Below are 72,089 nucleotides of genomic sequence, written 5' to 3'. Positions count from 1 at the left end.
CATAGGTTGTATGCATATAGATCTGTGGTAAAAATTTCAGAATTTTATGTGCTTGTATGAATTAATTACGATTTTTACAAGTTATATTATGGATTAATTTTGTCTGATGAGAAATCATTTCTCAGAATAATTTTGAATGTTGATGTGGGTTCTACAAGTGTTGTAGATCGTCTGGGTATTTTTTTCATAATTTTATGATGTATAGATTTTTTATTATGAATTTTTGAAGATCTTGCAATTAAATTCGTAATTAAATAATCATATATATATATATAAATTGTTAGTATGTATATATATATACATCTGTTAAAACAAGAACAGCATGGAAGCACAGATAAAGAAACAGAACTGTCAGGCGCGGCGATCGAGAAAAGACGGCGGCTGTTGCAGGCGCGTGTGGCGCACGCGCGCGCGGGTGGGTGTCGCGCATTCCGGGAATGCGTTACACCCTGTGGCGCATTCGCGGAATGCGTTACACCTTTTAATGGCTTAAAAGGGTTGTAACGCATCACCGGAATGCGTTACAGAGCTAGTAACTCATTCCTGTAATGCGTTACAGCCCGACTGTCCATATTAAATTTGATTTTTTGGAAGTTTCGTAACTCCGTTTTGGGCGTGCAATATATCGTTGGATTCATTTTTCCGAGACGGATCTAATGGAGTGATAATTTCAGTTTATATAAAAGTTTTGAACTGTTTATATTTCCGAAAGTGTTTTAAAGTTGTTTTTAACTGTTTTAACTGCTTTTAAATGCTTCATGTGATACATAGAGATGTATAATGCTTAGACCAATATGCTAGATGATGTAACATGCCTACCTTGATGTTTATTCATGTTGACATATGTGATATATGCTTAGTTTATCATACGATGATAGATTTAGGTGAACTTAAATGAACATAAGGCGTTTGTTAGACAACCTAGTATAGTGAAATTGTTTCATAACCTAAATAATAATATTATGAATACAATCATGAGATTCTTGTGTTTATGAAACACGTAATTGAATATGAATTTTCGATATGAGAGAAAGGATGATTCTGTCAACAACAGATTTCTATCTGTAAGAAAGGGTTATTAAGTGACGCCTCTTGACAATGCTCCACCCGATCTGGGAATCATCTGATTATTGATTATTGATTTGAAATATTTAATTTAAAAGGAAGAATCTCTTTATAATATGATTATGATTGTAACGTAATATAATCCCTCTAAAATTAAATAATATCAAGTAGTAATTGGCCAATGACACAACGGGCTTCTGTCGGTCATAGCCTTCCAACATGATAGAAAAGTAGTTCTTATTTTTGAATCATTGTTGGTTCGTGCTACAGCCGAGGGCTTTGATTTCGAAATAAGAAATACTTGTCTATTACACAGAGATGTGTACATTGAATAAGAATTTAAAGGTCGGTACGTGCCACAGTCGTGGGCCTTTGGGGACTGATTCAATTGTATGGAATGTTGGGTTAGACTTGACTTAGAATATTGAGTTTGTCGTGCCACACCCGTGACTCAAGTATTCAAGAGGCTAAAGTTTGATTAGGGAATAACATAAGATATAATTGACAAGAGTTGTCTGCCTATTGAACATTACATGGCGGTTCGTGCTACAGCCGGGGTTGTGTAATGGAATGTATGATCCCTATTCCCACTAGCATTATGAATGCTTAATTTTTCACGTAGGGGGTTGAATAAATTAGATAAACTAGTGGGAGCCACTTATGAATAAAGACCCGATTCATATAGTGTTTTAAAATGAAATCGAATATTTGCTAAGTGTTGTTATGTGTTTATCATTTACAGATTTACTATATACATTATGTCTTCTGCACTATCACTTAGGAGCATACTAGATGCTCACAAGTTGACTGGTCCTAATTATGCTGACTGGCTTCAAAACTTGAGAATTGTTCTCAGGATTGAGAAGCTGGAATACGTGATTGACTCACCTAAGCCTACTGAACCTGCTAGCGATGCACATAATGATGAACATGTTATGTATCGTAAGTGGGTAGATGATGCAAATGTTGCTCAATACATCATACTAGCTTCCATGAACATTGAGCTACAGAAGCAACATGAGCATATGGATGCTCACACTATCCTCATGCATCTACAAGAGTTGTATGATGTGGCAGGGAGGACAGCTCGATATGAGATATCGAAGGAGCTGTTCGGTTGTAGGATGTCTGAGGGATCATCTGTGAATGACCATGTACTTAAGATGATCAATTTGATTGAACGTCTTGGACAACTTGGTTTTGCCATGGATGGAGAGCTGAGCCAAGACTTGGTCTTGCAATCGCTTCCGAGTTTGTTCTCGCAGTTTGTTGTGAACTTTCACATGAATAAGTTGGATGTCAGCCTGCCTGAACTCCACAACATGTTGAAGACTGCGGAATCGAATTTTCCCCCAAAGAAGAGTTCTGTTCTTCTAATTGGTGAAGGTTCCAATCCTAAGAAAAGGAAGAGGAACCCTTCCAAGAAGAAGAAAGTAGGTGAGAAAACGCCGGTTCCACCAAAAGCTGAAGACCCCAAGAGCAAAGTTGTTTGCTTTCACTGTAACAAGGTGGGGCACTGGAAGAGGAACTACAAGGTATACCTTGCAGAATTGAAGAAGAAGAAGGGCAGTGAGACTACCGCTTCTGATTCAGGTAAGTTCATGATAGAAGTGAATATGTCATTAAATCAAATTTCTACTTGGGTATTAGATACCGCCTGTGGTTCTCATATCTGCAATTTGTTGCAGGGACTAAGGAGAAGTAGGACTCTTGAGGAAGAGGAGGTGATTCTACTGATGGGAAATGGAGCAAGAGTTGCTGCTAAAGATGTAGAATCATTTCATTTACATATGCCTACGGGCAAGACTATTGTTTTAAATAATTGTTATTTTGTTCCCTCGATTGTGAGGAATATTATTTCTATTCCCATGTTAGACTTGGCTGGATTTTTATTTATTATTGAGAATAATGAATGTTCTATTCTTAGAGATAATATTCTTTATGGACGTGGTACTTTAAATAATGGTCTGTATAAATGTGACATAATTTACTTCAGATTGAACAAACTAATAAAAGAAAAGGGATGATGAAAATTTCACTTCATTGTGGCACTGCAGTCTCCATTTAGTGGACATGGAGAGAGGGCTGCAAATTTGCTAGGAATGGTACACACAGATGTATGAGGACCAATGTCTACGTAAGCCATGGGTGGATTTTCATACTTCATTACTTTCATGGATAATAGATCTAGATTCGGATATGTGTTTGATGAAACACAAGTCTGAAGCCTTTGAAAAGTTTAAAGAGTATAAGTATGAAGTGGAGAAACAAACCAAACATAGTATTATAATTCTTCGATTAGATCGAGGTGGTGAATACTTGAATGGAGAGTTTCTGGATTATCTCAAAGTAAATGGTATAGTCTCCCAGACGCCTCCAGATTGGTATCTGAAAGGAGAAATCGAACTTTGTTAGACATAGTTCGGTCCATAATGAGCTATGCAAATCTTCCAGTATTCCTATGGGGTTATGCAATGGAAACCTCAGCATATTTACTGAATAAGGTGCCTTTCAAATCTGTTCCTCAAACTCCGTATGAGATATGGAAAGAAAGGAAACTGAGCCTTAAACACGTTAAGATTTGGGGATGTCCAGCTTATGTCAAGAAAGTTGACCCAGATAAGCTGGAATCTCGATCCATAAAATGTAGTTGTGTGGGATATCCTAAAGAGACTTTAGGGTATTACTTTTACACCGATCATCGGGTGTTTATCTCCAGACATGCTACCTTCTTGGAAAAGGAGTTTATCCTTGAAGGAAACAGTGTGTAATAACCCCAATTTTTGGGAAATTTTGAAACCCTTATGAATAGTGTTTTTGCTGAATGAGAAAACTTTTCATGCCACACTATGTAGGGGTTCTGATATGGATATTCTGAGATTTTATTAGTACTTTATATGGGATATAAGTGTATGTAAAGATCGTCAGAATCCAAATCCGAACACTTTGATTTTTCCCGGAAATCCTATAGATACGGAAAGAATTGAGTATAAGGTAACAGGATAAAAGGATTTAAATTAAAGGATTATAATAGAGGATCATAAAAAGGAAATAATGTATTTAGAAAGGTTAAGGGAACCTAAGTAATAAGATCCCGGGTATGATCCTTCAAACGATAAACGAAAACGAAAGTTAAGCGAACCGTATAACAGATCAGCGGTCATTAGGCAAACAATTAGGAAGTTAATCAAAGGGATTAGAGAGGATGATGTCACCCAACCAATGAGAAGAGGACAAGGAGGGGAGGATGACATTATGAGGATGACACAAGCATGACATGGGAAGGAAGGAGATGTGGTGGCTTTTTAATCACACAAAATCAAGGGCAACTAGGTAATTTACTAAAACAAACACAAAAATCAAACCAACCAAGCCAAGCAAATCATTTTTCATCAAAATAAAAAAGAAACCAAGGCATGGTTCTTCATGCTCTCGGCTTTTTACTATTGCAAATGGGCAAGAATTCAAAACTCAAGATCCAAGCCTCCTAAATTGGTAAGATAATTCCCTAATCATCTTCATGCTTAGTTAGGGCTATATCATGAGTTTAAGCCATCAATTCCTTCTCAATCTTCTTCATTTAATCAAAGAAGAAGACAATGAATAGTGTTTTCAAGTTTTTAACTTGAAGTTTTTCTTGTTTTCCTTGAAGATCCAAGCATTCCTAAGACTTCTCAAAGCTTCTTAAGGCTTCCTAGCTCCTCCCACCACTTCAAGGAAGGTATATCATCTCCAAACCCTAGATTCCTATGTATTATAAGATGATTTTGATTAGTGGGGTGATATTGTAGCTTGATGTTGTGATTTAGAGTTTGGGATTTGAAATGGTAGTGAAATGGAATGGTAGATGTTGTTGTTTTGATTAAAAGAACTTAAGTATGGTTAAAGTTAAGCTTAGGCATAAGTATGAATGTTAAAATGGAATTGGTTGGGGTTGTTATGATGTGATAAGGATGGATGTTGGTTGTATGTTTGGTTTGAGGTTGAATTGGGTTGGTTTTGAATGGTTTTAAATTGGGAAATCGCGTAAACATAGCCGTCGTAACGTCCGATTTTCTTTAGACTGTTTTTGTGCATAACATTAGAACCCGAGAACCCCCTGCTAGATTTTGACCATTGCCATGTTTAGATAGCTCATGTTACGAGCTTCGTTTTGATATGTAGTTCATTCGATTCCGATGCACGGTTTAGGAGAAACGACCGTTTCAAGTAACGGCGTTTCGCGAACGAAACTTTTCCCCTCGCCTTACTTTGAAACATAGGTTAAAGACCAAAAAGGGTTAATTAATGTATGAAACATTTATGGTAAGTGTGTTAGGCAGTTGGTAAGACACTCGCGAAGGAATCGCCTTAAAACTCGTAAAGGTTAAATTATTAAAAATGGTGGAGCCGAGGGTACTTGAGTGACTTAAGAGAACCAGCGAGCGCAAAACGAGCGTTAGAGTCTGAGTTGGTTAGAGTATAGATTTACAAGTGACTTTGGTTTAATTCCAACTTACTTGTTGCTTATAGGTTACCAGACTCGTCCCGAGCCATTCATAACCCCCAGTCGCTCAGGCAAGTTTTCTACCCGTTATACTGTTGTTGTGATGTATATATGTATTTGCATTATCTTGCGATAGATGCATGTTGGTTAATTAGCAAATGTTGCAATATATTGAAGCATGCTGCTATGGTATATATATATATGCATGCCTGTTTCGTATTCTTTCCATATATATCTGTTGATTCAGTTGATAATACCTATGCTAGAGGATAGCGGTAATTTGCATATACCCTTAGTACAGGGACCCAAAGGTGAAAATATTTTCTAAAACCGGGAGTCGAGGATCCCGAGTAGATTTTGTATATATGGATATAAATATATATATATATACTTATATATATATATGGTCATAGTTTTCAAAACTATTAATCGAATAAGGTTTATTCGATAACTTTAACTTTATTTTATTATTGAATATTATTTCGAATATTATTCGAAGGCGTATGACTCCTTTATATTAAATGAATATTATTTTGAATATTCATTCGAGGACTTATGACTCCTTTATTTTATTATTGAATATTATTTCAAATATTCATCCGAGGACTTATGACTCCTTTATTTTATTATTGAATATTATTTGAATATTCATTTGAGGATGTATGACTCCTTTATTTTATTTAATGAATATTATTTATAATATTCATTCGAGGTATTATGACTCCGCTTATTACTGAAATATATTCTTTATTTTATTAAAGAATAAGGTGTCGATAATCAAACTTATTTTTGATTATTCAAATAAAGATATTACTTTCGTATAAGTATATCTTTGATTATTTGCTATTCATTTCGAGTATAAGTTTTCCAACTTCTACCTCCATTATTCTTTATGGGAATATTATTTAAATAATAATATTCAGATATTTCTTTCATAATTGGGACTGATTTATTTCATAAATCAGCATTACTCCAAACATTCTTAAAAATATTTTCGAGTCTTCAAAATGAATTTAAAAAGGGTAGAGCGGATCCCAAAACTTGTTTTCAAATTCAAGATCTTCCATTTTAAGGGGACTTGAATACTCGCTCAAAAATCTAAGGGATCCGGCTCTGTGGTGTATTTTATATTCGCAACACGGTTGCAGTTTTGGTAAATGAATTGATTGCTTACCCAACATTCGGGAAGTAAGTCCATCTATTGAGTCGACATAAGCAACATGGGCTCAGTGGGCGTCCATGATAGTGTAAGTGGCTCAGTGGGAGTCCATCAAATGCATAAGTGGCTGAGTGGCAGTCCAGCATAAGGTCCTATTCGACCAGGGTGATGACCAGTGGGGAATTCGTCCATCTACTAGTAGAAAAGGTTACTTATGGGTATCTTTGCCTGATCAGCAAGATATCTGGTTTATGCCAAATTCTTTTCCTTTCCAAATTTATTGGATATTGCAATTATGTTCATACTTTACATGACAGAGGTTTTCAGGAAATGTATAAAGAAGATGTATATGTGGATATATATATATATATCAGAACTTAATGAAGTATATCATAACTTCATTTCCTTTAATAATATTTCAAAGATTTAATCTATTCAAATCTTGTCTTGTAGTCTCATCTATGTGATGAACTGTTGAAAGCTCATTATACTTTGAACAGTGGTAGTTCAAGTAGCTTTATAAATGATATAAGTGTAGTGAAGTATTTGGTAACTCCGTCTTTTAAACTTATATCTAGTTAATAATTGTCTTATGAATGACAAAGATTTTCAGAAAAACGTTGAGACAAGGTTAGATATATGAGATCACCTTGCAATGATATTTTTATACAGTTATACACTGGGACTTTGTGTATATTATGCATGGAAGAGGACTTCCAATATTTTGAAAAGTATATATGTATATATATATACTGAATATTTTGCGACTTCATCGCATTAAGATATCAACTTGGTTCATTTCTTTTGACCAAGACTTTCATGAGTATTATGAGTAGGCTCATATATTGTTAATCATTATACATATTATTTTGGTGGGCTTGCTGCTCACCCTTGCTTTCTTCTTTCATCACACAACATCAGATAGATAAGATGAACAGGACCAAGCTCCCGATTCGCAAGCGATTAGGAGACGTTCCGCAGTTTTCTAGAAGCGTTGATGCCGCCATGGCTGAGGTAGGAGCAACCAATAGGCTAGGCTTTCAACTTTTGATGTACCAGATTTATGTATATTTATGAATTGTAATAATGGCAAAGAAAATGTAAATTTATTCAGAAAACCTTTTAAGGTGTATGGACAGATAATTGTGGAATAAAATGACTTGTGGTTATTTTTGGATGTTCATCTCTGAGACTATAACGTGTGGTGTTATTATGGGGTCACAGTACAGAGTAGTTGAGTAATTATTAAGATTGGGTGTTATTAAGGGAAATGGAACTCGTGACAACCCGGATCCCCGACCCCGGATTTGGGGTTGTTACAGAAGTGGTATCAGAGCCAAGTGTTATAAACCTCAGAGATGATGTGACGTTAAGATAATAAGTTCACTAAGATGATAAGAACTCTTGCCAAGTTTATAGTCGGGCTACCTAACATAGTACTGATAGTTAAAACCCTTATGGGAACCCTTATAAATATCGTGATAGAAGCGTAGTTCGTTATCGTATATGGTAGCGGGAATCCGAACCCTGAGGTTGAGGAGCAACAGCGCGATGATGTTTTATTACTAATTGGAGATCGGATTGTGGATCCGATAGAGCGTCCTAACGCAGGACCGGATGATGTTGATATTGAGGATGTTGTCCTAGAAGGGATAGTTGCTGAGGAGGATCCCATGGAGGATCCTGACAAGAATGAATAAAGGACCACTGATGAATTGATGACCATGGTTAGGTCGACTACCAGAGGTAGGATTGGTCGATCACTACCGGAGGTTCGTTCAAGTTTGTAAAGATAGTAGCCCCCTTTAACGCGGCTTACTCGTAAGACTGAGAAGTTTGAATGGACAGAGAAATGTGAGAACAGCTTTCAAGAACTGAAGCAAAGGTTGGTGACGGCCCCTATGCTGGCGTTGCCGGATGGAAAAGGAGATTTTGTGAAGTATAGTGACGCTTCGCACAAGGGCTTAGGGTGCGTGCTTATGCAGCACGGTAAGGTAATCGCGTACGCGTCAAGACAATTAAGGGAATATAAAATTCGATATCCCCGCCCATGAGCTTAGGCTCGTGGCAATAGTTTTACCCTAAAGATTGGAGGCACTACTTGTGTGGAGAGAAGTGCGAGAATTACCTAAGCCATAAGTGCTCTAGTACATTTTCACGTAGAAAGAGCTCAACATATGCCAGAGGAGGCAGTTAGAGCTAATCAAGAATAATGATTGGGAGATTCTTTATCATTCGGGGAAAGCCAATGTGGTGGCTAATGCCCTTAGTAAAAAGGAGAGACTCAAGATGATAATGTCTTTGGGAGAGTTTATAAGAGATTTTGGAAATAGTAGTGAAGGTAACCGGAGCCGGTACCGAAAAGCTGTTTGAGATTGCAATACAGTCCGAATTATCGGAAAAGAACATATTGTGTGAGAAAAAGTGAAGAATGAAGGCAGAGAGCCAACAAATAGATATGAGATTAATACCGAGAAAAATGATAAGGGAATAATGAGGTATTCCTATAGAATTTGGGTTCCAAATGTTCAAGAGCTTAAAGATGAGATCTTAGTTGAAAGTCATAGTTCAAGGAATAAGATTAAGGGCAAACCCTGAATGTGATAGTCAGGGAGGACGCCATCAAGATAGAAGGAACCCATAACATAATGAAGTGGAAAATGAGGATTTTAACGTATAAGATAACCCCAAGTATGGGAGAAGGATGAAACATTTCATACTAAGAAAACAGAAAGTCGAGTAAGGAAAGGAGACCCGAGACGGTACTCCTATACGGCAATTCATGGACCTGTCTAAAAAGAACTTAGACTATTATCCCCAACCACCACCTTGAGGAAACAATGCGGTAGGAAATTCTTTCATGACCTTTAAGTCGCTAAGCTCTTGGAGTTCTAAGGAACAAGCTGACCCAGTCGAGGCAAGAGCCTGGCTAAAGGAAATATAGGAATCATTTGAGATTCTAAATGATTGACGAACCACAAAAGACTGTTTTTATCACTTAACCTCCTAAGAGAGAGACCACTCGCTGGTGAAAGACCAAGAAAGGCACGGAGCCAGAGGTTAGAATAAACTGATTTAAGTTCAGTCAATTGTTTTCGGGAAAGTAATTCCCAAAGATAAGGAGATAGTATAAAAGCTTTGGAGCTAGAACAAAAGTGGATGAGTATGATGAATTATGAATCTAAGTTGTAAAAGTTATCAAGATTCATTCTGAGGACACGAATCCAGAATGACGGGATGTTTGAAATCAATGTTTATGTTGTGTTGGTTCATGAAATAATGATAAGAGAAAGGAAAATTAAAAGAAATTGAAGTGGAAAGGAATATAACGGCAATAGAGTTTGAGGAATGATAAGGGAGTTGGGTATAGGGAAACCCTAAAGACTCGTAGCAATAGAAATAGAAAAGTATGTAATCGTCAGGATGAGGGTGATTCACCATGAGTTAAATTGATGGTGGAAGGCATAAGAGATACATATATTTTATTTCCTGTAAGTTGGAAGGATCCGAGGAAACCTTGAGATAGTTCGAAGGATGAAAAATAAAATGCGGATAGACTGAGGAGACAAGGGAGTAAGAAATTAGGAAAAATTGAATGAAGGAAGTGACCTTCAAGAAGGTGAAGTGTAAGACCGGTGGCATGATACCCAGAAAGGGAGACGCCAGGTATGGGAGATATCCCAACATTGAGATGATTGTTGAGATAAACAACAAAAGTAAATAAGGAATTATTAAGAAGAAGTTCACGTTGAACATGACCAATATCTTCCAGAACATCCTTGTTATCATTACCAAATTTAGGCAAGAAAAGCGGGTAACCATTGTTATCTTTTGAAGGCCATTTGGGTTGACCTCAGTTTGAATAAGGATGCTATCGTGAAATTGGTATAAACTATCAAGGTGGGAATGATTGATTAAGATAATCTATCAAGGATATAAGACTTGATTTATCCATGGAAGGATGCAAGTACCTTTTTAAAGGTGGAATTAAGGATAAAACATCAGTAACTTAAAACGAATCCTAGGGGAATGCATAAAGGTTGGCATTTCACCCTTAATAGGCATAGTATGAGTTTTGACAGTATGAATTGGAAAGGATTAAGGTAACAACAACCTTTAAAGAATCAGTGGAGAATTTTTTTTCAAAAGTATATAGACAATGATTCTAGTATTAGTATATGGTATTTTGATATGCCCTGTATCTAGGGAATACATGAGGAACGATTCAAGGATAACCATAGAGGTTTTACAAGGAGAAAGGTAACATTCAAAATTCTCAAGAATAGAAATGTTGATAAAGGGAATATGACGTAATTATAATGATGCCAAGTGGGGCACGTGTTAAACCACGAGAGAGTATGGATCGAACCAGTAAAGGTCGAAATTGTTCAGGGCAATTAGAGCCTAAGATAAAAGATGTTCTAAGTATGATTGAAAGTCAGTCGTGACAGTGATTAGCCTCTAAAGACTGAGGCAATAACTTATGGAAAAATGGTGATATTTTTTTATTTTTTTATTTTATTTTATTATTTACTCATCAGATATTAAAGGAAAGCATTTTCACATAAGCTGTGATTGAAATAAGGTAGAAAATTTATTTGGAGGTGGTTAAAATGACATTGACTGTAAGGAAATTTTACTATCAGGAAAGGCCAAAGAGGTGGCCGACACTTTAAAGGTAAGTGGATAATTATAGGCGCGTGTGCCAAAAGAATACAGTGATGATGGTTAAAACTGTGAAGGTTGTATTATGGTTTGGAAGATTGACATTCCTTCTGATGACTGTGCAATACCCAACCGTAATAGTAGTTGGTAAAGGTATAATTTGTGTAATCGCCATGAACGGGCTATCTATCTTAGAAGGTCCTATCTTGAGATAAGCCAGGACCATATTTCAAAAAGGACTAAACAAACCTTTGAGTTGAGTCTTCTATTGAAGGCATATGATTAAGAATGGTATTAACCTGCTATCGTTGCTTTGAGCGAAACACTTCTGCAATTTTATCTGCTTCATGTCATGTATGTATGTCAGGATCAGGAGTGTTCTTCATGAATCAGAAATGGTGATTATGTTACCTCCTTAGAAGGATTTGATACGACATGTATGGACTCCGTATGGTTGGATAGTAAGACTTCATGGAAAATGAATGACTACAATAGGTCAGTGGTGGACCATAGTAAGGCAGCAATGATTCTGCAAGTATTGAGCTGATTACAACCGTGAGAGTTGTATTGGAATGGGTGTTGAGATTGAGTACCACTAATCGGGTCGTGGTAGTGTATAAGTTATCATTGATAGACTAATTAAGTAGAGTATCTACCTAGTGAATAATTATTCTTTCTTATCAATAGAGAGTCGTATTATTATACGAGGAAGGTTGCAGTGCAAGCATAGAATTCTAGTAACGATGATGTATAGAATGAGATCCCAGATTCGATTTTCGATGTCGAGGGAGATTCAAAGGTGATTGTGTATAAGCTCGAGGAAGAGTGTGGGTCCATAGAATGATGGACGGGATAGCAAAAATATTTAAGCATGTGAAATACGATGCGATAATACTTGATGTTGATATATATACACATAGGTTTTGTTCTCCTATATCAAACCTCTATAGTTCAGAGGTAGGTTCCAAGCCAGATATTTTGCGACAGTATATTTTTTCATATATACAATTCTCTTCAATTCGTTCTTTTCTCTTCTTTTCATTTCATGTAAACTGAGAAGAACAACCCTTCCAGAAAGGGGAGGTATTGCCGAATGACTATCTATCTGTGTGATAGAAGCCTAGTAGGATACCATCTATTGTTTAATTGCTTGTCAAGTACTAAAGGCTGGCCACCTTCTGTACTAACTATGCGATATAACAAGTGTTCATGATCATAGTGATCTCTCAACAAATTCCTTTACTTCTATTTGATTGATCAAATTTTGGGAAAATAGAAACAACTGAAAAAGGAGTAATAAAGTGGTGGTAGTATGCGGAATGGAAACACATTCGTGATACTAAGGTTGACGTGGTTATTAAAAGGTTATAGAACGCTAACGAGCAAAAGTATAACTAGTATAATATTAGGAACGGAAGGTAGTAGCGACTACGAACTGGGAAAAAGGATGGGTAGTGAGAAGCAAAAGCTCTAATGCTAAAAGCTATAAGGAGAGTCTGTGCAATAGACTTGAAAGAAATTGGAATGATCACTTAACACGGGTTGAGTTTTCTTACGACAATAGATCATATGTCAGTATTGAGGTATCGCCTTATGAGATCCTTGAGGGAAGACAATATCGATCTCCCTTATGTTAGGATGAAGTTGTAGAGCGCAAGATGCTCGGACCCGCAGTAGTCCAAAGGACCAGGGATATAATAGATCTAATCAGAGGACGACTGGTAGTAGCCAGGAAGGATATAAGAAGTATGTCGATTTGACACGAAAGGACAAAGAATAGGAAGGAGGCAACCTTGTATTGTTAAAAGTATTCCCTTGAAAAGAATTAATGAGATTCGGAAAGAAAGGAAAGCTAAGTCCACCAATTGTTGGACCCTTGGATATATTAAGAAGTATTGGGAAGTTAGCATATGAGCTAGCCTTACCCCAGAACATGTAGCAAGTCATAACGTGTTTCACGTATCAATGTTAAGGAAGTGTAATTCGGATGCCAGATAAATAGGGGCATAGGAGCGCATAGACATGCAACCAGACGTAACCTATATGGAGCAACCAGGAAGGGTATAGATTAAGAAGGAATGAGTGCTTAGGAGAAGGGTTATCAAACTAGTAAGAGTTTGATGGTAGAACCACAATATGGGAAAATTGACTTGAGAGTTAGAAAGTGCAATACTAAGAAGGTATCCCTATTCATTTCTATCTAATTCCGGGACGGAATCCTTTTAAGGAGGGGAGACTGTAATAACCCCAATTTTTGGGAAATTTTGAAACCCTTATGAATAGTGTTTTTGCTGAATGAGAAAACTTTTCATGCCACACTATGTAGGGGTTCTGATATGGATATTCTGAGATTTTATTAGTACTTTATATGGGATATAAGTGTATGTAAAGATCGTCAGAATCCAAATCCGAACACTTTGATTTTTCCCGGAAATCCTATAGATACGGAAAGAATTGAGTATAAGGTAACAGGATAAAAGGATTTAAATTAAAGGATTATAATAGAGGATCATAAAAAGGAAATAATGTATTTAGAAAGGTTAAGGGAACCTAAGTAATAAGATCCCGGGTATGATCCTTCAAATGATAAACGAAAACGAAAGTTAAACGAACCGTATAACAGATCAGCGGTCATTAGGCAAATAATTAGGAAGTTAATCAAAGGGATTAGAGAGGATGATGTCACCCAACCAATGAGAAGAGGACAAGGAGGGGAGGATGACATCATGAGGATGACACAAGCATGACATGGGAAGGAAGGAGATGTGGTGGCTTTTTAACCACACAAAATCAAGGGCAACTAGGTAATTTACTAAAACAAACACAAAAATCAAACCAACCAAGCCAAGCAAATCATTTTTCATCAAAATCAAAAAGAAACCAAGGCATGGTTCTTCATGCTCTCGGCTTTTTACTATTGCAAATGGGCAAGAATTCAAAATTCAAGATCCAAGCAACCTAAATTGGTAAGATAATTCCCTAATCATCGTCATGCTTAGTTAGGGCTATATCATGAGTTTAAGCCATCAATTCCTTCTTAATCTTCTTCATTTAATCAAAGAAGAAGACAATGAATAGTGTTTTCAAGTTTTTAACTTGAAGTTTTTCTTGTTTTCCTTGAAGATCCAAGCATTCCTAACACTTCTCAAAGCTTCTTAAGGCTTCCTAGCTCCTCCCACCACTTCAAGGAAGGTATATCATCTCCAAACCCTAGATTCCTATGTATTATAAGATGATTTTGATTAGTGGGGTGATATTGTAGCTTGATGTTGTGATTTAGAGTTTGGGATTTGAAATGGTAGTGAAATGGAATGGTAGATGTTGTTGTTTTGATTAAAAGAACTTAAGTATGGTTAAAGTTAAGCTTAGGCATAAGTATGAATGTTAAAATGGAATTGGTTGGGGTTGTTATGATGTGATAAGGATGGATGTTGGTTGTATGTTTGGTTTGAGGTTGAATTGGCTTGGTTTTGAATGGTTTTAAATTGGGAAATCGCGTAAACATAGTCGTCGTAACGTCCGATTTTCTTTAGACTGTTTTTGTGCATAACATTAGGACCCGAGAACCCCCTGCTAGATTTTGACCATTGCCATGTTTAGATAGCTCATGTTACGAGCTTCGTTTTGATATGTAGTTCGTTCGATTCTGATGCACCGTTTAGGAGAAACGACCGTTTCAAGTAACGGCGTTTCGTGAACGAAACTTTTCCCCTCGCCTTACTTTGAAACATAGGTTAAAGACCAAAAAGGGTTAATTAATGTATGAAACATTTATGGTAAGTGTGTTAGGCAGTTGGTAAGACACTCGCGAAGGAATTGCCTTAAAACTCGTAAAGGTTAAATTATTAAAAATGGTGGAGCCGAGGGTACTCGAGTGACTTAAGAGAACCAGCGAGCGCAAAACGAGCGTTAGAGTCTGAGTTGGTTAGAGTATAGATTTACAAGTGACTTTGGTTTAATTCCAACTTACTTGTTGCTTATAGGTTACCAGACTCGTCCCGAGCCATTCGTAACCCCCAGTCGCTCAGGCAAGTTTTCTACCCGTTATACTGTTGTTGTGATGTATATATGTATTTGCATTATCTTGCGATAGATGCATGTTGGTTAATTAGCAAATGTTGCAATATATTGAAGCATGCTGCTATGGTATATATATGTGCATGCCTGTTTCGTATTCTTTCCATATATATCTGTTGATTCAGTTGATAATACCTATGCTAGAGGATAGCGGTAATTTGCATATACCCTTAGTACAGGGACCCAAAGGTGAAAAAATTTCTAAAACCGGGAGTCGAGGATCCCAAGTAGATTTTGTATATATGGATATAAATATATATATATATACTTATATATATATATGGTCATAGTTTTCAAAACTATTAATCGAATAAGGTTTATTCGATAACTTTAACTTTATTTTATTATTGAATATTATTTCGAATATTATTCAAAGGCGTATGACTCCTTTATATTAAATGAATATTATTTTGAATATTCATTCGAGGACTTATGACTCCTTTATTTTATTATTGAATATTATTTCAAATATTCATCCGAGGACTTATGACTCCTTTATTTTATTATTGAATATTATTTGAATATTCATTTGAGGATGTATGACTCCTTTATTTTATTTAATGAATATTATTTATAATATTCATTCGAGGTATTATGACTCCGCTTATTACTGAAATATATTCTTTATTTTATTAAAGAATAAGGTGTCGATAATCAAACTTATTTTTGATTATTCAAATAAAGATATTACTTTCGTATAAGTATATCTTTGATTATTTGCTATTCATTTCGAGTATAAGTTTTCCAACTTCTACCTCCATTATTCTTTATGGGAATATTAATTAAATAATAATATTCAGATATTTCTTTCATAATTGGGACTGATTTATTTTATAAATCAGCATTACTCCAAACATTCTTAAAAATGTTTTCGAGTCTTCAAAATGAATTTAAAAAGGGTAGAGCGGATCCCAAAACTTGTTTTCAAATTCAAGATCTTCCATTTTAAGGGGACTTGAATACTCGCTCAAAAATCTAAGGGATCCGGCTCTGTGGTGTATTTTATATTCGCAACACGGTTGCAGTTTTGGTAAATGAATTGATTGCTTACCCAACATTCGGGAAGTAAGTCCATCTATTGAGTCGGCATAAGCAACATGGGCTCAGTGGGCTTCCATGATAGTGTAAGTGGCTCAGTGGGAGTCCATCAAATGCATAAGTGGCTGAGTGGCAGTCCAGCATAAGGTCCTATTCGACCAGGGTGATGACCAGTGGGGAATTCGTCCATCTACTAGTAGAAAAGGTTACTTATGGGTATCTTTGCCTGATCAGCAAGATATCTGGTTTATGCCAAATTCTTTTCCTTTCCAAATTTATTGGATATTGCAATTCTGTTCATACTTTACATGACAGAGGTTTTCAGGAAATGTATAAAGAAGATGTATATGTGGATATATATATATATATATATATATCAGAACTTAATGAAGTATATCATAACTTCATTTCCTTTAATAATATTTCAAAGATTTAATCTATTCAAATCTTGTCTTGTAGTCTCATCTATGTGATGAACTGTTGAAAGCTCATTATACTTTGAACAGTGGTAGTTCAAGTAGCTTTATAAATGATATAAGTGTAGTGAAGTATTTGGTAACTCCATCTTTTAAACTTATATCTAGTTAATAATTGTCTTATGAATGACAAAGATTTTCAGAAAAACGTTGAGACAAGGTGAGATATATGAGATCACCTTGCAACGATATTTTTATACAGTTATACACTGGGACTTTGTGTATATTATGCATGGAAGAGGACTTCCAATATTTTGAAAAGTATATATGTATATATATACTGAATATTTTGCGATTTCATCGCATTAAGATATCAACTTGGTTCATTTCTTTTGACCAAGACTTTCATGAGTATTATGAGTAGGCTCATATATTGTTAATCATTATACATATTATTTTGGTGGGCTTGCTGCTCACCCTTGCTTTCTTCTTTCATCACACAACATCAGATAGATAAGATGAACAGGACCAAGCTCCCGATTCGCAAGCGATTAGGAGACGTTCCGCAGTTTTCTAGAAGCATTGATGCCGCCATGGCTGAGGTAGGAGCTACCAATAGGCTAGGCTTTCAACTTTTGATGTACCAGATTTATGTATATTTATGAATTATAATAATGGCAAAGAAAATGTAAATTTATTCAGAAAACCTTTTAAGGTGTATGGACAGATAATTGTGGAATAAAATGACTTGTGGTTATTTTTGGATGTTCATCTCTGAGACTATAACGTGTGGTGTGTGTATTTATTATGGGGTCACAGTACAGAGTAGTTGAGTAATTATTAAGATTGGGTGTTATTAAGGGAAATGGAACTCGTGACAACCCGGATCCCCGACCCCGGATTTGGGGGTGTTACACAGTGGGAGCAAAAATTGAACTTGATGAAGTTCAAGAAGCACAAACTACTACGGATCAAGTGGAAACACCTGTTCTGACTGAACAACCTTCTGTGGAACAGCCCATTCGTAGGTCAAGGAGAGTGTCTCACCAACCTGAGAGGTAATATGGCCTTGTCATTGAGAATGACAATGAGTTGTCGATCATTGATAATGACGACCCTGTGACCTATAATGAGGCTATGAGTAGTGTTGACTCAGAGAAATGGCATAGTGCCATGAAATCCGGAATGAAATCTATGTATACGGGATACAAAAGAATGATTAGAGCAGATGGCCAGGTGGAGACCTTTAAGGCCAGGCTTTTGGCAAAAGGATTCAAACAAAGGCAATGGATTGACTTTGATGAAACCTTTTACCTGTAGCCCTGTTAAAATCAGTTCGGATTTTGCTTGCGATTGCTGCTTACTACGACTATGAGATCTGGCAAATAGCCAGATGGTTTTCTTTCCAAGAGAAATGAAAACCTAGTATGTAAGCTGCTGTGAACCATATGTGGTTTAAAGCAAGCTTCTCGTTGATGGAACATCCGTTTTGATGAGACAATCAAAGAGTTTGGTTTTATCAAAAACGTAGATGAACCATGTGTCTACAAAAGGGTTAGTGGGAGCGCGATAACATTTCTTGTGTTATATTGAAATAGAGTTGACACACATAACAACATAGCAGACCCACTCACAAAGCTACTTTATGAAAGTCACTTTGATCGTCATAAAGACAAGATGGGTATTAGATACCAGAGTGATTGGCTTTAGTACAAGTGGGAGATTGAAAGGAATATGTCCTAAGTCCAATCATGTATTAGGATTTAGGAATAACTTTTTATGTAATCTGTTTTGATTTCATTGATATTAATAAAAGACTTATTTTGTTTTTTATTACGGGCTTTATCTATTTAAGTGTTTAAATAAGATATACCATAGTTTAGAGTAAAGCTTTTTATGGATTATGATGAGATCATAATAGTGAGACCTAAAAGATGATAACTCTAAACTTAAATAGTTCCTGGTCATAGGATTACTAACTGGTAATTAATAATCCACAAAGATCGGTACATACTATGCTTGCTTCATTATGAAGGATGTTTGTTCTCATAGACATTTGTGTGGTGACACTATAGCTAGTATGTAGGTGCTTATTATGGAATAAGTTCACTGAACATGACTCGCACAGCTGAACAACTGATGGAGTTCACTCACGTGTCAGCAGTTGTTCATATAGTGATAGTTGTACAAGTATCCTTAGACTTAAGGTCATCATAGTCATCTTGTGTACACTGAACTATGCTTTGGTTTAGTTCTTAGTCTCCAGGGACAATTATTAGGGCTCTACTGGGTATAGGAATTTGTACACGAAGATAGTGTATGATCAATAAAGGATCTACCCCTTCCAGTGAAGGAAGTGAATGTTAAAGGCTGATCCACTTATGCTAGTTCAGGAATCTCTTGCCAGAGTGAATGAAATTAGAAAGGAGTTTCTAATTTGCATAGAACTAAGCATAGTAAATGCTAAGCAAGTGATTAAATTAGATAGGCTTGACACAAGATTCATGCCTTGTATTTAATCAGGACATTGTAGGGTAGAAGGAGTTTATTGTATGGTAACTATTCACTAAATAGGTTCTTGGTATTCTAAGCAGTGAATTCATATTATCCGGATAGTCGCGATATGCTGAGAAGTATCCCTCACGATGTAGAATAAATATGATTAATTAATTAATCATATTTAATAAATTAGAAAATTTATATAAATAATAATAAAATAGTTTTATTATTATTTATTTCTACTACCGGCTTAATATTGAACCTACAGGGTCACACCATAAAAAGAGAATGATTTAATGGTGGAGGAGTTAATTAATAATGGCTGATAATTATTTATTTATGAAATAAATAATTAATTGGAAAATTTAATAATTGATTAAATGAGATTTAATTGATTATAAATTAATTAAGAAAAGTTCTTAATATTATTAATTAAGAATTTAATTTTTGGAAATTAAATCAAGAGAGAGAATTATTTCTAAAGTGTTTAGAAAAAGGATTAATAATTAAAAGGTGTTTTAATTATTAATGAGAATAATAAATGGGTTAATAATAATAATATTTTATGGGAAAATTTCAGCTGAAAATTTTGCCTATAAATATACTATTATAAACCCTATTTTTATTCTAACCCAAAACCCAAAAGTTTTAGAAACCCTAATTCTCTCCACCTCCTCCTCCTCCTTAACGTCGTTTTCTTGGTGGATACCGGTGGAGTGCTTCACGTTTGAGGAGCAACTGCTAAGGATCTCCGATCGTTGCTTTTGGATCGCTATTAAAGGTTAGTAATCGATTCATATGATTTAATCACGATTTATATGCTTTTATTTGGATTTTATATGTGTAAAAGTGTTTTACCATGCCTCCGCTGCGATTAAAATCCAACATACTGCAGTGTTCAGCTCCAATGACAAGACTATTATCTTCACTCTCAAAGGTAATGAACATTGTGTCAACTGTGATGTAATTGAAAAGTGCTTTAAATTACCTGAAAATAACACACTTGCTCCACACCCTGACACTGATGTGAGTAACATGCTAGTCTCTATGGGTTATGCTCTAACTGCCACCAAGTTAGGTGAAGTTAGAAGATTAGGCCTTAGAAAAGAATGGAGTTTCTTGTGTGACACTTTTATCAAAGTATTTTCTGGTAAAGTTAGCAATTTTGATGTTATATCTTACTCACTAGTTAACATGCTCTATATGCTTCTTAGTGATAAGTACTTTAATTTCAGCACTTCTGTCATGTTTGAGATAGGGAGTAAGTTATTAGATATCAAGAAGAGGTCTAAGAATATCTATTATGCTAGATTTTTAATGATGCTAGCTAATTTTCTTTCTGAGAACCTCATCATTGAGAACCCAACAAACAAGTTAGATTGTTGGGTCCAAGAGAGAAGAATTATTGCTGACCTGAACAAGGCTAATCATCACAAGGATGTTGCACTTGTATACATGCCAATCATGGAGCAACCTCAGGTAAGTGAGGTAACTATTCATGTCTCTGCACTACTCAGCCTATTTCTTTGCCTTTAACTGTGGCAATGGGATCGGTGAATGTGACCAAACAGATGCCTGCCCAAGCCACTAAACCAAAAAAAATTTAAGTCAAAATCAAAAAAAACCCCTCTGGTTTCTCTCAAAAGAAACTAGTTGCAAAATCTACCAAACACCAAGAGGGGTGTGTAAAGGAGAGTGAGTTGGGTGAGGGACAGGGTGAACATCAAAGAAGCCCTAAGGATAAGGTTGGAGAGGTGAGTGTTTCCCAGCCTAGCCATACTGCAGTTTTCCAACAAACTGTAGTGCTTAAAAAGGACTTAAGCTCATTACTAGTTCCATCCTCCCAAAAGGATGTAACTATTGAACAAAGCTCTCATCCAAGATCACAGGCCAAGAGGGTAAGGGACAGTAGCTCACCCCAAACATATGCCAGAAAGAAGAAATATAAACCAACTGGGGATACACATGGTGCACACACAGTGTCTACTGCAGTCAAAGACTCACTACATGCACCATCACAAAGTCAGTTTGATGTGGCTCCAACAAATGTGGAATCACAGCCAAATCCATTAATTATAGAAGCACCTAATACACCAAATTCACCCACACACTCACTGGATGTAGATATAATTCATACATCACTTCCAAATTCTCCATCTTTAACTCTCTTGGAGAAGCCAAAAATCCAAGCACGTGAGCATCATCTTTTAGATGATTTGTTGGCTCACTTGCCATTTCTTTCTAAGTCTACTGAAACATCTGTGCAAAATCTCAAATTAATCACCACAGATGCAATTGTAGTCTCCGCTCCAAACTCATTCATTTCTTCTATCTCGACGGATATTGTTCATCCATTGACAAGTGATTGTTCTTCGACGGATGTGCTTAACAGCAATCATCCATTGACACTCAAAACTACTGCTTTAACAGATGTTCCTCATCCGTTGACAATCACTGCACTACTTCAAATCTCAACAATTGTCACAAGTGCAGATGACCTAGTAGTACAATCACTCTTAGGGCTGAGGGAAGGGAGTGAACTGAGTAAGAGGTTGGGTTGCTCCCAGGCAAAAATAGAGGAAAGGAGTGAAATCATGCAGGCTATTTCTTCCAGCCTGGCAAAAGAGAGTGAGAGGAGTCCCACCTTAGTAGGTGAAGGTGAGGGTGGTGAGCCAAGGGGAGCCCTTGATGTAAGAACATAGAGAAAATGAGAGAAATGCAGGTATAGGAGAAATAAGGATGGACATCATTGTTAGTGAGTCAATGAATGTTAGTGATGCAGACAAAGAGAAACTATTTCAGCATGATCAAGCTGTCATAGATTTCATCTCTTTGGATGCTGAGACATTTACTCATCCTGTCACTGCATATCAACTTTTGGCTGGACAGGGCAATGAGAATGCAGAAAAGATGCTTAACTTGGTGTATACAACTACTTCAATGCAAAGAGCAAAGGATGTCATCTCAGCCATGCCTCCCAAAGCTGGTGATGTTGATTATGGAACTGGTGAGTCTAAAGAGTTCTTTGGAGATGAAGATGGTGATGAAGAAGAGTTCATGGACATAGAGGGAGAAGCAGGCCCTAGCTCTAGATCAAGCATTCCACCTTGGGTGTTTTCTAAAGAGTGTGATTGACAACATTTCAAGACAACTCTTATTCACATCATTCAACAGACACACACTGCTCTTCAAGCCACCACTAATGCTAGCACCAAGAAGCTTCTACGGGAACACCTCAACTCTCTACAACTACATCAAATACAAGCTCTTCAACACAATCAAGATGTCACTTTAATCAAAACAGAGATTAACCAAGTCAAGAAGAGTATCTCTGAAAGATTAGATGCTACATTTCCAAATACAAGAATGCTTGACATTAACAGACAGTTGAGGAGAAATTCTAATCTTGCAACTAAAGTGGATTCCTTGGACACAAGACTGAAAGTAGTTAAAGCCTTTCTCACAGCTATTCATCTACATTAGGCACAGCAAACTCAGTTGTTATAGAAGCTGGTGGCTGCACAAACTTCTACCTCCACTCTACTTGATGATAACAAAAAGGGGGATAAAGATTCAACAATCCCAGTTAGTCAAGGAGAGCCAACCAGTGAGGGGGAGCATGTGATAAATGTTCAAATCAGTCAAGTAATAGTTCCCGAAATTACTTTGCCAAAGCCACCAGCATTGGACAACATTGATCTGATCCAAATAGCAGCTGTTAAACTGAATTCAAACTCAAATCTTAAGATGCTTGATGTTGCAGCTGCTGAGAAGGAATTGGACGACAAGTGGAGGAAGATAGATGAAGAAATTCAGAAGAAATTTGGTCAGATACAGAAACCAGACAAGACTTTTCATCACCACTCTCAAGTCAAGCAAATCTCAGTGAATGAAATGAGTCTAGGTAGCTTGGAAAAAGGCCAAACTTTATGCATCAAATCTCCAAAAGCCAATTTTATTTTGAAGCCTAAAAAGAACTATTCAAATTCATCAGACAAGAATCCCTTGAATCTCATGTTTGAGACTCCAAAACCAGATGAAAAGAAGTTGTTGGCAAGGTCCATATCATTTTACAAAGATCCATCTGATTCAGTATAAAAAAAGAGAATTGCCAAAATTTACAGGAATGGAAAAGAGATCTGTGTGGTGGCTGGACACCCTCAGTTTGCAGCAGCAAAAAAGGAAGAAAAAGAAAGAATTAAGCAAGAAAAGAGGCAAGCTGCTTTAGATGCTAAGAAGCTCAAACAGAAGAAAGAGCAAGCTGCTATAGTAGCTAAGCTTCAAGCTGTGAAAGCTGCAACTGAAATCTCTGAAAAACAACCTGTGATTACTAAAGCTCAAGATCGGCAAATGCAAAATGAACCTCAATAGAAAAGGAAATTCAGATACAAGCTCCATTCCAAAAGAAAATTGGACTTCAGTGATAAGGAGATGGAAGACTACATTCTCAAACAGTCTACAACTTCAACTCTGTTAGGTCACACACACTGTAGAAGGGGGTTGAATACAGTGTTTAGCACAATCAAATCGATTATAAGAACTCAAGTAACAGAAAATAGATTTTATTCAATACAATAAACTTTGTTACAATATGGAACTTTCCTCTCTCAGTGATGAACAAATTATCACGAGAGCTGCTAGAGTTACAAAGAAATAATAACTTCGATAATCGTAACACTTATAGTGTAAACTCTATGCCTGTGTTTATATACTACACAGTTACAAGATAATCTTCTAATTGATATGGAATATAATTCTGCTTCCTAAAATATATCAACTAGTTATCTTTTCTTCCAAGTATTCTATTCTTCATAGAATTCCTTCTTCATGCATAATTCTTTCTGTCTTAGTCTCGATCTTCTTTCCTTTCAATCAGCCGCATGCCTTATCTGAAAGTCATCTTAAGTCCTGATATTATCTCCTGATAAATATCTTCTGAACACTTAAGTTCTGATAACATAAGTTCTGATATCTTAAGTTCTATCTTCAGTATAAGTGCTGATTTCCAGTTAAGTATTAATTTGTCCTGTTTAAGTAAAATCTGAAAACTAAACACAAATCATATTACACATGACATTATCAAATATATCTAACAATCTCCCCCAACTTGTAAATTAGCATAATATACAAGTTCAACAGATATTTGATGATGTCAAAAACATTAAGTATAAATGCATGAGAATTTGACTAGATAACTGCAACTTACAGTCCTTTCAGCATTACCATCTTTAACTTCTGATAACAGCTTCAGTCTGTATATACTACAGAATTTAAGCAGTTGTAGATTTTTGACTTGGCTTCAATTTCTGTTTCTGATCTCTTTGATATCAGGAGTTGTTCTGAGATAGTTCTTCAACAAACATCTCTCAGCATATTCAAGTTCATTAACCATCCTCCTTTTAGCATTTATCAATTCAGCTGTATCTTCTCCAGTTTGAAAAATAGCTGCTCTGAGATCATTTATCTTAGCTTTTCTTATCTCCTGATCTATTCTAATCAGATATGTCTTGTCAGACTCTAGATTGAATTCCACATCCTTATAACCCAGAAAAGTAGTTATAATCTTAGCAGAGTTAGGCTTCATATTGACAATATCACCTTTGTGATCTCTGTACTTGGGACAGTATGTGCTGTCAGACTTTACAGAATAAAGCTTCTTCTGTCTTTGAATTTGAGACTTTAAATATCCTGCAGCACTATCTGTTAATCTGTCTTTCACTTGAAGTAGGAATAGAACATGTTCCAGTTCTTCAAAATACTTCAGAGGTATGGCATTCTGCTTAATCTGGTATACCCTTCCATCTGTCATAAAATATAACAAGATATGTTCTTTCAAGAAGGTATAGTAAACCATTTGTACAGATTCAAGTCGATTCAATCTTTCAGGAGTTGCTCCAACACCTGGTTCACTTAAGGAAGTTGGATCATTGGTAGTGTTATGTACTCTTCTTTCATCAGAACTACCCAATCCAGATTTATCTCTTGCTTCGTTTCCTGTAACAACTCTTGCTTCAAAACCACTTGTTGCAGTCTTCAAAGGTTGAGCATGTTTAGTGTAATAACCCCAAAATTTTGGACTTTTTGTAACCCTTATGAATAGTGATTTTGCTGATTATGCTGAATAAGAAAACTTTTCATGCCTCGTCTTGTAGAGGTTCTTTTATTGTTATTCTGAGATCGTATTAGTATTCCATAAAGTAAATAAGTGTATGTAAAGATCGTCAGAATCCAAATTCGAACACTTTGATTTTTCCCGAAAATCCACCAGATACAGAAAGAATTGAGTATAAGGTAACATGATTAAAAGGATTTAAATTCAAAGATTTTAAGAGAGGATCATAAAAGGAATATAAAATATTGAGAAAGGTTTAGGGGAACCCAAGTAATAAGATCCCGGATATGATCCCTCGAACGATCATCGAGAACGAGAGTGAAGCGAACCGTAAAACAAATAAGCGACCAAGGATCAAGCTTATATAAGTAACCAAAGGATTAACCAAATAATTAAGCACTAATCAAAGAGATTAGAGGAGGATGACATCATCAAACCATAAGGGAAGGACATGTGGCAAAGGAATGATGCAAGCAATGACATGTGTGAGTGATGTCATCACTTTATCAAGATATTTGTTCAAAAATCTCCTCCACCAAGCATTTCTTTCTCATTTCCCAAGGAAAACCAAGCAAGGAAAAGCTCTCCCCCATTTCTTTCTTCTTCCATTCGGCCTTTTCAAGAAATTAAGAATTAGATTTTCAAAACTCAAGTTCTAGGCCATGGAAAATTACAAGGTTTGTTTCCTTGGATCCTATATTTCATAACTTAGTTATACCATGAGTTTAAGATCAAGATTCCATGGTTTTCTTAGCTAATCCACTCATCAAAGATGATGATGAATAGTAGTAAATAGTAACTTACTTTGATTTTCTTGATTTTCATGAAAGCTTAAGGTTGATTAAGCATAGATCAAGGTTCCTAGAGGCTTGTTAGTGACTATCCACTCTCCAAGGAAGGTATAAACTCATGAACCCCTAGTTTTAATTTTGGTTTGTTTGGATGATAATGGTGCTTAGATGAATGGGTTTAGTTTGATGTTGATGGATGTTGGATTGTTGTTGAATTGGTGATGATTTGGTGTAGTTTAAACTTTGGAAATCGTTAGGTTATAGCCGTCGTAATGCCCGATTTTCTATAAACTGTTTTTTGATTAACTGTTGGACCCGAACACCCACTTCTATAAACTAACCACTTCCATGTTTAGATAGGTTATGTTTCAAGCTTCGTTTTGATATGTGGTTCGCTTGAATCCGATGTACGGTTTAGGAGAAATGACCGTTTTAAGTAACGGCATTTCACGAACAACCCATTACCCCTCGCCTTACTTTGAAACCTTGTTTATGGCCCTTAAATTACTAATTGGAGTATGAAACAATTATTTAAAGTGGTTTAGGAAGTTGGTAGGGGACTCGCGAAAGAATCGCCTTAAAATTCTTAATGGCTAATTTATAAAAAATGGTGGAGCCGAGGGTACTCGAACGACTTATGTGATTCGTTAAGCGTAGAAGTGACAATAAGCGAACATTAGGGTTCAATTGGTTAAAGTCTAGTTTCTTAAGCGACCGGGGTTTAATTCCGACTTATGTTGTTGTTCATAGGTTATCGGACCCACTCTAAGCTTAAGTCTATCCGGGAACACTCAGGAAAGTTTTCTACCCGTTATACTGTTGTTGTGATGTAAATATATGTATATGCATTATCTTGTGATAAGTGCATGATGTTATTAGCAAATCTTGCGATATATTGGAGCATGCTGATATGGTATATATTCATGTCTGTTTCGTAATCTTGATATCTAATTGTTGATTCAATTGCTTATAATTTGCATAATACTTATGCTAGAGATAAGCAGTAGTTGTGTATACCCTTGGTATAGGGGACCCAAAGGTGAACATTTTTCTAAACCGGGAGTCGATGTTCCCGAGTACAATTTATATATATATATATATAATTTTCAAAACTATTAATCGAATAAGGTTTATTCGATAACTTTATTTTATTTAATGAATATTATTCTGAATATTCATTCGAGGATTTAAGACTCCGCTTATTTTATTTAATGAATATTATTCTGAATATTCATTCGAGGATTTAAGACTCCGTTTATTTTATTTAATAAATATTATTTTGAATATTCATTTGAGGACTTATGACTCCGCTTATTTATTAAATAACCTTCTTTATTCTATTAAAGAATAGTGTTTCGATAATCAAACTTATTTTCGATTATTCAAATAAAGATCATACTTTCGTATAAGTATATCTGTGGTTAATTATTATTATTCATTTCAAGTATGAGTTTTAAAACTTCTACTTCAACTATTTTTATAAAGATCATCCTTTATGGGAATATTATTTAAACAATAATATTCAGATATTTTCTAATATATCGGGACTGATTTATTACATTAAATCAGCATTACTCCAAACATTCTTAAAAATGTTTTCGAGTCTTCAAAATGATTTTTAAAAGTTAGGGCGGATCCCAAAACTCATTTTTATATTTAAGATCTTCCTTTCGAAGGTGATTTAAATACTCGCTCAAAACCTGAGGGATCCGGCTCTGTGGTGTATTTTATATTCACAACAAGGTTGCTGTGTTGATAAAAGAGTTTTTGATTACTTACCCAACACTCGGGAAGTAAAATTCTTGGAATAAGTTAATCCATTAACAGACATCGCCTGGGAAATATCGGTGAGTTTTCCTTTCCAACTAGATACGACTTCTTGGTGGAGCCGTATCAACAAGTTTCTACTTGGGGAAAGGGGGGACGAGCTTTACGTTTCAGAGTCATGGATTTCATCTGAACTAGGAGTGGCATAAGTGGTCGAGTGGCGCCGGCCCAGCCTTGTTTATTGGCCCAAATGGCCGGAAGTTCCGCTAAGACGGTCCATTCCTTAGGAGTCCAGTGTTCGGTTGACAAGTAAATCCGACTGGTTCTCCTCTACATGTAGAAAATGGTGGGGTTGCACTACTGCGACTGATCATCGTGAGTGGTCTTCCTGGAGCGGCAAACTCCCGTAATGAGTTCATCATCCAATTGGATATTTCTGCAACACTACCCAGAGCACTTCGATAGAAAGGCTACGGTTGGGCGATTGTTGAATGTTGGCAGGGTCGAGTTTTCAAAATGATGTTTTCATCAAATGAAGTATCTCGTAACTTAATTTCATTTTGATGATATGTCAAAGATTGATTCTGTACATGTTTTTTCTTGTAACTTCATTTGTGGGATGAACTATTTATACCTTGAACGGTGGTAGTTCAAGTAGTATTCGTAAAAGATATAAGTGTATTGGAGTATCTTGTAACATCATATTTTCAACTTATATATAGTAAATTATTATCTTATGCATGACAAAGATTTTCAAAAAAACGTTGAGACAAGGTTAGATATATGAGATCACCTTGCAACGATATTTTTATACAGTTATAAACTGGAACTCTGTGTATAGTATACATGTCAGAGGATTTCAAAGATTGTGAAAAGTATATATGTATATATATACTGAATATTTTGCGACTTGGTCGCGTTTAGATATCAACTTGGTTCATTTCTTCTTGACCAAGACTTTCATGAGTACTATGAGAATGCTCATATATTGTTAATTATTATACATATTATTTCGGTGGGCTTGTTGCTCACCCTTGCTTTCTTCTTTCATCACACAACAACAGATAGACAAGATGAACAGGACCAAGCTCCCAATTTGCGAGCGGATAGGAAACGTTCTGCAGTTTCCTATAGGCGTTGATGCCGCTATAGCTGAGGTAGGAATTACCAATAGGCTAGGCTTTCAACTTCTGATGTACCAGACTTATGTATCTATATGAATTGTAATAATGGCAAATAAATGTAAATTTATTCAGAACCCTTTTGAGGTGTAATGGCTTATAATTGTGGAATAAAATGACTTGTGTTATTTTTGGTATTCATCTCTGAGACTATAACTTGTGGTGTGTGTGTATATTGTGGGGTCACAGTACACAGTAGTTGATTGTTTATTAAGATTAAGTGTTATTAAGGGAAATAGAACTCGTGACAACCCGGATCCCCGACCCCAGATTTGGGGGTGTTACATTTAGCTTTGGTGAATCCTGGTAGGAGTATCTTTGAAGGTTTAACATGAGCAATGTCAGAGGTTTTCTTTTCCTTATCTTCTGATATCAAGCCAACTAGAGCTAAGTCAGAGGTTGCTTGCTTCACTGTCATATCAGAACTTACTAAATCTTGACTTTGAACAACATGAGCCATGTCAGAGGTTGTTTGAAAAATCTTCTTATGCATCAGAGTAAGATTAGCATCTTCTTTATCATCAGTTATTTCTTCATCCATGACTGGCATATAAACCTTTACAGGTTCATCAACTTTTTCTTTGCCCTTGGACCTTGGATCAATTTCCATTTGTAATTTGGCCTTGGTTGCCTCAGAACTTGTTCTTTCCTTTATCACAATACCCTTAGGTTTTGGAAATTTCTTTTCAACAACAGAAGTTTTAGATTTTTTCTTGACACTTCTGCTTTGAGTCTAGCTTCTTCTTCCTTTCGAATCTCAAAGTCCATTCCTAGATTTTCTTTAAGAAATAACTCCCTTGAAATTTCTTTATCAAGTTCCAGATGTTCACTAGAACTTATCCTTTTACCAGTATCAGAACTTATTATTCTCCCAGTATCAGAACTTGTTCCTTGACTTATAATTCTAGCTTTACTTAATGAAAATCCTTTTCCTTGACCTTGACCTCTACCCTTATCAGAGTTTCCCTGGTCATCTTTCCCATCATCCTTTCCTTTCAGTGTCTGAATATATTTGCATTTGGACTTAATCACTTTTTCCCCCTTTTTGGCATCAGCAGGTAATAGAAGAGAGACAAGTAATTCCACTGAGGATTGGATCTCATTGAGTTGATTTTGGTGAGAAGCTTGATTCTTCAGAATTTCTTCAATTTGAGTTTGTTGCTTCTCCTGAGTTTTCTCAATGTAGGCAATTCTGTCAAAGGTTGGCTTGAAAAATCTGTTCTTTTCAAGTTTCACATTCATATCTTGCTGGATCAAGTTTTCTTGAATTTTATTCACCTTGTCATGAGTTATTGAGTGTTGACCTTGAAGGTGCCTTGTACTCAATACAGTAACTCTCATCTGTGCCTTGAAATCATCATTCATCAGCATTTCATCAGCTTTTGCAAGATGCTCAGCAAGAATCTTTTCAGAAGGAACAAAACTAACTGAGTTCCATTATTTAGTCCACTCCTTTCCTCTACGAGTTTCACTCCAAGGTACTGGTGCTTCCCCTGTAACAAACTTCTTGACTAAATCAGCTTTATAAACAGTTTGTTGAGGTGCATGTCCTGATGGACCAGCTGCATCAGCATTTAAATTGACAGCAGCTTCACCAGTAATTTCTTCATTAGCAGCATCAGAACTTGTAAAATCTGCAGTATAAGCATCCTCAGATAAAATAGCAGTATGTGAGGCTATAGAGGCTTCAATATTATCCTCTAAATTCTGATATGTAGCCAGGTTCTGATCAACATCCAACACTGATGTTGTTGGTGGAGTGAGTTGAATTGGTGGAGCTTCCAAGTACAAAACCTCAGGCACAATCAAGTTATGAATATCAATTTCAGTACTTGTACTTGGTTCTTCAGTATGTACCGGATCAACTATAGGTGACATAGGAGGTGTAGGTATTTCAGCTTGAGCAGTTTCTGGATGTGCAGAAGGAAGTGATTCAATAACAACTGGTTCTTTTGAGATCAGAGATTCCTGATCCCCTTCCTTAGCTGCTTCCACTACATCTGAATCTGACTCAACTATGTCCCTATGAGCTCTCTGTTTCTTTACTTTCTTCAAAGATGGAGACACTGTTGGAGCTTTATCATCAGAATTTAACTTTCTAAGCCTTTTGAGGGGCCTAGAATTCCCAGTTACAGTATCTTTCTGAGAAGTAACCTTCTCAGCTTCTACAACAACAGGTTCTGATATTGGAACCTGTTCCTCAGTTGTTTCCTCAAATCAACAGAATTTAATCAAAATATTCATCACAAAATTAAATTAAAAGTTGATGAAGTAAAGATTAATAAATTGCAATTAAACATGCACAGTCACATAATTTGAGAAACAAAGAACAAATCTTGCAATTAAAGAAAATTTCATTGATATATCAGAAGATTAGATTAGATCAAATTTATCAATTACATGCAAAAATTACAAGATAGTCCTATTCTACGATTCTTAACATCAACAGCCTTAGTCCTAAGCTAAGAAGCCTGACAAAGCTGACGGTGAAGAGAAACGGATGGATAAAAATTAATTCTTCTTCCTACTTTCAACAAAGAGAACAACAAGACGAATGATTTGCTCCTGCTGTTTAAGAATACGAAGATGAGCTTCTCTTTGGAAAGACAACAGATCATTTTTAATGTTATCTGGAAGTTGAATCCATATGACAAATGGAATGTTGTTGATAGGATATGGAGTCGGAATTCCATTTCAAAAAATGTGCACAGTTTCGGTGCCATAAGAGTAAAACCAACTAAAATGTGCCATTATTTGAGAGAAATGAACATATGTGGTTTTACTGAAGAATGATCAGTCATTTAAATAGGCAATGGAATACTAAGGGACACGAGGACTGGTTAAACATTACAAGTAAAAATAATGACCCCTCGACTCCCTAGACTGATGTGTAATAATAATAGTCAGTAAAAAAGATCTAAAGCCAGCGTTAATGGGCACGGGATATGATAATAATTACTGTGCGCATGCAGGTTTTCAAGACATACACGCTAACCACTAACCCATAATGATTATGACTGTTTTATCTCACATTAACCAATATTCTGTAAAAATATTATCGTTCAAGTAATGACCAAAAATAAACCAAGTAAATAAATACTGTCACGTCAGCATCAAAACTTGATTATTAACAGGATTTAAAAGTCATCAGAATATGGCTCCTTAACTCAAAAAGTGAATGTGTATTCCTGTAATTCTTCACACAAATACTGATATGGTTTCATCAGAACTTAATCATCAGAACTTCCATCAGAACTTGTCCTCAGAATTTATGCAATCTGACACATAGACTGTTCATCTAAAATAACGTTGATCACCACAGTAATTTTCATCATTCATGTGGAGTGTAAGTGTGTGCATTAAGCTAAATATCAAACAAAGAGTAAAGTCGGATTCACTTCAGTACATCTTAGAAATAAGGCATAACTAAGAACTTTGCTCAAAATCTGTCATTATTCTGAAGTCTACTTTAGAAAGAGTTCATGCATGAGTCCACCTCAACTGTTTTGTGCTCATTTTATGAATCTTTTGAAATTCTATTTTACAGTGGCTTCTCAGTGTAAGTGAGTCACGACTGCTTATCAGAATTTAAGCTGTTATCAGAGTATTTCTCCAGTAATCATAGAGTGTGAAAAGTTACCAAGAAAATTTTAATTTGCTTTTCTGGGTATCAAGCCACCGATCTTACCCTTCACATTCTTGAAGGTCACTCCCTTCATCCAATTTTCCTAATTTCTTACTTCCTTGTCTCCTTAGTCTATCCGCGTCTCATTATTTATCCTTCGAACTATCTCAAGGTTTCCTCGAATCCTCCCAACTTACAGGGGATAATATATATGTATCTCTTATGCCCTCAACCATCAATTTTAACTCATGGTGAATCACCCTCATCCTGACGATTACTTACTTTTCTATTTCTATTACTACGAGTCTTTAGGGTTTCCTCATACCCAACTTCCTTATCATTATTTCATGAACTAACACAACATAAGCATTGATTTCAAACATCCCGTCATTCTGGATTCGTGTCCTCAGAACGAATCTTGACAACTTTTAAAACTTAGATTCATAATTTATCATACTCGTCTGCCTTTGTTCTGACTCTAAAGCTTTTACACTATCTCCTTATCTTTGGGAATTACTTTCCCGAAAACAATTGACTGGACTTAAATCAGTTTATTATAATCTCTTGCTCCGTGCCTTCCTTGGCCTTTCACCAGCAGGTGGTCTCTCTCTTAGGAGGGTGAGTGATAAAAACAGTCTTTTGTGGTTCGTCAATCATTTAGAATCTCAAATGATTCCTCTATTTCCTTTAGCCAGGCTCTTGCCTCGGCTGGGTCAGCTTGTTCCATGGAACTCTGAGAGCTTAGCGACTTAAAGGTCCTGCAAGAATTTCTCACCGCACTGTCTCCTCAGGGTGGTGGTTGGGGATAATAGTCTAAGTTCTGTCTAGACAGGTCCATAAATTGCCATATAGGAGTACCGTCTCGGGTCTCCTTTCCTTACTCGAATTTCTGTTTCCTTAGTATGAAATGTTTCCACCTTCTCTCATAATCGAGGTTATCTTATACATTAAAAACCTTGTTTTCCACTCTATTATGTTATGGGTTCTTTCTTTCTTGATGGCAACCTCCCTGACTATCACACTCTGGGTTTGCCCTAAATCCTATTCCTCAAACTATGGCTCTCATCTAAGTTCTCATCCTTAAGCTCTTGAACTTTCGGAACCCAAATTCTATAGGAATACCTCATTATTCCCTTATCATCTTTCTCAGTATTAATCTCATATTTATTTGTTGGCTCTCTGCCTTCATTCATCACCTTTTTCTGGCACAATATGCTCTTTTCCAATAATTCGGTCTCTATTGCAATCTCAAACAGCTTTTCGGTACCGGCTCCGGTTACCTTCACTACTATTTCCATTTTCTCAAAATCTCTTATCAACTCTCCCAAAGACATTATCATCTTGAGTCTCTCCATTTTACTAATGGCATCAGCCACCATATTGGCTTACCCCGAATGATAAAGAATCTCCCAATCATAATTCTTGATTAGCTCTAACCGCCTCCTCTGGCGTATGTTGAGCTCTTTCTACGTAAGAATGTACTAGAGCACTTATGGCTTAGGTAATTCTCGCACTTCTCTCCATACAAGTAGTGCCTCCAATCTTTAGGGTAAAACTATTGCCACGAGCCTAAGCTCATGGGCGGGGATATCGAATTTCATATTACCTTAATTGTCTTGACGCAGACGCGATTATCTTGCTGTGCTAAGAAGCACCCTAATTCCTTATACGAAGCGTCACTTACAAATCATAAAATCTCCTTTTTCCATCCGGCAACGCCAATATAGGGGCCGTCAGCAACCTTTGCTTCAGTTCTTAAAAGCTGTTCTCGCATTTCTCTGTCCATTCGAACTTCTCAGTCTTACGAGTAAGCCGCGTTAAAGGGGGCTACTATCTTTACAAACTTGAACGAACCTCCGGTAGTGATCGACCAATCCTACCTCTGGTAGTCGACCTAACCATGGTCATCAATTCATCAGTGGTCCTTTATCCATTCTTGTCAGGATCCTCCATGGGATCCTCCTCAGCAACTATCCCTTCTAGGACAACATCCTCAATATCAACATCATCCGGTCCTGCGTTAGGACGCTCTATCGGATCCACAATCCGATCTCTAATTAGTAATAATACATCATCGCGTTGTTGCTCATCAACCTCAGGGTTCGGTTTCCCGCTACCATATACGATAACGAACTACGCCTCTATCGCTACATTTATAAGGGTTCCCATAAGGGTTTTAACTATCAGTACTACATTAGGTAGTCCGACTATGAACTTGGCAAGAGTTCTTATTATCTTAGTGAACTTATTATCTTAACGTCCCATCATCTCTGAGGTTTATAACGCTTGGCTCTGATACCATTTCTGTAACACCCCCAGATCCGGGGTCGGGGATCCGGGTCGTCACGAGTTCCATTTCCCTTAACAACACCCAATCTTAATAAATAATCAACTACTCTGTACTTTGACCCCACAATAAACACACACACCACAAGTTATAGTCTCAGAGATGAATATCCAAAAATAATCACAAGTCGTTTTATTCCACAATTATATGCCAATACACCTTAAACAGGTTTCTGAATAAATTTACATTTCTTTGCCATTATTACAATTCATAAATATACATAATCTGATACATCAAAAGTTGAAAGCCTAGCCTATTGGTAGTTCCTACCTCAGCTATGGCGGCATCAGTGCTTATAGAAAACTGCGGAACGTCTCCTAACCTCTTGCGAATCGGGAGCTTGGTCTGGTTCATCTTGTCTATCTGATGTTGTGTGATGAAAGAAGAAAGCAAGGGTGAGCAGCAAGCCCACCAAAATAATATGTATAATGATTAACAATATATGAGCCTTCTCATAGTACTCATGAAAGTCTTGGTCAAAAGAAATGAACCAAGTTGATATCTTAATGCGATGAAGTCGCAAAATATTCAGTATATATATATATATACATATATACTTTTCAAAATATTGGAAGTCCTCTTTCATGCACAATATACACAAAGTCCCAGTGTATAACTGTATAAAAAAAATATCGTTGCAAGGTGATCTCATATATCTAACCTTGTCTCAACGTTTTTCTAAAAATCTTTGTCATTCATAATACAATTATTAATTAGATATAAGTTTAAAAGATGAAGTTACAAGATACCCCAATATACTTATATCCTTCCCAAATACTACTTGAACTACCACCGTTCAAGTTATAATTAGCTTCAAAAGTTCATCACATAGATGAGACTATAAGGCAAGATTTGAATAGATTAAATCTTTAAAATATTATTAAAATAAAATGAAGTTACGAGATACTTCATTTGATGTAAACATCATTTTGAAAACTTGACCATGCCAACACTCAACAATCGCCCAACCGTAGCCTTTCTATCGAAGTGCTCTGGGTAGTGTTGCAGAAATTATCCAATTGGATGATGAACTCATTACGGGAGTTTGCCGCGCCAGGAAGACCACTTACGATGATCAGTCGTAGTAGTACAACCCCACCATTTTCTACATGTAGAGGAGAACCTGTCGGATTTACTTGTCAACCGAACACTGAACTCCTAAGGAATGGACCGCCTTAGCGGAACTTCCAGGCCATTTGGGCCAATATAATAAGGCTGGGCCGGCGCTACTCGGCCACTTACGCCACTCCTAGTTCAGATGAAATCCATGACTCTGAAACGTAAAGCTCGTCCCCACTTTCCCCAAGTAGAAACTTGTTGATACGGCTCCACCAAGAAGTCGTATCCATTTGGAAAGGAGAACTCACCGATATTTCCCAGGCGATGCCTGTTAATGGATTAACTTGTTCCAAGAATTTTACTTCCCGAGTGTTGGGTAAGTAATCAATTCATTTATCAAAACAGCAACCTTGTTGCGAATATAAAACACACCACAGAGCCGGATCCCTCAGGTTTTGAGCGAGTATTTAAATCCCCTTAAAAAGGAAGATCTTAAATATAAAAATGAGTTTTGGGATCCGCTCTAACTTTTAAAAATCATTTTGAAGACTCGAAAACACTTTATAGAGTGTTTGGAGTAAAGCTGATTTAATGAAGTAAATCAGTCCCCAGAATATTTAGAAAATGACTGAATATTATTATTTAAATAATATTCCCATAAAGAATAATCTTTATAAAAATAATTGAAGTAGAAGTATTAAAACTTATACTTGAAATGGATATCAAATAACCAAAGATATACTTATATGAAAGTACTATCTTTATTTGAATAATCGAAAATAAGTTTGATTATTGACACCTTATTCTTTAATAAAATAAAGAATATATCTCAGCAAATAATCGGAGTCATAGATCCTCAAATGAATATTCAAATAATATTCATTAAATAATATAAACTGAGTCATAAGCCCTCGAATGAATATTCAAATAATATTCAGATAATAAAATAAAAGGAGTCATAAGTCCTCGAATGAATATTCGAAATAATATTCATTAAATAATATAAAAGGAGTCATAAGTCCTCGAATAATATTCGAAATAATATTCAATAATAAAATAAAGTTAAAGTAATCGAATAACCCTTATTCGATTAATAGTTTTGAAAACTATGACCATATATATATATATATATAAGTATATATATATATATCCACATATACAAAATCTACTCGGGATCCTCGACTCCCGGTTTTAGAAAATATTTCCACCTTTGGGTCCCTATACTAAGGGTATACGCAAATACCGCTATCCTCTAGCATAGGTATTATCAACTGAACCAACAGATATATATTTCAAGAATATGAAACAGGCATGCATATATACCATATCACATGCTACAATATATCGCAAGAATTTGCTAAATAACCAACATGCATCTATCGCAAGATAATGCATAAACAAGTGTATACATCACAACAACAGTATAACGGATAGAATACTTGCCTGAGCGACTTGGGGTGATAAAAGGCTCGGGACGAGTCTGGTAACCTATAAACAACAAGTAAGTTGGAATTAAACCAAAGTCACTTGTAAATCTATACTCTAACAAACTCAGACTCTAACGCTCGCTTTGCGCTTACTGATTCTCTTAAGTCACTCGAGTACCCTCGGCTCCACCATTTTTAATGATTTAACCTTTACGAGTTTTAAGGAGATTCTTTCGCGAGTGTCTTACCAACTGCCTAACACTCTTACCATAATTGTTTCATACATTAATTAACCCTTTTTGGTCTTTAACCTATGTTTCAAAGTAAGGCGAGGGAAAAAGTTTCGTTCGCGAAACGCCGTTACTTGAAACGGTCGTTTCTCCTAAACCGTAAATCGGAATCGAACGAACTACATATCAAAACGAAGCTCGTAACATGAGCTATCTAAACATGGCAGTGGTCATAATCTAGCAGGGGGTTCTCGGGTCCTAATGCTATGCACAAAAACAGTCCAAAGAAAATCGGACGTTATGACGGCTATGTTTACGCGATTACCAATATTTATACCACTCCAATTCTTTACCAATTCACTACAAACCACCCAACCATCATCAATACATCAAACACAACTTATATCAAGGCAAAGTCAGTCCATAATCTCAAGGTTTTCCAACTTATTCAACCACAAACATGATCTACTAACCATAACTTAAGATTCATTAACCATTAACCAAGATTCATATCCAAAATCACCACAAATCCAACCAAACTATCTAACATACATGGATCTTGCTATACATACATGGATATTTCTATATATACATTAATCCATCCATAAACTCATCAAAACTCAAAGTTCAAACTATAAGTTAAAGGTGAAAGTTGTTTTATACCTCCTTGAAGCTTCCTAACACAACCCAAGAGCTTTGAATGCCTAAAAGAACCTTGATCCTTGCTTGTATAACCTTAATCTTTCATAAAAATTCAAGAAAACTAAAGTTATTTCTTGAAGGTTACTATTCACCATCTTCTTCCTTGATTTATTGGAAGAGATTGTGAAGGAATTAGGAGCTTAAACTTATAGCATATCCATATCTATGTACAAGGAAGCTTAGATAATTACCTTGTGATTTAACAATGCTTGGAACTTGATTTTTGAAATTCTTGCCCTTGAAAAAGATGAAAAGCCGAGAGCAAGATGATGAGAATGAAATAATTTTGTGTTTTTTGATTTGTTTGGCTTAGCTTGGTTGTTTTTTGTTTTGTTTTTGGTTAATTACCTTAATAACCTTTTATTTGTGTGGTTATAAACCAACCACACCTCCTCCTTCCCTATGTCATGCTTACATCACATTGCTATGTCATCCTCCCTTCCTTGTCCTCTTCTCATTGGTTGGGTGACATCACTTCCTCTAATCCCTTTGCTTAACTTCCTAATTGTTTGCCTAATGACCGCTGATCTGTTATACGGTTCGCTTAACTTTCGTTTTCATTTATCGTTTGAAGGATCATACCCGGGATTTTATTACTTAGGTTCCCTTAACCTTTCTCAATATATTATATTCCTTTTTATGATCCTCTATCATAATCCTTTAATTTAAATCCTTTTTATCCTGTTACCTTATACTCAATTCTTTCCGCATCTAGGGTATTTCCGGGAAAAATCAAAGTGTTCGGATTTGGATTCTGACGATCTTTACATACACTTATATCCCATATAAAGTACTAATAAAATCTCAGAATATCCATATCAGAACCCCTACATAGTGTGGCATGAAAAGTTTTCTCATTCAGCAAAAACACTATTCATAAGGGTTTCAAAAATTTCCAAAAATTGGGGTTATCACAGAAAAGCACTTTTCACATCCATTTGAAAGACTTTAAACTTCTTGTGAGCAGCATAAGCCAAAAATATCCTTATGGCTTCCAATCTAGCAACTGGTGCAAATGTTTCATCATAATCAATTCCCTCTTGTTGAGAGTATCCTTTTGCAACCAGCCTTGCTTTGTTCCTTGTAATTATGTTATCACTGTCAGTTTTGTTTCTAAATACCCATTTTGTACCAACAACTGATCTGTTCCTTGGTCTTGGCATTAGGGTCCAAACTTTATTTCTTTTAAATTCATTTAACTCTTCTTACATTGCTTGCACCCAATCAGCATCTTGAAGAGCTTCTTCCACTTTCTTTGGTTCAGTCTGAGAAAGAAAAGAATGATAAAGACATTCATTTGATGTAGCTATTCTAGTTCTGAAACCTGCATCTGGATTTCCAATAATTAAGTCAGGTGTATGTGCTTTAGTCCACTTCCTTGCAGATGGAAGGTTTTCTCTAGAACTGGATGCTCCCCATGATACATGCTGTCTCCATCAACATTTTCGGATGCTCCCCCTGAAATTATGCTCTCTGAGTTGGATCCTTCATTATTTGAGTTTCCAGAAATATCAGAACATGAATTTCCAGAATTATCAGAACTTGGCCCATCAGAACTTGAAGAGCCTGTTGTAGGTTCTGATGCTTCTTGAGATGTGGTTGGATCTTCAGTATGCTCCCCCTGCACAGGTGCATTTTCCTTAGGTGTAATCACCACAGTTTCAATAACATCAGAGTTTAATCCATCAGAGTTTGCAGTATCAGGATTTACAGAATCAGAATTTAAAACTTCATTTTCGAATCTCAGCTGATCTTGATCATTGAAATCTTCAAGTCCAGTAATCTTCTTATCATCAAAAGAGACATTGATAGATTCCATGATAATCCTAGTCCTTAAATTGTACACTCTGAAGGCTTTTATAGAAAGTGGATATCCAACAAAAATTCCTTCATTGGCTTTTAGATCAAATTTGGATAGCTGTTCAGGATGAGTCTTAAGAACAAAACACTTACATCCAAATACATGAAAATACTTCAGATTTGGCTTCTTTTTCTTCACCATCTCATATGGTGTTTTTCCATGCTTGTTGATAAGTGTTGAATTCTGAGTAAAACAAGCAGTCTGCACAGCTTCAGCCCAAAAGTAGGTTGGCAACTTTGCTTCATCAAGCATAGTTCATGCAGCTTCAATAAGAGTTCTATTCTTTCTTTCAAAAACTCCATTTTGCTGTGGAGTTCCAGGAGCAGAAAATTCCTGCTTTATTCCATGGTCTTTGCTGAACTCTTCCATGATCAAATTCTTGAACTCAGTGCCATTATCACTTCTTATGATCTTCACAGAATCTTTGACCAATTTATCCAGTTTCTTGACATGATCAATCAAGATAGATGCAGTTTCACTTTTTGTGTGCAAGAAATACACACATGTGTATCTGGTGAACTCATCCACTATGACCACAACATATTTCTTCTTTGCAATAGACATGACAATAACTGGACCAAATAGATCAATATGTAGTAGGTGATAGGGCTCAAGAATTGATGATTCAGTCTTGCTCTTGAATGAAAATTTTCTTTGTTTTGCCTTCTCACATGAATCACAAAGGTCATCAGGAGCAAATACTAATTTTGGCAGTCCTCTCACAAGATCTTTCTTGACTAGTTCATTTATATTGTTAAAATTTAAATGAGAGTTTCTTGTGCCAATCCCAGCTTTCTTCAATTGATATTCTACTCAACAGACAGATTGCAGAACCATCAGTACTTGTTGAAATCTTGGCTTCATAAATGTTACCATGCCTGTATCCTTTCAGAACAACTTCGCCTGTAGATTTGCTTACAACTTCACAATGTTCTTCAAATAAATCCACATGATAACCTCTATCACAGATTTGACTCACACTCAGCAGATTATGTTTAAGTCCTGAGACCAGAGCTACTTTTTCAATGATGACATTCCCAAGATTGATATTGTCATATCCCAGAGTTTTTCCAATGTTGCCATCTCCATAAGAAACACCTGGGCCAGCTTTCTCTACAAAGTCTGATAGCAGGGCTTTATTTCCAGTCATATGTCCTGAACATCCACTGTCCAGAACTAGGATATTATTCATGTTGTCCTGCAATCACAAAGATCACTAATGATTAATTTTAAGGACCCAGACTTGCTTGGATCCTTTGGCCTTTTTAAGTTTGTTAACATTTGCAGCGGATTTAGCATCACAGTTTATGTTAACAGTTTTTTTTATCATAATTTGTAATATCAGACTTTGCATCAGAACTTACGCTAGAAGGAATAATGCTAACTTTCTTTATAGAAGGTTTTATTTGATAATAATCATAGTACAAACTATGATATTCCTTACAAGTATAAATGGAATGCCATAAACTACCACAATGAAAACAAGGATTTTATGGCTTATATCTAACAGACTGACTCTTAACTCCTGATTTTGAAGGTAAGGAGTTTATATACTTATTCTTCCTGCAAAAAGAATCCAGATGGTTAGAACTTCCACAGTTATGACATATTTTTCTAGGAGCATTAGGAACAGGCTTATAATTGTTACTTTTGTTCACACCTTCCTTTCCATTCCTATTTTTCCTAGGTGGCTTTACCTTGTTTATATTATTAACATTTTTCAGCTTATGCTTAAGCTGCCTCTTTGTCATTAAGCCTATGTTAACTTCAGTTGGCTTATCCTGTTTAGGTTTGTCAGAAGTTACTTTCTCCTTGACTTCTGATTTCTCAATATCAGACTTTGCAGTTACAAACTTAACAGGATTTACTTTTGGTTTTTGTTTAACAACTATAGGCTCAGTTTCTACAGTTCTCTTACTGTTCTGATCATCTCCATAACCTAAGCCCTATTTCCAGTTTCCACTGCTAAGAATATCCTGAGTTGCTTTACCAGAGTTAGTCCAAGTCCTGATAATCTCTCTTTTCTTTTCTAACTCAGTTTTTAGAGATTCATTCATTTTTAGCACTTCATCCCTAACATAAAAGGCATCATATCTATCTTTCTGAGTTTGATGGAACATGACTAACTCTTTTTCTAAATAATCATTCCTCTTTTTATAAGCAAAATTTTCAGAAGTTAATCTTTCACATGTTAAAGTTTGATCTTTATAACTAATGAACATGGTCTTAAGATATCTTCTCAACTCAGTAATATCATCAGTATGAAAGGCATAAGTAGTTTGAGGTACCTTTAAGTCAGCAGTATCAGAACTGCTATCAGCATTTGCCATCAAGACATAGTTTTCCTCATCCTCAGAATCTGAAGCATCTGACCAGCTTTTCTTCTTTGTGACAAGAGCCTTGCCTTTGTCACTTTTCCCTCTTCTGCAATCTGGAGATATGTGGCCTTTCTCACCACAGTTGTAGCATTTAACATTTGAGTAATCTCCTATGTCAGACTTTCCTCCTTTGCCTTCAAATTTTTTGAAACCTTTCTTATCAGAACTTGCATCTTTCCTGGAAGACTGATTTCCTCTCCTGAATTTCCTGTATGCAATCTTTGTGATTCTTTTCACCATAAGGGCACACAGCTTCATCATCTCCTCATCAGGGTCCATCTCAGGTATACTTTCAGTTTCTGAGTCATCATCACTATCAGAACTTGATGACCCAGTATCAGACTTTGTGATGAGAGCCTTTCCCTTACCTTTCCTTGAGGCAGCTTCTTTGGGACTTTCCTCATCAGCCACAAAAGCAACTATCCTATACTTTCTTCCATTCCTCTTGCTTCTTTGTTCCTTCTCAAGTTCATGAGTCTTGAGCATCCCATAAATTTCATCAAGAGTTGTTTCATCAAGATTATAGTTGTCTCTTATTATTGTGGCCTTCAAATCCCATCTTTCAGGAAGAGCTAACAGGAATTTAAGATTTGAATCTTCAATATTATACTCTTTGTCAACTAGTGAGAAATCATTCAAGAGTTTGACAAAGATGTCATATAAATCAGTTAATGACTCATCAGGCTTTGAGTCAAAGTGTTCATACTCTTGAGTGAGTATCGTCTTCCTATTCTTCTTGATTGAATTAATTCCCTGACACCTTGTTTCCAAAGCATCCCATATCTCTTTTGCAGTCTTGTATTAAATTACCCTGTTTGACATGACATTATCAATGGCACTATGCAGCAAGTGTCTTACCTTTGTATCCTTTGCAATCGATGAGATATCTTCAGCAGCGTAATCACTTTTCTCCTTTGGTACAGACTTTGCTGGCTGACCTGCAACTTCCACAGAGAGTTTGGTTGGCATATGTGGTCCTTCATAAATCATGTCGAGATATTCTGGATCTGTAGCTTCCAGAAACATAGCCATCTTCACTTTCCATATGGAATACTCCGAAGGTTTCAACATGGGAACTCTTATAGTCTCATATCGACTATGGGTTATGGTTTTTGGAGGTTCTTCAGTTTTGGTGGGCTGGTTGGAGTTTCTTCTTCAGACATGATTATTTTTGGATCTTAAACTGTTTGTGTGTTAACAGATTACTCTGATACCACTTGTTAGGTCACACACATTGTAGAAGGGGGTTGAATACAGTGTTTAGCACAATCAAATCGATTATAAGAACTCAAGTAACACAAAACAAATTTTATTCAATACAATAAACTTTGTTACAATATGGAACTGTCCTCTCTCAGTGATGAACAAATTATCACGAGAGCTGCTAGAGTTACAAAGAAATAATAGCTTCGATAATCGTAACACTTATAGTGTAAACTCTATGCCTGTGTTTATATACTACACAGTTACAAGATAATCTTCTAATTGATATGGAATATAATTCTGCTTCCTAAAATATATCAACTAGTTATCTTTTCTTCCAAGTATTCTATTCTTCATAGAATTCCTTCTTCATGCATAATTCTTTCTGTCTTAGTCTCGATCTTCTTTCCTTTCAATCAGCCACCTGCCTTATCTGAAAGTCATCTTAAGTCCTGATATTATCTCCTGATAAATATCTTCTGAACACTTAAGTTCTGATAACTTAAGTTCTGATATTTTAAATTATGTCTTTAGTATAAGTGATGATTTCCAGTTAAGTATTGATTTGTCCTGTTTAAGTAAGATCTGAAAACTAAACACAAATCATATTACACATGACATTATCAAATATATCTAACAAACTCAAACATCCAAGCCTTCAATGGTACATGAGGAATTCAAGGTGGATCCAACAAAGAATTTTCATGGTGACTATAATTCCCAAGGATGAGCCAATAGGCTGGGAAAGTTTGCCAATTTGAACTCAATTTACCTATCTTCAACAAGCCAAAGAAAACAAAGATAAGAGTAACCAAGAAGGTCAAGCATGTGACTCTCAGAACCAAAACCTTAGCCAAAACTCAACCAACAGTCAACAAGGGAGATCTTTTATATATCTGTGACATCAAGGAGTTTTCAGATTTAAACCTCTAATTGGATGAAGTGGAAGAAATAAGAGGGATTGATGCTCACAGACATCTTCCTAAAAGTCTGGTGTTTAAGTACAAGGGAGGGAGAGAAATCATATGGCCTCTTCACAGGATTCTTCAGGAAAGCTGCTCTGTATTGATAAAGATCTTCTCATCCTTCAAGAAAAACTTTGGTTTCAATGTAACTGCAAGGAAATTGGTCCTAAAGAAGATAGAAGATCTAAGGAGTAATAAAGCCAAGAATGCACTTCCAAGAACTCTAACAATTCCTTCACAAGAAGTAGAGTGCATTTGAGGCCTTATTGGCTGATGGAATTCATGGATGACAAGGGTGTTAGAAGATTCTTCAGACTGGATGACCAGTTGAGTATCTCTAGCAATGAGACTCTATTGGAAATGCAAGAAAAACTGGATCTATCTGAAGCTAATGAACTTGAATTCCACAGACAACTCCAGAATCAAATAGAAGAGAATAACAGGAAGCTTGGGAAGAAATCCAGATAATCAAGGAAATAGAATCATCTGCTCAGCCTAGAGGAGCACCTCGATAATGACTGTGAGAACTCTTTGAAAACCTTGTTTTGTTCAATTTTCAATAAATATTGTAACACTTATCAGTTTTATCTACTATATCTCAATCTGTACTTTTAGAGTGTTTTTTTGTTATCATCAAGTTTCTCTTAATTTATGCTTACAATTCCAGTAGACATAAATTGGGGGAGATTGTTAGGAATATGTTGTGAACTTGATGATAAGTTAAACAAAACACCTTAGTAGATTTAACTTAGTGATTTTGTAGCTTTCAACAGATGATCACTTTCACTATCCGTTAAAAGAGTAGCTTATGTGAATAAGTTTAGTAGCACATTTTTGCATACTTGGATAAGCTTAGTGAACTAGATTTCTGAGAAATGTTTAGGTCATGTTAACTACTAGATTGTTATGCAAGATAGGTTGGTCAATTGTAAATAGATTATGCCTTGTAATCTTGTATAAGTGAAATGGAGTTAAATGTTAAGAAAATAGTCTCAACGGATGTTTCACAAAGCTACAACGGATGCTCAGATAAAGCTTCAACGGATGATCTACAAAGCTTCAACGGATGATCAACCAAAGTATCAACGGATGATCAACTACAGCTTCAACGAATGATCCAATGAATTTCCAACGGATGTTCAAATTCAAAGAGCAGTTGATAGTGACTTGACAGTCACATGCGTTGATTGTATGCAAAAGGAATGTGGCAGCCTAATTACTGGTTTCAGAGAACAGAGAAGCATTACTATTTTCATGCAACTAAGAAAATGTTCAAAGATGCTGGAATAGAGTATTGAAGTAGAATGGAGTCGGACTAGATATAGTTTTGTTTAATTATCTTGTCTTACTGTCATGTAAACTTGGTGATAGCAAGTTAACAATTAACTAAGCAAGCTTATTTTCAGAGAAACAGATAAGGCTAAATTTGTAAGAATTTCTATGTAGTTTTGTTTGTTCAACTTGTGTGAGCAAGCGCTTAGTTGGAAAGTTTGTAAAGATACGATGGGTTATCTGTCGGTTCCAAGTCGAAATCGATTGTGTAAATTAAATTCTATTTTGGGTTGTAATATATATTATCTAGTTGGTTGTTGTAATCTTGTCTCAAACTTAATCCTGTTTGATCATGTTATTAGTTAATCGGGGTTTATGCTTATCTAATATTAGTTTAATGGTGTGTGGGTCCTTATTTTCTAACCCCGAGGTTGAGGGCGTCACATCAAGTCTTGCAACTGGAGCAAAAGTTTCATCATAATCAATCCCATCCTCTTGTGAGTACCCTTTTGCAACTAACCTTGCTTTGTTATCGGTAACTACACCATTTTTATCCATCTTGTTCCTGAACACCCATTTTGTTCCAATTATACTTTTGTTCTTTGGTGCAAGAACTAGTTCCCAAAATTTGTTCCTTTCAAACTGGTTAAGCTCCTCTTGCATAGCAGATATCTAATCAGGATCCATTAGAGCTTCATCAGTTTTTTTGGGCTCTACTTGAGACAGAAAGCATGCATGAAGGCACTCATTAGCAGTTGCACTTCTAGTTCTCACACCTGTAGTAGGGTCACCAATAATTACTTCTTTAGTGTGACTTCTATCCCATTTCCTTGTGTGAGTCTATTGACTTGTGCCTTCATCAATGGTATGACTTGTAGATCCTTCTTCTCTTTCTCCCCCTGAGCTTGTGCAATCAAATTCAGGTGTTTGAGATGAGCTTCCATTTCCATGAGTTTCATGTTCATTAGTCTCTTCATTCAACATCTGTTGTGCATTGACTTCATCTTCACCATCAGAATCATTATCAATATTGAGGTTTTCAAATACAAGGGCTTCAGCTTCATTTTCATCAAGATATTCCAAGCCCGGACACTTGTCATCATCAAAAGTCACATATGTGATTTCCATAATCTTCTTTTGATTAATCACATAGACCTTGTAGGCAGTTCTCTCCAATAAATATCCCAGAAAATTGCTTCAAAAACTTTTGAGTCAAATTTTCCCATATATTCAGAGTCAATGTAACACTTGCTTCCAAATACATGAAGATTCTTAACAATAGGCTTTCTCTTAGACACGATTGAGTATGGTGATTTTCCATGTGCCTTGTTAATGAGATATATGTTCTGAGTATAACATGTGGTGTTAACAGCCTCTTCCTAAAAACTTGTTGGCAACTTGGCATCTTGCAGCATTGTTCTAGCAGCTTCAACTAATGTTCTGTTCTTTCTCTCAACTACTCCATTTTGTTGAGGTATTCTAGCAGCTAAAAATTCTTGAACAATGCATTTGCTTTTGCAGAATTCATTTAATATTGCATTCCTGATTTTGTTCCATTATAACTTCTCAATCTTTTTACACAATTATGATCTTCAACCTGTTTTTTTATTTTCTTGAGGTGCTCAATTATGATGTGTGGAGTTTCATATTTAGAGTGCATGAACTTTACCCAAGTGTATCTTGAGAAATCATCCACCATCACAAGTGCATATTTGTTCCTCGAAATTGACAAGACATTTACTGGTCCAAACAAGTCCATGTGAATCAGTTCCAATGGTGCACTTTTAGAATTCACAGTTTTTGACTTATGACTTGATCTTTTCATTTTTCATTTCTCACAAGCTTCACAAACCTCAACTTGAGCAAACTCCAGATTAGGCATGTCTCTTACTAACTCCTTTTTGACCAAGGTGTTCATTGCCTTGAAATTCAAGTGAGACAACCTTTTATGTCATAGCTTGCTTTGTTCTTCTGATACCTTGGTGTAGACGCAACAAATACCATCCTTATTTGTTGAGTCCAAGTCTGCAACAAACAAGCTTCCTTTTCTTGCTCCTTTCAGAGCAACTTCACAGTTTTCTTGCTGATAAAAGTGCATTCTTCTTTGTTGAATAAAACTTCAAACCTTTGTCTGCAAATTGACTAACACTGAGAAGATTCACTTCAAGACTAGCTACCAGTGCTACATCATCAATGACAACATTTCCAGAAACAATCTTGCCATATCCCATTGTGAATCCTTTGATTTTTCTCCAAAGGTCACCAAAGAGCCAGCCTTCTCCTCAAACAATGATAGCAGGGCCTTATCACCTGTCATATGTCTGAAACACCCACTATCTATGATCCATATGACCTTTTTAATTTTTCCCGGCATACAATGAGTTTTAAGTGTGTTTAGCAACCCAATCAGTGTTGGGTACTTTCTTCTTGTTAACCGATTTAGCAGAAGTAGAATGAGTTGTTTCAGATAAAATAGAATTCAATGACTGTTGTGCATTTTCCCTATCTGCTGTAGACCAAATTTTTGTTTCTTTAAGGTCTATTCTCATTTTTTGACAACTCTTCATCACTTTCAAGTTTCAAGGGATGCAATCAAACTTGTCACAGAATGAGTAGGGGTCATTTGCATCTGCTTCATTGTATTTGAAAGGCTTCTTCAGCTGGCTTGCTAATAACTTTTTTACAAAGGTGAGTTAGGTGATTCATAGAGCCACATTTTTCACATTTCTTGGAGCATCTGTAACATAAGAAAAATTATTCTTTTGTTTATCCCCATTTTCTCAATTCTATTTTTCTTTTTCTTTCTTGCATCTTCAGTTTTGGTTTCTTTGACAGGTATCTTGAAACCTTGATTATCTATGAGCTTCTCTTCAGCTTTGAAAGATTGAGTTGCTTCTGCATCTTTCTTCTCATTGTCTTCATCAACAATTTCTTGCTTGATAATCAATTCTTCTTCACTGAAGTTAACTTCACATGCCTTAAACAGAGGTGAATCAACCTTTTTCAGGATTGTTGGAACATTTTCATTTTCAGTTACTTTCCCTTTGTCACCTATTTTTTTTTTTTGTTCAAGACATCATAATCAAGACCAATAGCAATATTTGCACATGGCTTTTTTTTCTCATGGTACTGTCCAACTAACTCAGATGCATTCTTGAAGGACTTCAATTTAACTTCATTCTTTTCTAGCTTCTCCCTTAGCACTGCTTCAATCTCACTTACACACTTGAGCTTGTTCTTCAGATATGCATTCTCTTGTCTTACAGCTTCAAGCTCTACCAACAACAATTCAGCTTCTTGTTTCTCATTTTTAAGCTTCTCATTTATCTTTGTCAGTCAGTTAACTTCTTCATTAGCAGCAACCATACTTGTATGTATGTGAAACATTTATGTGCTCATCTTCTCTACAGTTTTCTTATATTGACTCACATTTAAATCAATGTTAGTGAGAGTTGGTACCTGTGATTTTGATGAGGATGACTCTCCTTGCTCGAAGGCCATTAGTGCATAATTTCCAATTTCCTCATCTTCATCATTATCAGAATCATCCCAACTTTTTTCATCTACAATACAAGCTTTGCTTTGTTGTTTCTTCAGAAGAGCTTCATACTTTGCTTCCAATTCAAGATAAGCTTTGTCTTTCTTTGCTTTCTTGGGTTTCCTGCATTCTGTAGAAAAATGGCCTAGTTCATCACAATTGAAGCACCTTATCTTTGATCTGTCAACAGATCCAATTTTGTAACCATTTTTGCTATCAGATGTGTACTTCTCTTTTCCTTTCCAGCTGCTGTCTTTGTTGAATGATTGTCCTTTACCCTTGAAGAATCTTGGCTTCTTTACTCTAATGTTAGATATTTTTCTTGCCAGATAGGCCATTGACTGATTAAGCTCATCAAGTTCATCCAGGGTATAGAACTCATCTTCCTCCAATTCCAGAATGACTTGTTCCTGTGAATCATTGGTTCTTTTCTCACTTGTTGAGGTAACTGGTGTCTTGGATCTTGGCTCATCATTTGAGGTCCGGCTTTCATTGATAATTAGAGCACTTGAACCATTTACAACATGGCCTTGACCGGTTCTTAATGATTTTCTTTGAATCATTTCTAATTCATATGTTTTTAAGATTCCATAAAGAACTTTCAGTGTTATCCTGCTTAGATCTCTCCTTTCTCTGATTGTAAAAATTTTATGTTCCAAATGGTCAGGAAGTGTAAGCAAAAAATTCAGATTCACTTCTTCAGCTTTATAGTATCTGTCATGGAGTTGCAAGTCATTTATCAGCTTATTGAACCTTTCAAACACATCAGTGATGCTTTCTTTTGGCTTGGCCATGAAACCCTAATATTGTGAAATCAGTATCCTTCTTTGATTAGATCTAACTTCCTCAGTTCCTTCGCTGAGTCTTTCAATCTTTTCCCAGTTCTGCTTGGCAGTGTCACAGTTCATAATGTTGTTGTACATTACATTGTCTAGTGACTCTATCAATATGAGCTGCAAGCCACTATCCATAGAAACTTTCTGCTTTTCAGGCTCAGTGTACTCAGAAGGGTCTTTTGGAGCATAATGAGCTGGGATGACCATATCACCATCTTTAGATTTCTCAACTCTAACCATAGGATTAGAGGGCCCATTTTTTAGAATCTGAATGTAGAGTGGATTGGCCATCCTGATAAACAACAACATTTTCTTTTTCCAAAGAGTGTAGTTAGCTTTGTCAAAAGTAAGAATTTTGATGCTACTGATTTTCTGTGTATTCATTCTTCCAAGATCTTGAATCTGTTTACTTTCAAATTTTGCTCTGATGCCACTTGTTAGGTAATGAATTACACACATAGAAGGGGTGAATGTGTTTTAGTGTTTTTATGCTTTTCTTGAACTGTTTTGGTTTTGAACAAAGTAAATCAAATCTTGTAGTAATATGTGTTATAACAGAAGTTAAACATGCAGTTATGAATAACACAGATATTTCAAAACTCACTTAATTTTATATTAAAATTAAGAATGTTTAGCTATAACATTTGTAGGCTATTTATTGATAAAGAGCTTAGCTTCTACTTGAGAAAAAATACAAGAATTCCTGATCTAATTATTACAAATAACAAAGGACCAGTGTTAACTTTATTGAAAGGCATATGTCATAGCCTATTTGTTTATTCGAGGATTTAACTCAACTCAAATAAGGATGTAACAAGTAAATAGTGGTTCTATCGTCAGAGAGATCTCTCAAAGTAACATATGTCAAAGGATTAAGTAACATTGTTCATCTACAGACTTGAGGACTTAATTCACTGGAAGAAGCTCAAGAAATTGATCAAGCCTCAGTGATATAAATCAAGATTGTGGAGTTAATCAAGTGACAGAGATCTCGTCAGGGTATCAATTAATTACAGGGATTTAATCTGAAGAAAATCAAGACATGAAGAAACATCACAGATGTTAGTCATTCATGAACCAGACAGTACATCGAGTGTCAACATTGAAGTGGTGATATGGATTCATAAGTTTCAGTGATTTTCAGCAGATTGTCAGAAGAGTGGTTGTTGTTCAAGATTAGTATTAATTCTCTATTAATTAATTAAGTCATATAATTTAATTAAGAAAATAAATTAAATCTGCAAAGATTAATTTATTGATTAATTGAATTAATTGGTTAATTAATTCTGAATTAATATTATGCATTTTTCAAAAATGATTTTGAATTAATATTCAAAATTAAATCAGCAAGACAAATATTTGAACTGGTATGACAATTGGATTGTCATACCGAAAGTCTTTCCAAGCCTTTTAGATAGTCCTACCGAAAGTCCTACCAGTTCAATCGATTGTCCTACCGAAAGTTCTACCAGTTCAATCGATTGTCCTACCGAAAGTTCTACCAGTTAAAAGGATTGTCTTGCTAAGCTAAAAGGATTGTCTTGCCAGTTAAATCAAAGATTGATTTAATATAAAAGAGCAGCAGCTGATTTTCAACAAACAGTGCATTGAATATCAAATATACAGAAGAACACAGAACCAAGAAAACAGTAGAGAACTTATTGCAATTTCTCAGATCATTAATTTCTAGTATTCATTGTTAAATCTAAACCACTAGAAATCCTTTTCTTGTTCTTGTGTAACTATCTAGCGGATCAAAATCCCTAGAACTTAATCTCAAATTGCTTTTAGCATTTGATCCATTTTATTTCAAAAATAGAAAAAGTTCATGTCGAATTTATTCTAGATTTGGAATAATTTGTTTGAGATTAATCCCTTGTAAACGATACCGTTGTTGTAACACCTTTCAAGTTTAATAATAGTTTTATTTAACTTGAATTTTGTTTCATTTTTTTATTCCGCATTTTATTCGATTAAATGGTATAGTTTGTATTCAACCCCCCTTCTACAAACATATTGAGACCTAACAATTGGTATCAGAGCCTTCTGATTAACGAACAAATCAAGATCCTAGACTTTTGTGATTCTTCCATTCCTTGAATTTTTATTTACTCAAAAATTCATAATGACTACACAAAAAGTTGGAACCATTAAAATTCCACTATTCGATAAAGAAAATTATGTTATGTGGAAGAAGAAGATGCTATTGTTCTTACAAGTTGCAAATCCCAAATATCTGGAAGTGTTAAAGAAGGGTCCAAAAATTCCGATGGTTATTGAACCAGAGGTAATAGAAAATGATGTTGTGATTACCAAAGCTAGAACTTATGTAAAGAATCCTGAGAATTTTTCTCCTACTGAAAAAGAAGAAGCCTCCCTGGATGCTAGCCTTCAATTAATTTTAGTTGATTCCCTTGATCCCTTGATGAATAGACATGTGATGAACTGTAAAGATTCCAAACACATCTGGGAAACTATTGAGGTGATTAATGAAGGCACAGAGGAAGTTAGGGAGAACAAGTTAGAAATCCTAACCTCTGAGTATGAATACTTTAAATCCAATCCAGGAGAAGGAATCACTGAAGTGTTTGAGAGGTACAATGCATTGATCAACAACCTGAACATTAATGGTAAATACTATTCAATTAGGGAGGTCAATAAAAAGTTTCTTTTAACACTATCAACTCATCTCGAACATAGAATCACTGCCATAAGAGAAGCAAGAGACCTGAGTGAGAATTCTTTGGAAAGGCTCTATGGTGTGTTAAAAACCTATGAGTTGGAGCAGATTCAGCAGAAGGAAGTCTACGGGAAAGGAAGAGTGGTCAGCACTTCTACTGCTCTAGTAGCTGACCAACAACAACAACAACAACAACAACAACAACAATCTCAACAGTCAGGGAGAATGGTACAGTCTTCCAAGGCTGAAGAAAATTTGACAGTAGCAGAATTTGATCCTCCTAGTACAAATCAATCAGGAGATGATTTTTATTCCTTGGAAGAACTGGAGCAATTGGAAGATGAGTCAATGGCCCTGATTGTCAAGAGATTCTCCAATGTCAGATTCAAGAGGAATCCCAAGTTCAAGTACAAGTCTAACTACAACAGATTCCAGAAAGGTGGATCTTCATCCTCTAACACCAGCAGTGGTGGGTACAAAACAAGGATGGTTGATCGAAGCACCATTCGATGCTTCAACTGCAATGAGTTGGGACACTTTTCCACAGAATGCAAGAAGCCAAAACAAGTTAGGAAGAACTCTTATGATTCTAATCAGAAGAGTAAATCTGAAAGGGCTTACCTGGCAAAGGGAAGAAGCTGGGATGATACTGACAGTGAAGATGAAGAAGTTGGGAATCTTGCTCTCATGGCTAGTGATGCAAACACCTCATCGTCAAGAAAAGAGGTAAAATTTACTGATGCTGAATTAATTTATCATCTAGGAGGTTCCTTAGATTGTGCTCGTCGTGATAATGAAATGTTAAATCAACAAATCAAAGACCTTGAGAAAGAGGTCAATGAACTAAGACTTGTGCACATTAATCAAGACAAATTAAAAGAACAAGTATCTTTTCTAGAGAATAGAGTTGACTGTTATAGACAACTCGAAACTATTCTCAAAGACAAGATCACCGGTCTTGAGACTAAGGTTAAAGCATACTTTAATTCTTGTTCGAAGTCTAAAGAGTTTTACAATAAGCAAGCTGTTAATCAAACATCTGGAATAGGTTTTGATTACAATGTTGCTATTGGAAAATTAGGCATAAACTCCCCTCCTCATGTCTGTGCTAAAGGTAGAGAAGTACCACATGTGCTTAAGGGTGTTGATGAACCCCTCTATAAAGAATTAATTGTTGAACCATTTGATGAGGCCTCATTTATTATTCGAGAAGAAATCTGTGCTGAAGATCTTGCTAATGAGAAAGATGTTTCCAAGTCAAGTGTGTCAAAGGTTCCAGTCAAAGTTGTGAAAGCAACTGAGACTAACTCAGACACACATGAGTTGGATAACACAAATGCCATATTTACCATGCATAAGTTGCCTATTGTTAATCCCTCTCATAAAGCATATGGTTTTCCTGATTGTATGTCTTGTGCTTTTAATTTGATGTATGCTTATTTTAATGGTAAGCATGTTTCTAATGATAAGACTACTCCTCGTCAGCATGTGAATAATAGGAAGCATGATAGGTCTAAGACTGCTAGTCCTCCTAAAGCTAGAAAGGAGACATTTGTGCCTAAGCCTAAACAAAAATTTGTCAAGGCTGTTTACAAGGTCAAATGTCCAGTCATTGAGAAAGTTGAGAACATTAAAGTTAAGAATGTTGTTTTGCCTGATAAAGGCCAATTTTACGTTATGCCGGACCCAACCAAGCTTGGGTTCCGAAGAAGGTCTAATCCATTTGTATTGCAGGGCATTAAATAGGTACAACCGATAGTGTGGATTCTTGACAGCGGATCGTCAAGACATATGACCGGAGATAGAGCCCTGCTATCAAATGTGGTTGAGAAAGTTGGCCCAGTGGTTACCTTTGGAGATAACAGCAAAGGTCTAACTGAGGGATATGGCTGTTTGCTAGCTGGTAATGTTATCATTGAAAATGTGTATGTTGTGCAAGGACTTGAACACAACCTGCTTAGTATTAGTCAGTTTTGTGACAACGGCTACAATGTTTTATTCGACAAGCTGAAGTGTCAGATTCTGCACAAGAAAAATGAAAAACCCTCCTTGATGGGAATCCGAAAAGGAAATCTGTTCGTAGCTGACATGAACTCTGGAAGCAATCCTGAAGTCAATTGTTTCTATTCAAAGGCATCGTCAGATGAGAGTTGGCTATGGCAAAAGAGACTTTCCCATCTCAATTTCAAAACAATGAATTCTCTTGTCAAAAGAGAATTGGTCAGAGGTCTGCCTCAGCTGGAATTCTCCCCAGAAGGACTGTGTGAGGCTTGCCAGAAAGGAAAGTCAAAGAAAGCAAGTCACAAAGGCACTGACACATCCTCCATAACTGGTGTTCTGCAATTATTGCACATGGATTTATTTGGACCAGTTAATGTTCTTTCGATGTCAAAGAAGTGTTACTGTCTTGTGATAGTTGATGACTATTCTAAGTATACGTGGGTTTTATTCCTTCACTCTAAGGATGAAACACCACAAGTAGTGATTGATCATATCAAGTTGATCGAGTTAGATTCTAATGTCCCTGTTAGAGCAATAAGGTTAGATAATGGAACAAAATTCAAGAATTCACTTCTCAATGGATTATGTACAGACAAAGGAATTACTAGACAATTTTCAGCTCCTAGAACCCCACAGCAAAATGGAGTGGTAGAAAGGAAGAATCGTACATTGATTGAAGCTGCAAGAACGATGTTAAGTGAATCAGGTCTTCCAATGTACTTTTGGGCTGAAGCTGTCAATACTGCATGTTATACTTAGAATCGAACTCTAATCAACAAAGACTTCGTGAAAACTCCTTATGAGAAGGAATCACTGAAGTGTTTTAGAGGTACAATGCATTGATCAACAACCTGAACATTAATGATAAATACTATTCAATCAGGGAGGTCAACAAAAAGTTCCTTTTAACACTGTCAACTCATCTCGAACATGGAATCACTGCCATAAGTGAAACAAGAGACCTGAGTGAGATTTCTTTGGAAAGGCTCTATGGTGTGTTAAAAACCTATGAGTTGGAGCAGATTCAGCAGAAGGAAGTCTACGGGAAAGGAAGAGTGGTCAGCACTTCTACTACTCTAGTAGCTGAAGAACAACAACAACAACCACAACAACAACAACAATCTCAACAGTCAGAGAGAATGGTACAGTCTTCCAAGGCTGAAGAAAATTTGATAGTAGCAGAATTTGATCCTCCTACTACAAATCAATCAGGAGATGAATTTTATTCCTTGGAAGAACTGGAGCAATTGGAAGATGAGTCAATGGCCCTGATTGTTAAGAGATTCTCCAATGTCAGATTCAAGAGGAATCCCAAGTTCAAGTACAAGTCCAACTACAACAGATTCCAGAAAGGTGGATCTTCATCCTCTAACACCAGTAGTGGTGAGTACAAAACAGGGATGGTTGATCGAAGCACCATTCGATGCTTCAACTGCAATAAGTTGGGACACTTTGCCACAGAATGTAGGAAGCCAAAACAAGTTAGGAAGAACTCTTATGATTCTAATCAGAAGAGTAAATCTGAAAGGGCTTACCTGGCAAATGGAAGAAGCTTGAATGATACTGACAATGAAGATGAAGAAGTTGGGAATCTTGCTCTCACGGCTAGTGATGCAAACACCTCATCGTCAAGAAAAGAGGTAAAATTTGCTGATGCTGAATTAGTTTATCATCTAGGAGGTTCCTTAGATTGTGCTCGTCGTGATAATGAAATGTTAAATCAACAAATCAAAGACCTTGAGAAAGAGGTAAATGAACTAAGACTTGTGCACATTAATCAAGATAAATTAAAAGAACAAGTATCTTTTCTAGAGAATAGAGTTGACTGTTATAGACAACTCGAAACTATTCTCAAAGACAAGATCACCGGTCTTGAGACTAAGGTTAAAGCATACTTTAATTCTTGTTCGAAGTCTAAAGAGTTTTACAATAAGCAAGTTATTAATCAAACATCTGGAATAGGTTTTGATTATAATGTTGCTATTGGAAAATTAGGCATAAACTCCCCTCCTCATCTGGAATAGGTTTTGATTACAATGTTGCTATTGGAAAATTAGGCAGTTTGCACACTCTTCAAGCTGCTTTTTGTAGACTTGTCAATCCAACTGAGTGGATTGTTTGTTGATTGTTAATCTTGGATATTAAACTGGTCTGCAATTTGTACTTTGAGATTTTACCTCGAGATCGCCAGTTAGGAATATAGGGGTCTTGACATCTTGATAAGTACAATGACTTATCGAGATCTCTAATACTCCATAGATGATTTGACTTGTAGAGGTCTCTCAGTTCTCTATAAGAGAATTTGGCTTATCGAGATCTCTAATCTTCATATCTTCACTTTGACTTATCGATATCTCTGAGTTCTCTAGTGACATATTGACTTGTCGATAACTCAGAGTTCTCTAGTCAAATTTGACTTGTCGATAACTCAGAGTTCTCTAGTGAACTTTGGCTTGTTGATATATCTGAGTTCTCTAGTGAAATTTGACTTATTGATAACTCATAATTCTCTAATAAATTTTGACTTGTCGAAAACTCTGAGTTCTCTAGTGAAGAAATGACTTGTCGATATCTACAATCTTCATGTCTTCAATTTGGCTTGTCGATATCGCTGAGTTCTCTAGTAGCTTTCCTGAGTTCTCTATAAGTCATTCTGGAGTTCTCGAATGACTTCTCTATAACACTAAATCTGTGACTTGTAGAGATCTTGACTTAGAACATTTTCCCAAACAGATTTATTCAACTCCAAGCTTCTTCATAATTCTTCTGAGGCATGATCTTCTTGATCTTCTTCCAGATAGAATTCTTAGGTTTGATACTGTTTAAAGAAAAAACCTCAAGTCTGCTCCTTTGGCATTTTTACAGACTTTAAATGTTACATTTATTCAACTCCAAGCTTCTTCATAATTCTTCTAAGGCATGATCTTCTTGATCTTCTTCCAGATAGAATTTTTAGGCTTGATACTGTTTAAAGAAAAAGACTTCAGTCTGCTCCTTTGGCATTTTTACAGACTTTAAATGTTACATTTATTCAACTCCAAGCTTCTTCATAATTCTTCTGAGGCATGATCTTCTTGATCTTCTTCCAGATAGAATTTTTAGGCTTGATACTGTTTAAAAAAAAGACTTCAGTCTGCTCATTTGGCATTTTTACAGACTTTAAATGTTACAAGTAGAAATGCAAACTAAGATTACAATACAACTTACTTAGAGTTGTTAATTTGATTTAGTCTTGTTAAAGTACACACATTTCTTGCACAACATAAACCCTGATCAAAATAAAATAATATATAAGCCAAAGAAAATTATTCTTTTGAACAGGCCTAAAAGAAAATTAAAATGAAAATATAATTCATTTGTAAATATAATGGTCCCAGAATAAAAGAAAAATAATATACAATATTCATCTGGGATAAAATAAAAATATACTATTGTACCAGTTTAAAAAAATAAATATAGTTAATTAGATTTGTGAAAAACCAAAATATCCGCGAAAAGGGGGTCAATTACCCCAAATGCTAATTAGCGAGACCGCCGCCCAAAATTCCAACCGAAAGCTCATGTCTGACATATTTTTTAAAAAAAAATTGTAAATAAAATAAAAGTAGTATTTTGAACATTTTTTCTTTGCAGTGTCGCCCTAAAATAAAATAATAAATACTACTGAGACAGTTAAACAAATTACACAATTGAATCGGCTAAAACAAAATTAGAATTAAAAGATAATCCGTTGATTGTAATGACATCGAAAAAATAAAATAATGTATACTACTTATTTGGGATAAAACAAAATAATGTAATTACTTGGATTTGGTTAATATAACGGGTATATATAATTATCGGTTTTCTTTCATGTCTATATTATAAATACTACTTAAAATAATCGCGGATCGCATTAACACACTTATTTAGGCAAAAATGAATTTAATTAATAAAATATTAAAATAAAAAATAATAATAATAATTTTTAAAATAACACGTGCATCGCATAGGTTATAGGATAATTTAGTAATATGCGTAGGGGAATATTATTCAATTTTTTATAGTTATGATTCATGTACTACCAGCTTAATATCGACCGTTATATATTTTTGCAAATATGTGTATATATGTGTACATATAAAAATTATGTATAAACAAATTCCGCATCTTTAAGGTTTCAATTCAATTTATATTTTACAAATTATATAATATTACAAAATTAGTGTATTGCACGGGTTTCAAGTTAGTATAAAAAAAAGAAAAATGCTTAAAAATTCTTTTGCTGAGAATCAAACCCGTCACCTCAAGGTGAGTTAAAAGTTTTATTATTCCACATCTACAATCACAACAGTGCATGGGTTTTTCATTACTACTTTTAAATTTATTATCTGCATCCACAATAATCTTCGTTTTTATGTTTTTAATATTATTTTAAAATTAGGTTGATCTGGAACAAGAAATGTAATTCAAACCGAGATAAGCTGAACTTGACTCGAGCTCGACTAGATAAAATGGGGCTCAAATCGACTCGAACTCGTTATAAAGCTCGAGTTTAACACATTTTCGTGCTCGGTAAAAAACTCGAGCCAAGTTAAGTTTTTTGAACTCAACCTAGCTCGAACTCGATTCTTTTTTAAACAACAAAAACTAAAAGATATATAGATGTGCTTGTTAATTTATGTGTCATCACTAAACTTTCTAAAAAATTATTTTTATAAATTAACTTATCACTCTTTCTTAAAATTATATTAATCTGGAACAAGGGGTGTAATTCTAACCAAGATAACTTGCAATCGACTGGAGCTTGACTAGATAAAATGGGACTCGACTCGAACTCGTTATCAACTTCGAGTTGAACACATTTTCGGACATGATAAATAACTCGAATCATTCCGAGTTTTTCGACTTGGCTCTAACTCGATTCTTTTTAAAAAAAAAATTTTTATTTTTATTAATTTATGTGTCATCACTAAAATATCTAAAAAATATTTTCATAAATTAATTTATCAAATTTTTAATATATTACATGCATTATTTTGTATTATATTTGATAAAAAATTTAAATTAAATTATTTATAAAATGAAATTATGATATATTAAATTTTATTTTTTTATAGTTGGTTTGTAACATAAATAACAACATCAATGAATATTTTCTGGTAACAAAATTGTTATAATCTTTTAAGATTGTTATTGAAAATTAATTAAAGGACGTAATATTATTGCAATAGTATTTACCCATCAACAAATAACTCTTACATATCATTTTTATCAGTAATTATTCTTACATTAAAAAAGTACGAAATTTGAGATTTAGAATTGAATAATATCTTTTATTTGGTACATCTACCGATTGCCAATCTTTAGATAGATAGGAACATATTGAATAGATTGACAAGAAAAGATAATTAATTTTATCATGATTTTTGAATACGGTCTAATTAAGGTGTTCGAGACATATAAAAATGATAAAAATGGGAAGCCCGTAAAGAGATATATGACGTAATATTTTATGTGAATGTGCAGATTATATTGCGCATAAATAATAATTTTAAGATGAATGAGGATGAAACATGATTGATTATTGTAACAAAATGTATGTGTTGGCCAAACAATTGACAGTGATTAAAAATGACTTTGTTTAGTATATGCAGTTTGTGGGGATATTGAACTAACATATCAAGTTCACTTAACATGAATACAACTTTAATGTTGAAGAACACAATAAAATTTGCATTTCATTTTGATGCACATGATTGACTGTGAAACGTGATTGATCATTGCAACACAATTTTAGTGTTGGTCCGGTAATGTGTTAAAATTAGCTTTTTGAGAAAATGCAATTTTTGAGGATATTAAACAACATACCTAGCTCAAATAACATCTATACAACAACTTTAAGGTTGAATAGAACAATTAAAATTCATATCAATTTTCCGCAACTTTGATTATGAAGAATTATTTGGTGAATAGTCATATATAATTAAAAGTATGCTCAACTCAGTTAAAAAATACGAATTCAAGTTATCAAAATAAGTAACAAAAAAGAGGTACGCCTTTAAAAGAAAAAGAACTTTTCATTCATATCGACAAAAAAGAAATTTTTGATTCGAGGTTGTTACAAATGTTAAAAGAATGAATACCGTAAAAAAAGAATTTTGGAAGCTGCATATGAAGTTAATATGTGAGAGTTTCGGATAATTATCGATTTTTATATAATGATATGAAAAATATTATATCGACTCGTAATCGTACCAACAATCAATTTATAACAATAAATAAATAAAATAATAATACAAATTATATTGTGGCTCGTACTTTGTACGGGCATCCGTGCTAGTTAATCTAATAAAGTAGAGACAGACGAGAGAAAAGAAGAGTTTTATTATAATAAAACTTGATCTCGGTTACAATAAAATACATGATTATATAACTAATAACCAAACAAAAACATCCTAACAATAAAATTATAATAATAATAAAACTATTCGATAATAAGAATATTAAAAATATGGGAAAATAGAATTTAAAGTCACAATAGAAAAGTATTTTATAGGCCAATCTTCCAGAAAGAACCCTCTTATATAGAGATTCAAGGAGATCCATTGATTCTAATAAAGAACCTCATCATTAATTATAAAATTTCATTTCAAAAAATATAAAATTTGATACTAATGTAGAATAATAATTTTCTTTGTATATAATACAAAGTTTAACACTTAAAATTTGAAAAAAAAATGATTTTAAATTTGATTATACCCTAAAATAATATTGGATAAGTGTGATTATACTATAGAGCCACTTTAAACTATTTCATTAATTATCAAATATGTTTTAAATAAAAAATTGGGCAACTCTATCTTGATTGGGCAATTATAATATGTAACTATATATGATGAAAAATTAAATAAATTATGTTTTTATATTTTTAAATAACGATTCTCTGCGGAACTCTATTTAAGGGAGTCCTTCATGGATTGTCGTCCTAATGTTAACATCCTCTCAAGCTCATATGGTGAAATAAGAATTTACCAAATAGGAAACGGAGCCACGTAGTGAAACAAATCCAAAGGTGCAACACGGGTGCAATACCAAAAACAAAAGCATCCGAATAAATTTAAAAATAGAGTCACGAATTTAAACGAACTCAAAATTTCTAGGCGAATCCAAAGCTGAGTACAAACTCAAAAACAAGAACAAATGTGTAAACGCAAAATAAGAAAAAAATAAGGTATCCAATCAGCTAGAGAACAAAAGACATTCATTTCATCCAATAACCAAACAAAGCATTTTAAAAAGAAAACCAAATGTGTAAACAATACTAAAACTGCAAGCGAAACTGAATCCAAATATAAAACCAAACCTAAAAAGCAATCCAATCCAAACCAACTCCAAATTAATAACCTTTATAAATAAGAAAAACCCTTTTTTAAGTGGTAAACAAGTATTAATTTTAGTTTACCAATTTTTGGTACCACCAAATTTTGGTTTCACTTATTCATTCATGTATATCTTGGAATTATATTTTTGTATGTCTTTAAATTCTACTAAAACTTTTGGTTACACCAATTTTTGGTACCACCAACTTTTGGTTTCACTTATTCATTCATGTATATCTTATAATTCAATTTTTGTATGTCTTTTAATTCTACTAAAACTTTTGGTTACACCCTTTATTCGTGTATGTATATCTTATACTTCTGCATATCTTTTGATTCTATTAAGTTTGATTTTATTTTTGTTATTTTATACTTCTACATGTCTTATTATTCTATTAAATTTGGTTTTATTTTTGTTTCACCCTTTTTTGTATTCCTAATTTTCTTATGTATTGTTAGTTCAATATATTATACGCACTATAACAAAAGTACTTTCATATCTTTTTAACCTTTTTGAAACATATACTTTTTTAATATAATTATTAGAATTTTATTATAATTATACTTTTTGATTTCTAAGCAATACCCATACCATCCTAATTTCATATATAAATATAGATACTCTTTGTTTTTAGCTGTTTTGATTTACTATAATTAGTAGCATTCTATTTTTATTATACATCTTGATTTATAATTATCACCCAGGTATTCTTATTTAATTTCTATATGACTTATTATATGTATTATTTTACGCATTTTTTAATTACAATTTGTTAGGAATATATTGGAGTCTTGATGATTATTCACCAAAATACCTTAAGTAGATTTATTAAATATCAATTAGTAGCCTTCAACAGATAACCACAGTTATCTATCCGTTGAAGGAGTAGCTTATATTAATAAGTATGTAGCACATTATGTACACTATAATAGCTAAGGGGTTTGGGAGTTTTAGTGATTTCTAAGTTATGTTGACTACTAGCAAGATATACAAAATAGGTGGGATAAGTGTAAATATAAAATGCCTTGTAATTTTGTATAAGTCAAAGAGTATCAACTGCTAAAGAAACATCTTCAACTACTAAACTACAAGCTTCAACGGATGACTCAACAAGCTTCAACGGATAACTCATATGCTTTCAACGGATAAGCTCTTCAACTAATATCAGATTAAGCTTTAACGGATGTTAACAATAAAGCTTCAACGAGTGGCACTAATATAGTGTCAACGGCTAACTCAATAAAGCTTCAAAGGATAACATCAATGAAGCTTTGATGGATGATCAACAAAGATAGCAGTTGATAGTGACTTGACAGAGGCTGACAGAGTCACATGAGTTGATAGTGCACAAAAGGAATGTGGCAGCATGATTGCGGTTTTTGAAGAAAATGAAGTATTTCCATTTTCTTGCAAAATAAGCTCGTTCAAAGATGTTGTATCTAACATAGATTGCATAGGACAGAGAAATAAAGAAGCATGTGCTTGGACCTAGCTGATAGGAATATTATTCTTGTCTTTTTGCACATGTAAACTTGGTAAATATATAAATCAAGTGTAGCAAGTATTTTAGAACAACTAGAACAATAAGTAGAACAAGTAAGCTGTATCTCTAGAAACACTGTCAAGTTCTAAGTTATAAGATTTACTTGTAAGCAACTGTGTGTAATTTGCATCACAGAGATTTATTCAATAAATATCTCTGGTGGAAAGACAAATCCCCCATAAAGTTTTTAAACATTGTGTTTATTTACTTTGTGTTAGTAGAATACTTCAAAAGCTTTATCCGCATTCTTGCTTATTCAAAAACACAGTTATATATTTTATAAAGAGTTTTCATAAAACCAAAAAGAAACCAGAATTCCATTCAACCCCTTTCTGTAACTCTGTTGTTGCATTGTTGGGAAATAACATAATTCTTATATTGATTTCAACTCAGTAATCCTATTTCTCATAAGACTCAATAGTAAATTTTAGTGAAATAATAATTTTTTTGGAATCATATTATAATTATAATCTTTTTATTTATTATAATTAAAAACCTTTATTAATAAGTGAAACATTCTTTTAAGTGTTACTTTGGTTTCGGCTCTTTTTGCTTTCATCAATTTTTGAATTTCATTATAACTCCAAATGTATAATTTTTTTTTCTTTTACTTCTACATGACTTGTAATATTATATGTATTATTTTACCGTTCGTTTTTTAATTATAATTCTTATATTGATTTTAACTCAGTAAACATATTTCCCATATGACTCAATAGTATTTTTTAATGAAATAACAAAGTTTTTGAAATCATATAATAATTATAATCTTTTTATTATAATCATAATACAAATATCGTTCCTATAAACGAAACCCCTTTTTTTAATAGTCCCAAATTCTATATCACCTTATTTTTCATATATTGATTTCACTCCAATCATCCTATTTTTGATTCAACTATATATTTTTTTTAAATGTAATATAACTAAATTCTTGAAATTATATTATAATTATTCCTAATTTTATTTCAGCTCGATAATCATATTTCTGATATGACTCTATATAACCCTATAGTATCTTTTTAATGAAATAATAAAATTATTGAAATTATATTATTATAATCTTTTTATTATAGTTCTAATACAAATAATTTATTTATCAAATGTATATTTAAATTTTTTTACTTTTCTTAAAATAATTGTAAATAAAAATAAAATTAACAACAACTTTAATTCCCAATTTGTTCTTACCTTTATTTCACCTCTAGATTCATATATTATGCACAGTTCTAAATTGATTTTCAATAAATTAATATGATTATTAGAACTATATTGTAATTGTAATTTTTTAATAATCCACTATACTGTAATAAATAATATATTTAGATAATAATGGTGATGTATAATAAGAAAATGCACAGACGGGCCCACTATTAAAACTGGATGCCCGAAATACATATTAGCGCGGAATATTAGTTAAAAAATATCGACCAACTTATGCGTACTAATATTTTGTTTGAACTATACACATGTTTCGTGATCACTGTAATTAAAGTTTTGATTTTGTTGAATACTAATGTTCAACATGCGTGCCATATATTAAAAAATTATAAAAACATGCATGTTTGACATGTTTATGCCTAGATATATACAAAACATATATCTTCGTGATGTATTACCCACATTCGTGTTTAAAGGGTATCTTAGGCAATTCTTCCCACCGTTGGATAGTTTAGGCTGAGGTTTCTAAGTAAAATTAGAAATTTTGACATAGCACACATACTATTATGATTTTTAAAAATTATTTAAATAAATTAACTCAGCCCGTGCGTCACACGGGTTATCAATTAGTCTAATCTAAAGCAAGAATATAATCTAAGTCAATACTGAAATCAAGCCAATAAATTTTATCCAAATCTAATTAGCAAAACTGTATTCAGTTCTAACATCAAACCAACACCAAAAGCAAATTCAAAACTGAATCCCGTGAAGGGGCAATATTCCTAGAGCACCCAACAAACTAAAATAATCCCGCCAAAGATCAATGTGCCTATAGTTTCGAATATGCTAAAATAATCACTCGAACGGCCAGTGTGCCTAGAGCACAAAATAAATTAAAATAATTCCTTGTAGGGCCAATGTGCCTAGAGTATCGAATAAACTAAAATAACCCAACAAAGGGAAAATGTACCGAGAGCACCAGATAAAAAGCAAAAGGCGAAGAACGTCTACAGATGTTTGTAGGACTACTCTCATCATAGATCATGAGAAAGAGAGAAGGAAGATGAGAGAGAAAGAAAAAAATAGTATTGTTAATGAGCCAATTGTTAGTGTTTGTACCCTAAAGACAACACCATGATATTTTAGTTTAAGACATTTGGATTATTAATATTTATATCCTATCGATTATTCTTTTTATAATTTATTAATTCTTAATTTACTGCGATATAAATGTTAGATTAATAAATGTCCTTCGAATATGATATGAATTATATACCTCTAAGTACGTGACTTAGAAATGAGATTATGAGAATAGTATCAATATTCCTAAAGGTCCCTAGTCAAGAATTATTAAGGGAGAATAATAATGTATTAAGACTGGCGTGTTTGTTGACTGATGATCACATCTCATTGATCGTAGGTATAATGTGATACTAAAGTCAAAAACACAGGCAGATGTATATGTACATGGTGCTGGACAGACCCAATGTGAGATTCTACATGTATGTCATGTCATAAGTAATTCTCACTGTGATAGTGATGTAATGGTCCTTAGACTTGAAATCATTATATTTTTATACGAGAATTAATGTACTTTGATTATATTTAAAGCTAGCTTTGACCAGTAATGATAAAACTGTATTTCGGGTATATTATGAATTGTATAATAAATATGAATGATCTAGAAATGATTTAACCCTCCTAATTTTAGGAGTGATATTATTGGCCTCTTGTGTGAGCTTGACTATGAAATATGTGGTCACGCTCAAATGTTGATTTGATACTGTTAGATATATTTGAGATGTCATGTCTAATATGTTTCATGTTTAGTTTTCAGAGCTTAATAAACAGGAAATATCATGACTTACTAGAATCAGTACTTACTGGAAGTCGAAACATAAGATCAGGACTTAAGGTCATATCAGAACTTAAGTACGGGAGGACTTACAGTTAAGGAAGGAAGCTGATTAACAGTAGAAGATCGAGACTAAAACAAAAGAAGATATGCATGGAAAGAATTAGAAGACTGAAAGACTTGTATAAGATATCTGATTTATATATTTTAGGAGACAGAATTATATTCCATATCAATTAGATGTTATCTTGTAACTGTGTAGTATATAAACACAGACATAGGTTTACACTTGATGTGTTATCATTATCGAGATATATTATTCATTGTAACCTAGCAGCTCGTAGTGATATTTGTTCATCACTGAGAGAGAACAGTTCCATTGTAACATAATTTATTATATTGAATATATCTGTTTTTTGTTACTTGTGTTCAAGATCGATTTGATTGTAATAACACTGTATTCAACCCCCTTCTACAGTGTTGTGTGACCTAACAATTGGTATCAGAGCTTATCTATTAACACATATACAGTAAAGATCCAAACAATCATGTCTGAAGAAGCAGAAACTCCAACAAAGCTCACCAAAACTGGAGAAACTAAAAACACTCAAATCCACAGTCGATATAAGACTATTAGGGTTCCCATACTGAGACCTTCTGAGTATCCCATATGGAAAGTTAAGATGGCTATGTTTCTGGAAGCTACAGATCCAGAATACCTTGATAGGATTAATGAAGGACCATATAAGCCAACCAAGCTCTCTGTTGCAGTTGCAGATCAACCAACAGAGTCCATACCAAAGGAGAAAGGTGATTACACAGCTGAAGACATCTCATCTATTGCCAAGGATGAAAGGGTAAGGCATTTTCTACATAGTGCCATTGATAATGTCATGTCAAACAGGGTAATTAATTGCAAGACTTCAAAGGAGATATGAGATACCTTGGAGATAAGATGCCAGGGAACTGTTAAAATCAAAAAGAACAGGAGGACTATACTCACTCAAGATTATGAGCACTTTGACTCAAAAGTCGGTGAGTCATTAACTGAATTATATGACAGGTTTGTCAACTCTTGAATGATCTGTCACTGGTGGACAAGGAATATGATCTTGAAGATTCAAATCTGAAATTCCTTTTAGCTCTTCCTGAAAATTGGGATTTGAAGTCTACTACCATAAGAGACAACTATGCTCTTGATGAAACTACTCTTGATGAAATTTATGGTATACTCAAGACTTATGAACTTGAGATGGATCAAAGGAGTAAGAGACATGGGAGAAAGTCAAGGAAAGTTGCTCTAAAGGCTGAGGAGGAATCTCCTAAAGTTGCCATCTCAAAGAAGGGCAAAGAAAAGGCTCTCATCATAAAGTCTTATTCAGAGTCATCACATTCTGATGATGATGATTCAGAAACTGAAAGCTTACCAGAAATGGATGTTGTTGCAGAGATGATGAAATTATGTGCTCTTATGGTGAAGGGTATCACAAATATAGCCTACAGGAAATTCCGAAAGGGAAAGAAGTTTTCTAGGAAAGGTGTAAGTGCTGATAAGAAAGGGTTCAAAAAGTCTGATGGCAAAAGTGCAAAGTCTGACAAAGGAGACAACTCAAATGTCAAATGCTACAATTGTGGTGAAAGAGGCCACATATCTCCTGACTACAAGAAAGGAAAGAGTGATAAAGGCAAGGCACTTGTCACAAAGAAGAAAAGCTAGACAGATTCTGAAGATTAGGTGAATTATGCCTTGATGGTAAATGCTGATGGCAGCCCTGAAACTGCTGAATTGAAGGTATTCTCTTTCCTTTCTCGGGCACGGCCTAAACCTTCTCGATTGGTCGGGCGATCGCCTCGATACTTCCTTACTTCTTTGAAAATCTAATCTCCAAGTTGTTCTTTCTTGATGAGTTCTTCTATTTCATCTTACACTCATGGGTGTTATGTCCGACAGATTTATGGTATTCACAATACTTCTTCTTATCCTTAGTTTGCCACGCGGTTAAGGGAGCCGGTCTCTAAAAGATGTCATTCACCTTATCTACATCATAGATATGCTCTATAGATACCGCCAATGGTGTGTGAGTAGTGAAGTCCTTTTCATAGTTATTCGAGGGACTCAACTCCCTTCCATTGATTTGATGTAATTTTCGCTCCCTTCGATAATTTGGACTAGGAGATATATCTCTTCTTTTTTCATTCTTAACCTTTGTGGCTCCACGAGATATATCTCTTCTTTTCTCATTCTTAACCTTTGTGGCTCCACGAGACTCTGCTTTTTTTATTGTCGATTACTGATTCTTTAACAAACTTGAAGACTCTGCTTGTTCTTAGAATTCTCCAAGGATGTTGGGACTCGTTACTTGAATGTGTTTCCAGAAATCCATTCTTATGTACGGGCCAATAATCAAGAATTTTTTAATGTTTCATCAGTGGTGCCTCTTACTCCTGATACTTCAGCGTTAAATCTCTTGAAATAAGCTTGCAAAGTCTCTCTTTCTCTTTGTCTCACATTCTCCAAGACCATCACTGGTGGTGTATACTTCACCAAAGATTGGAACTGAGTGAGGAACATCACCTTCATTTATTCCCATGACGAAATTATTTCCGGTCCCAACTTCTGGGACCAAAGTTGAGCACTATCCCTGAAGGTTGTCGCCAACAACCTACATCTCGCCAAATCTTGTACTTGATACACGTCCATCTTTATATTGAACCTTCCCAAAATCTCCACCAGATCAAAATTTCCATGAAAGTGTAAGTCATGAGTGGTATTTTTATATTTTGTGGATAATGGCGCTTCCCTAACCACCAAAGTAAATGGTGATGTAGATTGTGCGGATGCCATGACCTTCCCACCTTCCAAGTGCGATAATAACATTCTTAGATCATCCACGTTGATATTTCCTACTTCGGGTATGTTTTGGATATTAGGCTGTGGCAGGACCGCATACGTTGCCGCTACTTGAGCTCGAGTTTGCATCACATCTTGCGGTTGCGGTGGCACAATAACTTACGGCCGAAGCACGACTCTTTGTGACTGTGTTGACGCAATAGCTTGTGATTGAGGTGTGACTCCTTGCAGTTGTGTTGACGCAGCAACTTATGGTTGAGGTGAGACTTCTTGCGGTTGTGTTGGCGCAACAGCTTGTGGTTGAGACGTGACTCCTTGCGGTTGCGTTGGCACAACAACTTGTGATTGCGGTCGTGCAACATTCTGAGTATTGACCTTTTTTTAGTTTGCCGATCATTGATATTCTACTTGTTGCCTCCTTCCATTATTATGGATTGGGGTGCATAAATCTCTACTTTTCCAGTATTGTCGATATGTGAATCCTTGAGTATCGCTTCTACTTCCCCAGTTGTTTCTCCCGCGATCATCATCTTCAGGTTCTTTTTCCTTCCTTCTATATTCAATGCTTCTTTTAATTTTTTCCGGGGAAGGGTGTCTGTTGTTACGAGGCCTTTCTTCCCTTGTAAGGGATGTATTGGTTCATCCATGAGTCTTTATCTCATGCTGATCATTATTTTGCATTTTCACAATCAACTTTTTTAGATCTTCATCACTTAATTGGATGTCGAGACTCTTCTTCAAACGAGATGGTGTCCTTTGTTATTTTTCAATCTCCAAATCATTGTGACAGATCTCGCTATGAGTACGCCCGGAGTGATGTGCATGTGGGATTATCCTTCGTTCTTGATTTGGCTCCGGTTGAAGCCGTTGTTCATTATCTGAGATTTCCACAATCGGAACATACTCAATGTATTTCAAGCAACGAGGTGTTATCCCCTGAAAGCGTTTATCATGGGATACAAGACCTTCCTTGTTTTGCTCTTCATACTTTTCCTTAGATTTTCCTTGAGTAGAAGCTCTCTTGGAGCGATGCTTGTGAAAATAGCGTTCATCCTTCTTCTTCTCACTTTTTCCATGGAGCTTAGTTTTTTCCAAAGAGGTTTAGCATATCGCCCATATAATAGAGTTGTTCCATTACATAGGTGTTGCTGATCAATACTAGTGGTGTTCCGCTAACTAGCGGAGTTTCATGCATATCATAGCGTCTATCCTCATGTTCATGTTGCTGATAGCGTCCATCTTCATGTTGATCTTGTTGGTAGCATCCATCTTTATGTTGATCTTGTGTGTAGCGTCCATCTCCATATTGATCTTGCGTGTAGCGTGTAGCGTTCATCTTCATATTGATCTTGCATGTAGCGTTCATCTTCATGTTTATCTTGATCATAGCGTCCATCTTCATGTTGCTTGAAGCATCCATATTTATGTTGATCTTGCATGTAATGTTCATCTTCATGTTGATCTTGATCATACCATCCATCTTCATGTTGCTTGAAGTGTCCATCTTCATGTTGATCTTGATCATAACGTCCATCTTCATATTGCTTGAAGTGTCCATCTTCGTGTTGCTTGAAGCGTCCATCTTCAGAATTGTAACCATTGTTATGAGAGTTTCCACCATTGTTAGACATTTATTCCTCCTAAGATTCGATTTGATTCAAATCCCTCCTTCAAGCACCAATTTGTTAACGTAATAATTTGGTTAACAAAGATTTAAGGTTCGCGGCCGGAATCAAGATTTACAGCGGTAGTTGGTGATCAGGGAAATCACTGGAGTGCGTCGATTTGTGCTTAAGAAACAACTGAGATTGTTAGGGTTTATGTTTGCCTTCTCAGAGCTCTCAAACACGTGCCTTCACAATGTGCCTACGTACCTCCTTTTATAGAGGATCAAGTCGGATGTAGTTTTTGGGAAACAAGAAACCTAGATGGACTTG

Source organism: Apium graveolens, chromosome 6, assembly GCF_009905375.1.
Source record: "Apium graveolens cultivar Ventura chromosome 6, ASM990537v1, whole genome shotgun sequence".
In the NCBI taxonomy this organism is placed as follows: domain Eukaryota; kingdom Viridiplantae; phylum Streptophyta; class Magnoliopsida; order Apiales; family Apiaceae; genus Apium; species Apium graveolens.
The sequence above is the reverse complement of the archived record's forward strand: the minus strand, read 5'-3'. Positions refer to the sequence as shown.